Source organism: Topomyia yanbarensis, chromosome 2, assembly GCF_030247195.1.
Source record: "Topomyia yanbarensis strain Yona2022 chromosome 2, ASM3024719v1, whole genome shotgun sequence".
Lineage (NCBI taxonomy): Eukaryota > Metazoa > Arthropoda > Insecta > Diptera > Culicidae > Topomyia > Topomyia yanbarensis.
Genome location: NC_080671.1, coordinates 200,054,666 through 200,126,754, shown reverse-complemented (window position 1 = coordinate 200,126,754; position 72,089 = coordinate 200,054,666). Strand labels below are relative to the sequence as shown.

At 38.3% G+C, this 72,089-nt stretch overlaps 2 protein-coding genes across 6 annotated transcripts; one reads left to right on the top strand and one right to left on the bottom strand.

Annotated features, from left to right (window-relative positions):
- Positions 1-236: 236 nt before the first annotated feature.
- LOC131682666 (PAT complex subunit CCDC47) lies at positions 237-2,269 on the top strand. Of its 2 annotated transcripts, none has more exons than XM_058964329.1 (4): positions 237-357; positions 474-1,386; positions 1,444-1,788; positions 1,846-2,269. In XM_058964329.1, the coding sequence occupies exons 2-4, from the start codon at positions 514-516 to the stop codon at positions 2,080-2,082; spliced, it is 1,455 nt and encodes a 484-aa protein (XP_058820312.1). In that variant the 5' UTR covers positions 237-357; positions 474-513; the 3' UTR covers positions 2,083-2,269. The 2 variants fall into 2 exon arrangements, with proteins under 2 accessions (XP_058820312.1, XP_058820311.1); XM_058964328.1 differs by having other exon boundaries at positions 272-357; positions 505-1,386.
- A 24,949-nt stretch (positions 2,270-27,218) lies between these two features.
- Positions 27,219-70,128, bottom strand: LOC131682665 (uncharacterized). 4 transcript variants are annotated; one of them, XR_009304122.1, is made up of 8 exons: positions 69,952-70,128; positions 69,534-69,879; positions 53,260-53,578; positions 52,413-52,528; positions 35,772-36,290; positions 34,920-35,079; positions 27,484-27,728; positions 27,219-27,370 (listed from the first exon to the last, which is right to left on the bottom strand). XR_009304122.1 is itself a non-coding variant. In XM_058964327.1 (7 exons), exons 2-7 carry the CDS (start codon positions 69,756-69,758, stop codon positions 27,315-27,317), a joined length of 1,395 nt encoding a protein of 464 aa, XP_058820310.1. In that variant the 5' UTR covers positions 69,759-69,879; positions 69,952-70,128; the 3' UTR covers positions 27,219-27,314. The 4 variants fall into 4 exon arrangements, 3 of the variants coding, with proteins under 3 accessions (XP_058820310.1, XP_058820309.1, XP_058820308.1); XM_058964327.1 differs by lacking the exon at positions 27,484-27,728; XM_058964326.1 differs by lacking the exons at positions 27,219-27,370; positions 27,484-27,728 and having other exon boundaries at positions 34,274-35,079.
- Between the last annotated feature and the right edge of the window lie 1,961 nt (positions 70,129-72,089).

The window sequence follows — 72,089 nt, the reverse complement described above, 5'->3', positions numbered from 1 at the left end:
TATTTCTATTGTGTATACGTCAAATTCTATGTTCGTTTGGATACGTCATGGCCTCTTGGCCACACTCTTACTAGAGTGCTCTATCCCAGTAAACTAAAAGGCGGGTAGGCGGGTTAAACTAGATGCTGGCGATCGGTAGGCTATTGAAACTTTGTTCTAGGCTATCTGCCGTAACTTGCCGTTTACTGTAAAAGTAGTATGGGATGTTCGTCCGCAATTTTTTTGACAGGGCTATGTTCGTCCGCATTTTTTTGACCGGGTAAATGTCATCGAATAATTGTCAGTTACGGTGCCGAAAGCCAAATCGATAGAAGTTGAGTTAATTTTTATCTTAATTTTCTATCAAAATTTAATTAAGTAAGTAACGTCAAGTATTTTCATTTTTTTAAACAAAGTGTATTCCTCGTGATAAACAAAAAAAAGAAAGTTGCACAATAATCGAAAATGATTTGAGTTATTTTGTACCATATTAGGAATTATCACGTAATACTCAGGTTTTTCTAGTTCGAGGACATGCGACTGCATCATCCCTTGTTAGCAGTGGCATTATTATGCCTAATGCCGAAAGCATTTGTAAAAGCAGATAACTTTGAAGAAAATGATTTCGCCGAGTTTGAAGATTTCGATGATGACGAATTTGTCGTGGAAAACGTGGTGGGAAGGCAGATCGACAGCGGTGAAATCGATTCAATATCCGGAAAAGTTCACGATAATGCCCCCAAGAATGAAGATGATGCTAACGATTTTGCTGAAATTGATGACAACGATGAAGACGAAGCTGTGGTTGAGGACGAAGAGAATGAATTTGAGCACTTCCAAGATGAGGAAGAATTTGAAGGATTTCCCGGAACGGCAAACGAACCAGATGATATAAAACCAGGCGATGCGAAGAAAACCGAGCCAAAATTGACCATGGCAAAAGTACCGATGCATTTCAGAACCCACTGGGACTCATATTGGATGGAAATGCTTATGCTTGCTGGGCTTCTTGCCTACTTTGCAAACTATCTGATCGGAAACAAAAAGAATTCTTCAATAGCTAATTTATGGCTATCAACTCACAAGAGTTTGCTCGAAGACAATTTTGTTCTCGTCGGAGATGATGGTAAAAAGGAAACCGAAGGATCGACTCTGTGTTTTATCAAGGAAAGCGAGAGTGTTTACACACTTTGGTGTAGCGGCCGTTCATGCTGCGAAGGAATGCTTGTCGAGCTGAAAATGATCAAACGTCAGGATCTTGTTTCACTGATAGCTGGTATAATGAAACCCGTTCATGATCAGTTGCATATAAAAGTAGAAATTTCACCGGATGCTATGGATAATTATGTATTCTGTATTGCGACTAAAAAGCAAACTACGAAAATGTTCAAAGAAATGAACGATTTGGTAGATATACCTAAAGTATTACATAGTGTAGTTTCCTCCTAATGTTTTCATTTTCAGAATAAGTTTTGCACTCTAGTCAACAAAACTGAGGAAAAGTACAATATTCTCGGTTATTCACTGTTATCGGAGATTGCGGAAGCGTCTTCCACCCTTTTAGATAGTAGATTAATAGCTGCGTTAAATAAGTATTCACATCTGATTGAGTACATCCATGTATCGGATCAATACAGTGGTCCAATTCAACAAGAAGATCCTAACACTCTCAAACAACCAGAAGTAAAGCGCGTTCTTCACTGTGGGTTTAATATGCCACCAAAGATCGACATGAAAGAATTGAAGCCACTGCTGGTTTTGGTACTTTATCTCATGGAACGCATCAGACGTTTCCGTTTATCTAAAGAGGTGGGCTTATCTAAAAATGTTAAATCTAAATTAATTTGCCAATTTAATACATTATAGGGAAAAGCAAAGTCTGATAAAAATCGCGCACGAGTCGAAGAGGAATTCATGAAAAATACTCATGCCGCTCGAGCAGAAGCCGCCGCTCAACGTCGGGAAGAGAAACGCAAAGCCGAGAAGGAGAAAGTTCTGGCTAATGATGACCCTGAAAAACAGAGACGTTGGGAAGAAAAAGAACGTAAGCGCCTCGAGAAGAAGCGTCCAAAAATGAAACAGCTTTCAATCAAGGCTCTATGAGCTGCAATCAGTAGGTCAGTTATACAATTTTCTCAAAAAGAACATCGAGACTTGCCGCAAACTCTGTTTACCACATGCAATAAACATTTTTAGAAATAAGCAGCTGTAGAACCATACGAACAAAATAATATCCTACTTGCGTCGAGTTTGTGAATCAATTTGTTTCGAATATACATAACAAAGCCACTTCTGGCGTGTCTTAGTCAATCCCATTACCGCATCAGCGTTCGCCTCATCCCCTAGGTTCATGGTAGTGGACGTCCAGTCACGTGTAATGCTTTCAGTTCAGGGTGATCTATTCCTGGAGGCAAATATCCAACTAGTTTTTGTGATTTCTTTTTGCTAGGAAACAACAGCTTAACAAAGTGGACCAGTCAGTTGGGCACTTCTTCACTCGTCTTCCTAATTTGTCGAAAACGTGTAACATGTAATTCATACAAACAAGCAACCAAAAAGATTCACAAGTTACAAAAATTATGAGATATACATGAAAATTATGATTTTCAGGGTGAATTTTTAGATTTACAATGCTACAAAAATATTGAACATCGGAATTAATCTATGCAACGATTTTGGTTTATTTGAGGGGAAAGGGGGCTGCTTCTCTAATCTTCTATGATTCGCCATTCTTAGTATGTATAACAAACATAAAGATGTAACACAAGGTGCTAAAGCGCACTAAAATCCTGTCCTTATTTTTCACTGGATTGTCTGCTCTAAAGATATCACCAAGGGGTCGTTCATAAATGATGTCGCGTATTGACAGTTGGGGTAGAGCCTTGAATTACCGAGAGAAAACCTAAAAATGAGACGTATTAGGGATAATTAAACTAACAACAATTGGTCGGTGTTAAGTTAGACCGGAATAAGTCGCAAAATCTTAAAAAATGAGATAATGATAGCACTGGATAGGTCTAAGTTAATTGGAATAAAGTCATTTGGCATAAGGTCATTCGGCATAACGGACATTTAGCATAACGGTTATTTGGCATAATGGTCACTTAGCATAATTTTGAGAATTGATTACACTGAAGGTCATTTGGCATAACGGTCATTTGGCATAAATGTCATTTAGCATAATTTTGAGAATTGATCACACTGCCGGTCATTTGGCATAACGGATGTTTGGCATAATTTTGAGAATTGATCACACTGAAGGTCATTTGGTATAACGGACATTTGGCATAATTTTGAGAAGTGATCATTTAGCATAATTTTGAGAATTGATCACACTGCCGGTCATTTGGCATAACGGATGTTTGGCAAAATTTTTAGAATTGATCACACTGAAGGTCATTTGGCATAACGGACATTTGGCATAATTTAGAGAAGTGACTGGAGGTCATTTGCCATTTTTTCAACTACAGGGGAAACACATAATTTAAAACTGTTCGAGAAGGCAGGTAATTTTAAGCCGTGCTACTGCTGAAGGTCTTTCCGTACAAATATTTTTATGTTAAGGAAAACAGTAATTTAGTATTACGGTCGTTTAGCATAGGTATATGTAGTGATATAGTTATTGATTACAAGGATGTTTTTTGAGTGTATGCTTTCGTGTATGTATTATATATTTTGATTGTATATTGACAATAACGTTGCTCGTTCGAGGGAAAGTTAGTTAAGCAGTTGTAAGCAGCTGACATGTTGATCACATGTTTGAGCATGACGGCAGCTACCTAAATATTCAAATAACTTTAACAGTTATGTGTCCAACAAAAAAAACACCTTTAACAGGCCAACGAGGGTACCCGGGTATCCACAAATTGAAATGCTTATAACTATGGCTTCCTTCAACCGATTTGGACACTTTTAGATATTTTGGATTCAGGAACTCGTTCACTTTTTGAATCTGTGCAATAGAACCGGAATAATGGATCTGGTTTTTGGTATTCCGAATTTTCCGGAGTAATGTTCCAGTACTAGGATATGATTTGCAAATTTTAATAATGTATTAGCAATATGAGTATCAAAACTCTTCAAATTGTCTCGGAAGTCTGTTTTTCATTGTTACGGGACCCTATGGCAATTTGAAAAATGGAATTGGAATGGAATGGCCACTCACGGCCCCACGGGAACCTGCTCCGGAATGTCCGTTCCGGGGTCAAATCACCAAATGGTTCCAAAACCACGAGATACAGCCTACTGATGCAATTCCAAGAATTTTGATACCCATATTGCTAGTATTCCATTGAAGTTCGCAAATAGTACGCCAGCACTAGAACCTGCTTCCGGAAACCCGGATTCCGGGAACCGAATAAAGTAACCCGATTCATTTTCACCAAGTCCAAAAGTGGATGAGTTCCGGCATCCAAAACGACCAAAAGCATCGAAATCGGTTGGATATTACCTTAGTTACGGGCATTTAAGTTTTGTGGGTACCCGGGTACCCACGTCGGCCTGTTACGTAGTAAAAAAAATGCAGGAGCCCCTCCTCACTCCCACCCTTACTATATCAACAATATTATCAACCCAAAAGCTTGACTTAGTGAAGTTCTAAGATGTCACAAAGTTTCAATTTCCAGCTATGGATAAAACATAGGAATTTAATTAATTGAAACTGAAAAAGGTACCCGGGTACCGCGTTGGACACACAACGGTTAAATGAGTTGGTTTACCAATAGTACTAAAATTGAATTTGAACCAAAATTAATTAGATTATTCTTCTTTGCCAATTAATAAAACAATATTTAAGACTAATATGGCTGCGCTACATTGCTTCAAGTCGCGTGCTGTCCGACATCACTGTCGCTCCGTCGGACTTAAACTAATTTATAGCCTCTATGTTTGAGTAATTCGGGCAAACGAGTGGATCATATGCGAGGGGCCGCCGCTTTCGACGGCGGGTCGGCGGCCACATCGTCCTTGGTCTCGATTATGCGGCAAAGCCGCATTGCACTGGCTTCGCCCCAAGTGCTAGAGCAGTGTAACAACCGACGGTTGAATATATGAAAGTTCATTTAATAAATCATCGTTTGAAAAAAATTACGAAATCCACAAATGAAACAGTAAATAATTCTAAAGAACAATAACTGAATAATTTTAATTATTGTAACGTTGTATGGAAAACCAAAACTCATTGGCGATCATAATAATAATAGCCAAAACAAAACACGTCGGGTGGATCGCTGTTCTACACTATACTTTACTAAAACGTATGTCATAGCAAAGAATCCATAATTGCAAGAATGAACAATTTCAAAAATGAAACTCAAAAGAACTGCTCATATTTAAAAGAAGGCAAAATCAGTTATAAAATGTTAAAAATTCACTCGAAATATAATCAATATTAGGTAATAGATAACATATTATTATTGCTTAGTGCAGCTTTAACCTTATGGGTCATTCGCCTGATAAACTAAACATTCGTATGTTATGTCAAATGACTCAGTGAGATCACTTCTAGAGAAAATTTTCAATAGGACGTAAGTAACATTGAGAGCCTCTCTTTGTTTACTTTCTCTTTCGTTTATTACGACGTCATTCCAAGACTTTGCACTAATTTTCCAGTACATATCGAAAGCCGACGGTATTTACTAGAATATTATGCAAAGAGTAGAGTAGTAAATGTTAAAATGGTCGAGTAATGAACAGAAGAGAAAGACCCCAAAGAGAATCTCTCATTGTTACTTACGTCCTATTGAAAATTTTCTCTAGACTTAGCAAAATTATGCCAAATATCCGTTATGCCAAATGTCCATTATGCGAAATGTCCATCATGTCAAATGTCCGTTATGCCAAATGATCGTTATGCCAAATGTCTGTTATGCCAAATGACCTTCAGTGTGATCAATTCTAAAAATTATGCCAAATGACCATTATGCCAAATTACCGTTATGCGAAACGTCCCTTATGCCAAATGATCTTCAATGTAATCAATTCTCAAAAGTATGCCAAATGACCATTATGCCAAATAACCGTTATGCCAAATATCCATTATGCCAAATGACCTTCAGTGTGATCAATTCTCCAAATTATGCCAAATAACCGTTATGGCAAATGCCCTTTATGCCAAATGGCCCGCTCCCGCACTGGATAAAGAATTCCTTCGGCTACATTCGACTTTTGCCAGATTTGAAATATGTTATAATAAGCAAGAATTATAACAAACATCAATTTCGAACTAAAATGTAAAGGATGCTGCGACTCTAACTTTAAACTCGCTTCTCTCCAAATGAATACAATGTCACTTAGTCCGATCTGGCTTAACTCCGACCAATTTGCAATCCCGAGCAAACGTAAAGTCCATAATACCCCCATACTCATGGGGTTGGACATGGGTGTTTGAAATGGGTTCAACCCACAAAAACACCATCGTCATGGTCCGGTAGATCCCATAGAAAAATCATGCGTTGGTATTTTTATGGGTTATTGAGACCATTTAATGGTGTTTTAAAGGTCGTGAAAGTCGGCACGGACCATGTTCATGGTCTTTTCAAGGGGCTGTGTGGTGTTTGAACCCATGAGTATTTGCTAGGGATATGCTTGAAGGAGAAGTATATTTTAGACTTTTTCTGCAGTCCCCAAAAAAATATTCCATAACGAATATCACGTAATATCGATGACAGAGCAGTGGGATTAAGGCCAAGTTTCCTCTGGGTCGTGCAAAACTGAGAAGCAGCATCAATTTAGGCACAGAGAACAGACGTCCATCTCAAGCGTAAAAGTCGAGTAAAAGGCACATCCAAGAATAGTTGAGATGTTCTTTAAACTCGTTTGTTCGAACCTGATATCTGTTCTCTGTGACTTAGCTCTAACATATTAAAATTTTAAATTATTTCTAATTATCAAGCAAAACAATCATATTATACACTATTAACAATCATAGCAATACTAACTGGTAGAATAGTTGCAGGGAAATTAGTGTTCGCGGACATTACATTGCTAAAAAAGCAACGATTTTAGTTTATTTAGAACAAAATCAAATTGGGACTAATATGCGATTATAGGCCACCCTTGCCTATCCTTTGTGATTCAGGCAGAGAATGCTATTGTAGACTGCGTGTTGAATTCAAGAGGGTGAATGTTTTGACGTTTCTTTGAAAAATGAGTGAAGCCAACAAAAGCTGGCTTCCTGGCTCGAGTAGTTGTCAAACGTGATAGCGAGAGCGCTTTAAGCAACGTTCACATTGCTATGAGTCAGCGTTTTTGGCTCGACTTGAAACTCATTGAATGTAAATTCATTTTGATGTTAAATGTTAAGTGGTAAACTCGTTCAGATTTGATGGAGTAAAAGCAATGCAAGAAAAAACACGATTTCGCATATCTTGTTAATAATTCATTATCTTAAATCCAACATTAAAACTGAATTCTGCAGGTCATGTGAATCTTAAACATTTGAAAAGTAGCTAGCACTATTGTCCTTTGGTGGCAGCTTCAGGCAACATTTAGTATACACGGGGCTGGTTGGATTTGATTTCCTTTAACGTTTTATGAGTAAGCCATCGTATAATCACAGAACTGACACGTCTTAGTTTGTTCTTCATGTGTATTGGTACCGCAGCGAAGACCACATATCAAGAACACTGGCAGCGCTGTCCAGAATCTGGAACAGGTATCTGCTACGCCGACATGTTTAGCAAGCCAAGATCTAAAACGTCGTGTTAAGGTCGATCTACAATCGATGGAATCGATTCCATACGACACAGCTTTTTGGTGATCAAATTCGTTTTATTATGGATGTATATTTATTTATTTCTTATCTTCGGTATACACCGTACAGACACATTAAAACTATATATTTCTTATTAATAACTTAATTAAAATCGTACACTGAAGAAGCTTCGTTAAATCTGCGGCAACATCTTTCCAGTGGATTATTTTGTCCATATGAAGTACGGTGTCTAGGGATCCACAACAGCGTGGGGTTACGAAGAATACAAGGAGGCACATACAAATTAACGCTAGAGTCTGCAGACCGAGTAGCATACATCTATCGGCATAAGGAGGCAACACAACTGGATCATTCCATGGAAGTTTCCTGAGGGCGGATCGCACAAAACATCTTTGTATACGTTCTAGTCAGTCAATTTGAACGGCATGGTATGGTGCCCACACTTGCACAGCATACTCCAGAACACTTCTGATCAGGGCACAATAAAGTGCTTTTAGTGCGTAGAAATCATCGAAGTCCGGCGTGTTCCGCTTTAAGAAGCCCAGCATTCCGAAAGTCTTAGCAGTTGTCGCGGTGATATGGTCGGAAAAGCTCAACTTCCTATCGAAGAGCACTCCCAAGTCACGGATCGAGTCAACGCTTTCAATTGTTCTTCCTTTTAGGCTGTATCCATAACGTCCTGGAGTAAGCAAGCGTCCGAAACTGCTTACTTTGCATTTATTAACGTTGACTTCCATTCCGTTAAGCGTGCACCATTCTTGAATAGTACAGATATCTTCTTGAAGCACTACGGCGTCAAATGCAGAAGCGATAGTTCTGAAGATTTTGAGATCGTCCGCGTACAGCAATTTCCCAGACTTGATCCGACTACAGATATCGTTTATAAACAGAATAAAAATAAGCGGACCCAGATGACTGCCTTGCGGGACACCTGTGGGTGTACTGAATGTGCTTGAGCGCGTGTTTTTTATACTCACGAATGCCGAGCGATCGGAAAGATACGACTGCAACCAATTTGTCAGCCAGGTGGGAAATCCCAAACGCTTTAATTTCAAGATTGCGATGTTGTGCGGTACTTTGTCGAAAGCTTTTGAGAAATCGACGTAAATTGAGTCCACCTGATGACGGCGGGAAACAACTTAGAAGTGTAAGCTATCAGGTTAGAAGTTGTTTATCGTTTTGTGACAAACCCGTGTTTATACTCCGAGATAATGTGGGATACAGCTGCATACGTGACGTTGCAGACCAGCTTTTCGAGAACTTTGGAAAGACAGTTTAATAATGAGATCCCTCTGTAATTTTCGACGTTGTGAATATTTCCAGCCTTATGGATGGGAACGATAGCAGCTTCTTTCCAGGCGGTAGGAAACATGCCTTCAGCGAGACAATGATGCACACTGGAAGAGACAGCACGTGAGCGCAGCTTTTTATAAATTAGGGCGAGAGATGATCGGGGCCATGCCCTTTCGACGAATCAACAGCAGTCAGAGCCTTCAAGACGTCAGCTCGACTTACAATGGGACGGGGGAGATTTATGTTGTATGATGGTAATGTTTCCAGATACTCTTCCGAAGGGACGGTATAGTCGCTTCTAAACACTCCGCGAAAGAAATCAGCAAACAAATTTACGGTATCAGCTGGATATTGCGCGTTTACGTTTCCAAGGAAAACGTCAGTGTGAGTACTACCAGATCGTTTTCTGCTGCTAACGAATTTCCAAAATGTTGCAGGGTGATCGCGAAGGCTATTGCACATGATTCAAATACTCACGAAAAGCGGAATTCCGGGCCGTTTCGTATTGCAGTTCTATCCGTCAAAGAGTAACTTTGTTTTCGTCTGATTTATAGCGGAATGTATCGTAGTGTAAAGTATTTGTCATCCATCAACATGACGAGAACATCACTTTTCTTGCTTTGATTGTCCAATATTTTAGCTTGATCACAAAGATCTAAAGATAGAGTCATGCCGTATCGTTTCTATCTAGTGCGGATCGAGCTTACAACAAAACGAGCAGAACAATCAGAACTCTCAGTGGGGCCCATAATTTGTGTGCTCGCAGAGATGTTGGTTCATGTCAGTTCAATACAAACGGGATAGGGGTGCCACATACGTCATCTGGAAACAGAATACTGCCTATTTATTACAATACAGTGAAGACCCCATTTGATTAGCCCCCGATTTTGTCAGTCTCATATGAAAATATATTTGATGAACTCTAGCAAACGGCATCTTGAGCATATTTTTCTGATCCTTAAAGATGCAAAAATAAAAAATTCATTTTTTTAAATTTGCGCTAGAAGGCCCCTTTAAGAGAAATTTATATTATATAATCACTAATCAGAAATAGCTATCAGACTAGATCAAGAGAAGGGAAGAATATTTTAACAGCTTCAGTTTATTATAAAGAAGGAAATAAATATGTCCCGATTTAGTCAATGTCAGCTTAAAACACATCATGAGGCTGATGAAAACGGGTCTTTACTGTATTTATTATTCACTGTGTCCCACATTAATAGGTACATCCCATTTTCTGAGAATATTTTCTTTCAATTGCATCGCACTACACCAATTTTCTGGTAGTTTTCAAGGGGTTATTTGATCGACTTCTTCCAACATTTTGGTGAACCTATTCCTATTCGTGCGATAGTTTATGTTAATAGGGCTTTCTAAATTAATTGGTATACTTAAGGGCTTATATGTTGCGGATTGAGAACATACAGAAATTTTCAGCTTTTTTACTGCACAATATTGCAAAAGCTTATAAAACAACTTTCTCTAATAAGATTGTAAAAATAAAAACTATTTGAAAAATATTATTAGATTTAGTAAACGGGGTAATTACCGCAGTTTATTTTTCATAACTTGCGGTGAGCACGATTTCTCGAATTGCTGAACTGAAAATTATGGTATAGAAGTTAGTTTTTAGAATTTTTTACAGATTAAATTGGCGGAATCGCGCAAATGGCTCGGAATGAGACCCGCTGGTGCCTTAAGACGCTTTCATTAGATTTTCAGAGCAACGTGCACCCAGTGCACTAACACATGTGACGGAAGGTTATCGAACAGTTTCGTGGAAACGAAAATTCCAGTGATGATTCTTTAACAGGTTTCGAATGTTTTTTATTTGTTCTTTGGCATTAGGATGAGCGATAATAATTCAAATCAAAGATACTACTGGGAAGTCACTTTTAGAAAAAGTCGATATCGAAGTAAACTTTAAACTATGCTATCAAGAGCTACAATTTCAGTTTTAGTTCTCTGCATGTGTTATCAAAAACATCATTACCCCGTTTACTAAATCTAATAATAATTCTCAAATAGTTTTTAATTTTTATAACCTTATTAGAGAAAGTTGTTTTATAAGCTTTTGTAATATTGTGCAGGAAAAAAAGCTGAAAATTTCTGTATGTTCTCAATCCGCAACATATAAGCCCTTAAGTATACCAATTAATTTAGAAAGCCCTATTAACATAAACTATCGCACGAATAGGAATAGGTTCACCAAAATGTTGGAAGAAGTCGATCAAATAACCCCTTGAAAACTACCAAAAAATTGGTGTAGTGCGATGCAATTGAAAGAAAATATCCTCCGAAAATGGGATGTACCTATTAATGTGGGACACAGTGAAATACAGTAAAGACCCGTTTTTATCAGCCTCATGATGTGTTTTAAGCTGACATTGACTAAATCGGGACATATTTCTTTCCTTCTCTATAATAAACTGAAGCTGTTAAAATATTCTTCCCTTCTCTTGATCTAGTCTGATAGCTATTTCTGATTATATAATATAAATTTCTCTTAAAGGGGCCTTCTAGCGCAAATTTTAAAAAAATTAAAAAAATGAAATATGTTGATACCCTGAACACACGGAGCCTTCATGTCTTCCACAAAGTGGTTTGTAATAGCACTTCCCAAAATTTTGCTGAGACATTAAGTCTCGAACTAGATTTGTTTGAAGGGTAAAGTTTGAGCTTGAGCTTGTGCGACCACCCCTAGCTGCTACTCCGTTATCGATCTGGACTAACTGAAGTAGCACAGGGAATCAGTAGATAATTATGCCTTGGAGTAGCGAAACCTCTTTCAATGTGCAATTCTTGGTAATTCCAAAGTGTTTATTGATAAATACCGGCGCCGGCCAGGCCCGAACGTAGATCGCGGAGGGAAAGGGAAGGGATGTTAGTCCGATACTTGCTTTTGCTAGAGGCCGTATATACTACTGTGCATTCCACAAGTATCACGCGAGGAGGAATTTGTTAGTAAGTATAGAAGTTGGATTCTACTTCTTCTTTACCGACGCCAGAGAGATGACTCTAGTATCTGGACTAGATATCGATCCATCAACCCATGGACCGGGGACCAACGGCTTTGCTTCCCTTCCCTTCTGTGACGACAGATTTTTTACCTCAGAAAAATCTCAACGACCTCGGCTGGAATTGAACCCAGGCCAACTGGAATGAGTGGCGGTTACACTTACCACTCAACCACCGGCGCCGTCATTAGATTTGTTTGAAGAGTAAATTATCCATAAATACTTCTTAGCGGATATAACGATGCCAAAGTAATTTTATCAGATGATGTGCTGTTTAACGTTTGTAAAATTCATCGAAGATACTAAACCTCCGTAATTGGTGGTTGCAAAATGGTGTAATGTTAACCTTAAATTACTGTTTGCGAACTTTCATTTTACCTATTCATGTAATTGGTAACGCAACAAAAATTAAAAGCTCATCAAATATGACCAGGACCTGCTAGAGTCGAACGGAAAACGCCATTTTACATAAGTTGAACTCTACTTTCGGAAAGTGTTATCCTTGTTAATAATCATATTACGTTTTCGTCTCAACTCTACGCATTCGTAAAATAAAGACTTGTTCAGCAAATGTTGAAAGCTGTGCAATTTTTCGGTGAGCAGTTCTATGTTTCATGTTTCTGTGTTTCCAACTTCGCTTCCTATTAAAAAGACCCTAATCCATATTACAGTACATCCATTCAAAAGTGAGCTCAATATGATAGGAAATCTGAGGATTATGGTTGATTTCAGAACTCTGGAATGAGTGTCTATTGGAATGTTTTAAGGCAGGTATTTCATATTGATGTAATTAGACAACTGTTAGATCAAGACCAATAGATCAATTACAGGTCAGGATCTTATTCCCACAACTTTTCGAAAGTCCTCATGATGTTTGAAACGACAGATTATCAATGTACTGATTTGATAATTATTATTGTAATATTGAATGAACTCAGTCAGCATCAATGAATTATTCTCATCAATCCAATTATTTTTTTTGGGTGGGTGGCAAGGGGTGGGATTGAATCCTGAAGCCTTCTCTTGGCTACGCCGTTGCTTGGAGTTATTTACATAGCTTTTCATTTTCTAAGATATGTTTCAGATTGATCTGATGTTTGTAACTTAGAAACTTTGCAGTCATCAGGTTCGCGCAAATGAAATTTTTTGCATCGATAAGTGATCATTTTCCATGTAGGCAACTTGGAATTGTTCGGCGGATAGTGGCAGGACTCAGAGAATCGCTCAAATCAGCATAGGACAACATCAGAGCTAGAAATCTCAAACCAAATCAATGGGAAAGCGAAAAATGGCCCATTAAATAATACAAAGCCCAATACAAACGAATTATTGCTAATGCTCTGTTAATAAAATATTTAAATTCCTCAATCAATGCATTGTGGTGGGAAAACTGAATTTTCCTAAACGGGTTAAATATTGTGCTCAGCCAAAAAAATCAATTTTTTTTAATCGATTTGAAGTTTATACTCCTCAATAGCGTTTACTGAAATTTCCAACGCGACTGAGAACTAAGAAATGAAATTGCAGCTTCTGATATCATACTACCTCTGAAGTGCATGCGTGCATAGTTCAAACTATACTTCGAAATCGACTTTTTCTAAAAGAGACTTCCCAGCAGTATCCTTGATTTGAATCATTATCGCTAATCCTAATGCCAAAGAACAAATAAAACCTCTCGAAACCGAACCGTTTGGGAAAATCATCATCATTAGTGGAATTTTCATTTTCACGAAACTTTTTGACAACCTTCCGTCACTTGCGTTAACCCTTCGGAAGTCGCACTAGTGCACTGAGTGCACGCTGCTCTGAAAATCTAGCGAAATCGTCTTAGGACACCAGCGGGTCTAATTCAGATCCATTTGCTCGGCGAGTTAAGTCTGTAAAAAAATACTTAAAATTAACTTCTATTGCATAACGTTCAGCTCAGCAATTTGAGAGATCATGCTCACTGAAAAATAAACTACATTGTGAAACGACGGTCACTATTTATTAAAAAATCACGGCTTAATAAAAAATAAATAAATTCAAATAGTTTATAATTTTTGCAAACTTCTTAGGGAAAGTTGTTTAATAGACTTTTCCTAATATTTTGTAGGATTTGTTTAGTATTTTTTCTATCTGCAACATATAAACCCTTAAGTAAATCAATTAATTGGTATACCAATTTGGAATAGGTTCACCAAATTTTGGAAGAAGTCGATAAAATAACCCCTTGAAAACTACCTAAAAATTGTTGTAGTTCGATGCAATAAAAAACCAAAAATGAAATGTACTTATTAATGTGGGACACAGTGAATAATACATACAATGAAGCCCCTTTTTTATCAGTCTCATGGTGTATTTTAGGCTGACAAAATGGGGACAATGACTAAATCGGGCAATTTCCTTTTTCTTTATAATAAACTGAAGCTGTTCAATTATTCTTCCCGTCCCTTGATGTAGTCTGATAGTCTGATTCCCCGAGCGCTCCGACGCAGTCCCCGAGCGCTCCGACGCAGTCGCGCACATAACAGTGTTCATGGTCGCGGCGGGGGAGTTTTGATCGCTGTTTCTTCCGCACTAGCGTCCTGTGAAGTTGATGTGGATAGCTCATCAAGCATTGAAGTTGTTTGGACGAAGATTACTACGCAGACGAAGAGCTACTTTATTGGAGCTGTTTACATTCCTTCAGAAAAGCGACTTGACTGCACTATTACGCAGCTCCATCTCGACTCTATTGAACACGCTTCTTCTCAGGCAGATGCAAACGATGTGATAATAGTTCTTGGTGATTTCAACCAACCAGGACTGATGTGGGTTTCTTCTGGACGTGGATACGCTTACCCTAACCCGTTATCCTCAACAAATCCTGCCAGCCGCTTACTTCTGGACGGGATGGCTTTTCACGGACTAAATCAAGTAAGCACGATTTCCAACCATCAATCCCGTTTTCTTGACCTTGTGTTCGTCAATGAGAATGCTTTGCCTGAGTGTTCTGTGAGTGAAGCTTCCAGTGTTATCGTTCCTTTGGATAACTATCATCCCGCATTAGAAATATCCATTTCCATCATTAGTTCACCACAATATGAAGAAGCTTTAGCTGTGAATCGTCGTAATTTTCGCAAAACTGATTTAGCAGCACTACGTCGCACCCTATCGCTGATTGACTGGAGTGTACTACTTGATCAAGTTGATGTAAATGCTGCAGTCGATCTCTATAACCGATTACTCATTGACTGTGTTGAAAAATCCGTGCCAGAATATCAACCTCCCAAGAAGCCTCCATGGTATAACGCCATGCTTCGGAATCTGAAACGCACCCGCGCCAAAGCCCTACGTGCGTACACAAATCGTCGATGCCCTATTCCCAAGCGCTTTTTCGAACTCGCCAGTAAAGAGTACCGCTGCTACAATAAATTGCTGTACAAAGGATATGTGAACCGCATCCAACAAAACTTACGACGAAATCCAAAGGGATTCTGGGCTTTTGTTAAAACGAAGAGAAAGGAAACGGGTCTTCCGTCTAGGATGGTCTACAATGGCGAAGTAGCGACTACAACGGCGGAAAAATGCTCCCTATTTGCCAGCTACTTTTCAAGTGTCTTCACGACTGATGTGCCATCTGCCATCGAGCTCGAAAACGCGACCCGTGATGTTCCCATTGGGGCAGTGGATATGGATGTATTCACTATTTCAGTACAATCGGTTCTCTGCAATACGGAAAACAAAATCATCTTATGCTCCAGGACAAAGTGCTATGCCGTCTGCTGTTCTGAAAAAATGTTCCAATATCTTAGCGATCCCACTGACGCACCTTTTCAATATGTCGCTTCAGCAGCAAAAATTTCCCGATGATTGGAAGTTTTCGGTTATGTTTCCGGTTCACAAGAAAAATGACAAAAACAACATCGTGAACTACCAGGGAATCACTTCGCTGAGAGTTGAGTCGAAAATCTTCGAAGCGCTTATCAACGAGGTGCTGTTTTTTGCTAGTAAACATTACATAAGCCCTTGTCAGCACGGATCCTTTCTGGTCGATCGGTTGAGACGAATTTAGTTAACTTCACATCGTTTTGCATTGAAAACATATCCAGGAAACTCCAGGTGGACACGGTCTACACAGATCTTAAGGCCGCTTTCGACACAGTTAACCATGAGATACTGCTTGCAAAGCTTGATAAACTAGGATGTACCTCGAGTTTCTGCCACTGGTTCTGATCCTACCTTGTTCACCGCGAGTGCGTCGTGCAAATTGGCGACAACGTGTCTGAATCTTTTTGCAATAATTCCGGAGTTCCCCAAGGTAGTACACTAGGTCCATTACTATTTTCATTGTTCGTGAATGATGCGGTCTTTGTTCTAATGCGTGGAGGGAAACTGTTTTTCGCCGATGACTTGAAGATATTGTGGTAAGGAATGAAGCCGATTGCCGTGAGTTACAGTGTCTCATTCGGGTTGCGAAATTGGATTCTGAGATGATTATGACTTTCATTGATTTAGTTTTCGTTAAAAATACACTGAAAAAAAAATTCAGTTTGGACAAGAAAAAGTTTTTTTCAAATAACTTTTTTTCCTTGAAAGTGCCCAACTTGAAATTTTGACGGTAGGTAGGGAACTTAATTACCTATCTTGAAAAAAAAATTCATCCGAATCAAAAATGGGGTTTTTTTGCAAATCGATTTTAAATTTTTAAAATTGATTTTTTTTAGTGTAGGAGTCAATGGAGAATTTTTTCAATATTTTTATTAAAAAATTTGACTAATTTTGGGAAAATCACTCATACAACATTTTTTTGTAGGATTTGTCATTTTTAGACTAAAGCTATTTGAAAAAAAATTGGTAAATAAAGTTTGACCCTTTTCAAAAGACAGTCTAGATCATTTTTGGAAAAACAAAGTATGCAAAGTGGCTTTTTGTGACAAAATCTTCATGTACAGAAAGTTTCATTAAAATCTGAGAGGGTGCTGCCAACTCTGAATACGATTTGGCGCGAAATTCGTCATCGCACTACTAGGTGAATTCAATCGATTTTGTCTCTCATACATGTATCTAGATATTTTATGAAAACATTTTTCTTTGAGTTTCGGTTTAATTTTGGAGTTTACAAACTCTTATTTAATTTAATTTAAACTCTTCTTGATCGAAAAGAAAAAAGAAAGTTTTCTTAACAACTTTTAGCATATTATTAAAATTCATACTCCTTTCAATAAAGAATACTATTTTATTATTGAATATAATTCCAAATACTATTTGAAATCAAAATGCTCATAACAAATAATTTCGAAAATGCATTAGTTTTCGATATATTTAAATTTTGTTTTAACCAAATCTATTATTTTGTTTGATTACGACCTTTTCATAAGATGTGCGCGTTTCTCTTTCAAAAATAGTAGGTTAATGAAAATGCTCATTGAATTTCCTGTGGCTTTTCTTTTGACATCAATGTGTTATTGTAAACCTTTTGAAAGCTATCAGAAAACAACAAAAATATGATTCAACTATATAGTTTGACCATTTGATCCTATAGCTGAATCATATATCCATTGTTTTCTTGTAGCTTTCAACTTGTTCCCAATATCGCCTTGATGTCAACGGGAAGGTTGCAGGATATTTTATGAGCATTTTTCAAAACCTTCTGTTCTTGATGGAGAAACACAAATAACTTATGAAAAGGTCGTAAACAAATGGAATAATTGTTATTGCATTTATTGGAACAAAATTTAAAATATTTCGAAAACTACAATATTTCAAAAAGTAAGTGTATATTTTTTTCGTGTAGAAGTTTCCATTCCGTGCAACTATTTCTCAGATAGTTTTGCTGTATAAAATACGGTAACCGAGAAATTTTTATTTTCATGCTGCATGCAAAAATTTCTACGCCCTTTTAAAAAAATGCTCTTGTATCAAAATTGACAGAGAAAATCATGGAGATTCATGATCCGAACACAACTGCAAAGTTTTGTTCGATTCGGAGATGGTCATATTTTATGGTCAGCCACTTTCCCATGGAATCCCTCAAGTACGTTAAATCGATGTATACCTGTACACTGTTAATACCAAAAAGATGTGGTTTGCGCAAAATTGCGCAAGATGTCATAGAGATTTTCGAAAAGCTGATAAAAAATCTTCAAAATGGACCTAGTGTGACATGCGAGAAAGTGTGTGCTCCTATTTGAAAATCGAGATAAAGTTTGTTTCAGTTTCTCCATATATTTTACAAGGGAAGAAAAAATCGAACAATGAGCGCACTGAATTTTTAAATACTGTAGCGGGCCAACCACTCATCCAAACGTCCTGAAATTTTGGCAAATCATTTCTCATATACTGTACAATAATACAAAAATAACCTTGGAACAAAATCAAAAAGTGCATTTTTTGACTTTTTTCCGCCTCGGCATCACTGTGCGTCGATCCAGGCCCAGAAAAACGCTTCGTTGGTAAGTCCAAATGTGCTTGTTTCCGCTGCATTGGAATAGGTGGTGTTCGATGTTATCCGTCTGGCCAGGACAAATATTGCAGTTAGAGTCAGCTTTCCTGTTCACCCTATGCAAAAACTCGTTGGTTACAATTTTGCGATGCATAACTACTTTTTCTTTAACTACTGTTCGGATGTGCTCGTATTTTCGTGGAATGCACGACAGATTCGGAGTATTTGCATTGTGCTCCAAAAAACTCCACAAAAAGGGTAGATCCGATCCAATATGCATCATGCGGTTGGTTAGCAGGGCCTTGGCTTTGATGGGTGGTGAGTGTAAGTTTAAACCTCCCCGGCATTTCGGTAATATTAGTGTCTCGAAGGCAATTCTGGTCCAATTCTTCCCATACCACAAAAAGGAGCCGATCCTCGAAATGAATTTTCCAGCGTATTTATTCGGTAGGGGGATCACTGATGCTGTATACCAGATTTTCGACGTAATAAACGTGTTTAATAAAACTGTTTTCTGTATGAGATTAAGATTCCTCGAGTTGTTCATCCACATACATGTTTGTACTCCCATGCTCGAAAAGTCTTCAGCGAAGTGTATTCCGAGGATTTTCACCGACGTCTGCGTTTGCAACCACTCGCTTTGTGGTGTCATATTCAATATACCGATCTTTAAGGCGTTTGTTTTCTGGGTGTTGACCTTTGCTCCAGAAACAGCTGTGAAGTCGGCAAAGATGTTTACGCAGTTTATCGAGCAAATTTTGTAAGTAAATAACAAACAAAATCATTGAAAGTGGATCACCTTGGCGCACTGACCTTTGAATTTTGATCTCACTTCCCAATTTACCGTTGACCAGAACTCTTGAGAAACTGTTAAAAACTGTTATTCATACAGAGGAGGTTTATCAGTTCCGGGTTGAAATTCATTTGTCCCATAGTTCTTACAAGGAAGTTGTACTCTACTCTATCGAAGGCGTGGTCGACATCGAGTTCCCATGCTGCTGTTTTAGCTCACAAATGCGGTCCAGTATGCGGGCGGTAGCCTCAAAAATGTTTCGCTTTCCGTTGCAGCTTTTTTGGTTTTTTGATAACACCAGTGGAAGAAGGGGGCTTATTCTGTTTTTCAGTATCCTAGTGAAGATTTTGTAATCAGCGTTCAGTAGTGAAATTGGCCTGTACGATTTTATGCTGTCGTTACTTCTCTTCTTTTTGACAAGTACAATCACACCATCAAAAAAATCCTTGGGGGCTTCTGAGGACAAGGCTTCATTTATGATGAAGGTGAACTCTCGCTGAATTACTGGCCATGATTTTAGGTAGAACTCCTTTGGTAGACCATCAATACCAGGAGATTTTCGTGAGCTACTTGCCTTAATTGCTTGTAGAATCTCTTTGGATGGAATTTCACTCAGTATACGATGATTGTCCTCATTCTCATTCGGGATGCATTGTGTTGGATTGAAATTGTCATTTATTGTGGTGTGCGTAGAGGAGTACAGGTTCGCGAAATATTCCTGCACGCTTCGGCGTATCTCATTTGGCTCCCTTATTGTATCAGAATCATTCTGCAGCGTTTTAATCGAGGTTTCGGTTCGTCGAGTTTTTTTTGTTGGCAACGTGGAATATTGATGTGCTTTCACCTCCGATGTATGCTTCGTTCCAACTTCTTGTTTGCTGTGCATAGTTCCGTTGCAGCAACAGCATTTTCCCTTTAATATGGTTGATAGTACTTAGCTGACTGGGATCGCCATAATAATTGTCATAGGACGAACGAAGCAGAGCATAATATAATTCCATTGTGTCGCAGAACGAACGTCTTTTTAACGAAGCTTTCCATTTGAGGAAAGAAACAAGTTTTGGTTTAACATATTTGATCCACCATTCGATCCAGGTGCGAAAATTCCTTCAATTCCTTGTCCAGTACACCCATTTGACGTGAAGTTCATCTATAACTGCTTTACTAGACTTGGGTGCATACGCCATACAACCCGACCAGGTGGGTTACCAAGTGTGGGGAGCACGGTGCGGATAATGTAAGCTTTGTGATCCGAAAAAGCCGTTGCTGCAAAATGTGCTGTTCTTATCCACCCTCGTATATTGGCAGTCAGAAGAATCCGGTTTATCTTGGAGGCAGAGTCGGATCTAATAAATGAAAACTCGACATGTTGACGATGTATAAGCTCCCAGCTGTCGTCAACTCCTGAGGCAGACACAAATCTTTTAAGCATTAGACTGTGTGCATTTAAACCGGTGGCGTCTTTTTGATTCACTACAGAGTTGAAATCACCCCCGATGATTGCAGTGTTCGTCGCATTGTAGAAGTAGTGTTGTAGCACGTTGTTGTAGAAGTTCTTTCGGGCGCTTCGATTTTGCGTTCCCGACGGTGCATAAACGTTGGTGAAGGTAACGTCATTTATCCGTGCGCTGATTATTCTTGAGTCCATGCTTCTATCAATGTGAGTGAGGGGGAAAAAATTTCGTGCTGCAATCGCTGTTCCTCTTTTATGCTCGTCTAAATTGTACTCAATGCTGAAACCTGGTATGCTGAGGCTTGTAGTTGCCACCTCTTGCAGAAAGATAATATCTAGTTCGGCAGACCGGATGAAGGAATTCAGGGCATCAAGCTTTGTCCCGTTTGTTACTGCGTTCATGTTGATTGTAGCAATCTTGTAGCTCACTATATCAGCCATTTCCATCGCAGAGAAGGCAGTTCGTTGACATGTTTGCGCGAACAGCTAAATGTTGTCACGGTAGTGGCAGGAACACGAAGACCAGTAAGGCAGCTTATGGAGATTGCAGTAGCAGCGAAAGCTGAGAGAGGTGAAATCTTGCTGAGGGTGGTAGTATCGTATGTTGCTTCGGCAGGACATATACTGTCGAAAATGCTTACCAAGGAGGCTGAAAACGCTACTGGCATCTTCGCTTTTTGCAGAGTTCCACCACGGCAGGCGGACGATTGCAGAGACATCGGAAGATTACCCCGGCAAGACGGACAGCTTATGGGTGCAGTTACGGTGGAGACGTGCGCAGGAGCCGATGGAAGCAGGGAGGCAAGTTTCGCCGCTTGCACATCCAGTTTGTTGCTGCAGTGTTGAGACGAGTAGCTAGTCAAAATGTACCTGATGATGGGCGCTTGCGTAAACATTTGAATGTTGAGCAAACGAAATGGATGGTTATCAAGTGCAACTGCAGCAAAATAATACTGCATTCTGCATTTGTGTATGTTTCGCTGACATGACGAATAGCAGCAGAACTCAGCAACAGCGAGGTGAGCTGTGAACGGTGAAAACTTGCTGAGGGTAGCAGTATCGAGGTTTGCTTCGGCGGGACTGTCCAAAATGCTTACCGAGGAAGCTGACATCGATTCTGGCATCTTCGATCTATGCAAAATTCCATCACAGCAGGCGGACGCTTGCAGAGAGATTGAATGAATTCCCCGACAGGACGGACAGCTGATGGGTTCTGTTGCGGTGGCGACGTGAGCTGGAAGTGATAGAGGCTGTGAAGCAAAAGGCGCTGCTTGCACCTTCAGTTTGTTGCTGCAGTGTTGAGACGAGTAGCTAGTCAAAATTTGCCTGACGACAGGCGCTTGCGTAATCATTTGGATGTTGCACAAACTGAGCGAATGGTTGTCGAGTGCAACTGCAGCCAAATAATACTGAATACTGCATTTTTTTATGTTTCGCCGATGCGACGAATGGCAGCAGGGCTCAGCGGCAGCGGAGTGAGCTGGGAGCGATGAAAACGAGGAAGCTGAAAACGCTGTTGGCATATTCGTTTTTTGCGAAGTTCCATCACAGCAGACAGACGATTCCAGAGACATCGGATGGTTACCCCTACAGGACGGACAGATGGGTGCTGTGGTGGCGACGTGAGCTGGGAGCGATGGAGGCAGGAAAGCAAAAATTTGCCTGACGACGGACGCTTTTTTTTTTGTTTCGCTGACACGACGTATAGCAGCAGGGCTTAGCGACAGCGGTGGAAGCTGGGAACGGTGAAAATTTGTTAAAGGTGGCAGTATCTAAATTTGCTTCGGCGGGACATATATTGTCCAAAATGCTTACCGGGGCAGTCAGAAGCTCTGCTTGCAGATCCAGTTTGTTGCTATGGTGATGACATAGGTATTTTGTTAATTTTCCTTCGCGAGCAGTGAAAGTGTGCGAGGCAATCGATAACAGTTTATTGGCGGCAGGAACAAGTAAGAAGCTAATACTTCCTTTCCTGCAGTGACGGATCCAATTATAGGTAGCATTGGCGGAGCGCCCCTGCAGTGGAGTATTATTGTTGTATTGACGAGATAGGTACTCGCCGGGTACAGCAGCAGTGGCACCAGCTGATGATAGTAAAATTTTGCTGAGAGCGGCAGTATCGAGATTTGCTAGGGCTGAACATATACTGTTCAAAATGCTTACCGGAGAAGAAAAAGCCATTACGTTTGTTTTTTTTTTGTTATTGCTAATCCGGGGCTGGTTTAGGTTGGTTTTCCTACTTAGGCCGATGACAAGCTGAAGCTAAAAAAGCGAAGCGTTTGCGGACGCGTCATAGGTTTTTGCCGCGTTCGCCCCGCTTTTACTATGACAGTATTACGCGTTCTATATGCACACACCAAAGAGATAGGTCAAACGCATTCGCTTCGCTTACCGCTACCGCATCGCAAATCGCGTAAGCATGTCATCGGCCTTATTGTTTGTTGCGCGAAGTCGATCGAGTGAGATGCGGCACTAGCCGTGTGTCAGGCCGGGACGGTCTTTTTTCATTGTTTCTTCTGTTTTCAAGAGGGGATGCCGGTCTTTTTGTATTCACAGTGCTGGTTTTGTTTTTGTCTGCAGTTAAATCGTTGCTTTCGTCTGCGAATCCGGCAAAGGGACTCGTAACGTTTATGATTTGCTCATCATTCGTTGTTTGGGAAGTACTGATAGTCACTGCTTGTTGCTGATCACTGGTCTCAGGTGATTGAACGGTTACCATTACGGTATCACTTGCAGCCAGCGATATGTTTGACCCATGGTGATGTGTGCCCTTTTTTAACCCTGTAGAGCTGGCGTTGCTCGGCTGACGAAAAGTCTGCTGTGAAAATGACCGACTGTCGCCGTTTTTCACAATTTCGGCTAGGGTTAAACGACTGCTGACGCTCGGCTTCAACAATTTTACATATTCAGAGCACTTTTGAGCATAGTGAACTCGTCGGTTGCAATGTTTGCATGTTGCGACTTGACCTTTGTAGGTTATGAGAGTCATAGTCGTGTCCACCATCACATATGACGGTATTGGTTTTACGAGCTTCATGCGCATGATCCTCACTCCATTTGGGACACCGGGAAAGAAATCTTTCCAGATTTCATCACGGATTGAGAGGATTTCACCGTACTCACGCATCCGGTATGCTAGCTGTCTGTTAGTTGTGCTCGGGCGGATTTCATGAACTCTAACCTCAATAGATCCATCTTCCATTGACAGTGGAATGCTATAGGATTTTCCGTCGTGTTCTAGCTGGTGTTTCATGTTGTGTTCTTGTACTATGTCCTGTGCTGTTTGAGCGGAATCGGTGCCCACGAAGACACGCCTGTTGGTGACTTGCAAGTGCTGTAGCTTGGTCGCTTCGATAGCGAGATTTTTGGTTATGAATTCCGCGATCGCGGGTAGGTTCAGTTTAGTCGGTATAACTTTAAAGTTGATGACAAATGTTTTGTCAATCGATGATGCCATTTTGGCAGTTGCTAGTTCCGAATATCGGAGTATTAAATTGTATTAATATGCCGGACTAAGTCCGCGAACTTCGTTGTAGAAAAACCACTATTGTCGTTAAAAACGCGTGTGCTCACGACAACAGTTTGCTGTCAACTTGACTTCGAAAAAGCTTTCGACAGTGTTTGGCACAAAGGATTAATTGCCAAAATGTGGGATTTTAATTTTACAATTTACATAATAAAGATAATTAAAAATTATCTTACTAACCGTACCCTACAGGTTTCTTATCAAAATTGTAAATCTAATAAGCTACCCGTTAAAGCAGGCGTCCCTCAAGGATAGAGCGTCGCACCAATCCTATACAATATTTTTACCTCTGATCTTCCAAATCTACCTACAGGCTGTAAAAAGTCACTTTTCGATGATACTAGCATCTCAGCCACTGGTAGGAGTCTTCGTATTATCTGCAGTCGACTGCAACGAAACTTGAATATTTTCAATGATTACCTGAAAAATGGAAAATTTCCACTAATGCGGCAAAAACACAATTGATTGTGTTTCCGCATAAGCCAAGAGCTTCTTCTCTTAAACCAAATAATAACCATATTATTAAATTTAATGGTTTGAATTTAACGTGGTCAGTTCAAGTTAAATACTTGGGTTTGATTTATGATAAAAAACTCACTTTTAAGGATCACATTGAAGGAATCCAAACAAAATGTAACAAATATATAAAATGTTTATACCTTCTTATAAATGGGAATTCTAGGCTCTGCCTAAAGAACAAACTATTAATTTATAAACAAATATTTAGACCGGCAATGCTATATGCAGTGCCAGTCTTGTCACGTTGTTGTGCTACTAGGAAGAAAACGCTTCAAAGAATTCAGAATAAAATTCTGAAAATGATTCTGAAGCGTCCTCCCTGGTTTAGCACAAATGAGTTGCACAGACTCGCAAACATAGACACATTAGAAATTATGACGAACAGTATTATAAGCAACTTCCGACAAAAATCGTTGCAATCTTCAATTGCAACGATTAGCTCTCTTTATAGTTTATAAGTTAGTTTATAAGATTTGCTTAGCTCCTTATTCACAAGACAAGTAGGTTTAAAACATCCTACTGAAAAAAAATATACTTAACTGCGAAAGCATATTATATCTTAATAATAATTAACCGAATCATGTAAACAATAGGGATGAAAAGTCACCACTTGTACCTGAACACCCAATATACTAAATTAGAAATTTAATGCAAATAAAACAATATGATCAAATAGAAAATAATATATTAAAAAGAACCTCAGACGGGTCTGGCAGACGCCGGTATTAATCAATAAACACTTTAGGATTACCAGAAGTTGCACATTGAATGATGTTTCGCTACTCCCAAGCATAACTATCTACCGATTCCCTATGCAACTTCAGCTAGTCCAGATCGACAACGTAGAAGCAGCCAGGGGTGGTCGCACAAGCTCAAACTTGGGTTTTTTCTTGAAAGATTCATTTTAAAAATCATCAATTCGTTGAAATTTTTGTTTTCATTCTAAATTTGAAATCACTACAAATCAATGCGTCCACGAAAATTAGTGCCTGAAACTTTAAAGAATAAACCGAAGTAACTAATGCTTAGATACATATCACCCGTTTAAATATATAGTTAAATAGGCTTCCTATAGGCCACTCTATTAGATCCGTTAGTTTGTGGATATACCTTTTTAAGAACCTGGCGCAAATGATCATTTAATGTTATTCCGAAGTGAAAAAATACATTTTAGCTACTTATCCTCCGCCATTGAGCAGCATCTCACCCGCAATTTTGATGCGGCATCTATCCCAATTGTAGGGGAGAGATGCCGCACTACGACATGTTCCTCTGAAATTATAGATGAACGTGCTCATGATCAGAATGCCTTGTGAATGTCCCGGCTATTCAACTGATACATGATTTACCAGAACAAAAAATCGAACAATTCAATAAAAACGAAATTTTAATGCTGTGCTGAAAAATTTTCGGTTCTCTGTGATGCAACTGGAGGCACATAATCATTAATAAAGTTTTCGTAATAAAGTATTTTGACAGTCTTCTCTACTCGCTTGTACTAATTGCCCCTAGGAACAAATGCAATTTGCGAATGTGATTTAAAGGCAATTTCAATACTTAGCCAAATTTTTTAGCAGCTGAAGTGAACTTGGTTGCTTTTCGCATTTCTCTAACATGTTCATGTTTGGCTTAAAATTATTTTTTAAATAATTCACATGTTCTCGCTTGTACGCTTGGAAATTGTGGAATCGTATTTGAATGTAGCAGAACAAGATCACTGACCTAAAGTCTTAACAAAAGTCAGATTGTGGATTATGGAAAGTTTTTGAGTGCTTTACCAATTTTTACCATTGATTCTTCCTGTAGTTTGGCGATGATTACCTAGTATGCTGATAAGTTTATGTGGGTACATGATGAATTCAAAAATAAGTATTTTTTTATTATTTTCATATTAGGCAATTAAAAACGATTAATTAGCGCGTTCCGTTGGCGATTTGGGGCGATATAACGGCGAACAGGGCGGCAAAAAATAAGCGGGGCAAATCGCCCAAATGATGCATTTGAGATCGCCCTCTATTTGCTGGCAAATTTAAGGGCAAGTAGCGCATTCGAGGTGGAAAATAGCCCCGTTAGCCATCAACTTGCTCTTTTTAACTGGGAAACTAGCGAGTAAGACGAGGTGTATTTTGGAGATCATTTGCGCAGCTATAAGAATGTTCTGATAGACGCAGGGGACGTGTCCCCTGAAGGTATGTTGACCGAATTAACATTTCCCGTGTATCACCCTAATCCAGTCTCCCCACGTTCAATCTCACTAAGTTAAGGTTTAAATGAGAAAGCTTGGAAAAGCGGCCATCTTAGAAAACGAAAAAAGCAGTTTTTTCTCGCACCGAAAAATCTTCATGAAAATGAATGAATGGTGGAGTACTATTGATTGATTTTCATGGAGATTTTTCCAACGGTTTCGTTTTCCAAGATGGCCGCTTTTCCAATCTTTCTCAGTTGAACCTTATTGGCACAATAAGGTTGATTTTAGCGCTTCGGACTGTTTGTTTTAGCCTTATTAAAAACATCCAAGTTATTTGTTTATTTTCTCTGATTGTGTGAACTTTTTAGCCATGGTAACATTGACATTCGTGTCTAGCAATATTTTGTTACTATATCTAACTTACTTCTAGTTATGTGGATAAACTTGACCAACGACTGGCGCAAGCCATTTAAACGGGTAGCCTGTAAAAGTCGAAGGATGTTTATATGGAATGTAATCTATCTTACAGTTTAGATAAAATATGAAAGTAGTGCAGACGGATTCACATTTAATGTTTACTCAAAGAGACACTCACAGCAAAATATTTATTCCTGCCACCATCTGGATTAGTAATAGTAGCCTCAGTGTATTATCCACACATATGGATATCGAATAATTATACTAGTCATTATTTTAAGTAAAAGAACATTTGGTAGCACTAAATTCGCATTATCGTTGATTTAACATTCACTCAGATCTAATGATGAATCCAATAGGCGTGTCAGTATGCGTATTGAAAGTGCGGATCTGTTAAGGTTGCACAACAACTGCATGGGTAGCCTACAAAATATGCCAACAGAAAATACGTGTTTATATTTCTATATAAAAAATACATGTGAGTATGTATACAGAGTGCTGTACAAGAAGCGAGTTAGAGTTTTTGTAAAATTGGTTCAGCATGGTAGGTTAGTGTCACCCAAATCCGATTTTAATCCATCTGAGATTTTTCTTTAAATTTAGCAGCAATAACAAATTATGTTTGCAATTTTGAAAGTGATGCAGTATAAGGCTCAACTGAGAATGCCTCAATAAGCGGTTATCTTGGAAAATAAAAAAAGCTGTTTTTCCTAAAACCGTTGGAAAAATCTTCATGAAAATGAATCAATGTATTCGGTGCATTGGTAGAGTATTACTGATTAATGTTCATAGAGATTTTTGCAATGGTATGGGAAAAAACTGCTTTTTTGGTCTTCCAAGATGGACACTTTTCCAAACTTTCGCAGTTGAACGTTAAGGGCACGTTGGATCTTTAAAAGTTCTTTTCCGGTCTTGATAAAACTTTTTTAAGATAATGAATTTAAATTGTTTCAGAGCAAGAAGAATATAGACTTATCCAGCTGAGTTGGTATTGTGTCGTTTTGACGTTTGAATTAGAAGGAAAACAAATCGTTTACATGGTGAATTGAAAATGCCACTTTATGCCTGGCCTGTTGAGAAGCACGCAGTGCGATGGACGACTTTGTTTGACCTACAATTGTATAGTAATAACGTTCGTCAATTGTAGGTTCTGCATTTCTAAAGAATGCAAAAATGTGCCGTGTTAAAAGTGGTTTAGATTAAAAAATAGTATGAAAGCAACGTAAGTATAGATTTCATGCGCATTAGATTTCGGCGGTAACTGTCGCCCAGGCGAAAAATTACCTACACTAATTGCGATTCTAATATACTAACATATCATCAAAACTAGATTTTACTAGGTATGTAGTCCTACGTCTACACTATAATGACCTAAAGGAAAATGGCTCAATACAAAAAAACCACTGAGAATGGCGGCCACTGTTAGAATCCAATCGAGAAATGGATCCTTGTCAGAGTAAACTTAAAAAAAACCTGTTTTAATCCACCTAGCGGTGCAATTGTGCCTATCTCAATGATGAACACGAGAATGTTTGCGTTGTTTATATTCATTAAAAGCTTTCAAATGCATATATTATATTTTATTATTATACATGACATGACAAATATACAAGAAAAGAAATCATTATTCGAATTCCAAAATTTTGCAAAAGAAAAAATAACAGCCACGGTAATATTGAACTGAAAAAGGTGTGAAATCGGCAAAGTCCCAAAAAGTCGATTTCCACAAAAAAAAAATTCGAGATAACATAAAATCTCGACGTTTCATGCATTTTAAAGATGTTTGGCATCAAAAATACGAATTCGATTTCAGAAATTTCATGGGGTCCCCCCCTTGAAAAATGTTTTTGAGTTCCGGCTTATATGGGAATTTCATATGTGACCGGACGGTTTAGTCTATATTGCCGGACCCATATAAGCGATCCGTACGAAATTTTATAGACATCTGTGGGGATAATATAGCTATCATTTGGGACTAAGTTTGTGAAAATCGGCCCAACCATTTCCGGGAAACTGATGTGAGTTCGCCAATTTTGAAAGATTGCCGCTTTTCCCGGGCACTTCCGGAACCGTCTATGGTGGTCAATGTAGTCAACGAAAGTTTGGTTGGCCGTCGGTGACCTAGAACAGCAGATTTAAGTTGTTTGAGAGACATTTTAGCGAAATTTTTACCTTTTTTGCTTTCATCGTAACCTGTAACTCCGGAACCGGAAGTCGGATCGGGATGAAATTAAATAGCCATTTACGGGGGCGCAACACCTTTCATTTGAGACTAAGTTTGGTTGAATCGGTCTAGCCATCTCCGAGAAACCGATGTGACTGTTATTCTGAATTTGGATACTTCCGCCAGGGCGTCCAGAACCGATTATGGTGACCAATGTGGCCAAAAAGACATTGAATGGCTGTTAGTGACCTAATACTACAAATCGAAGCAGTTGTGGTCACATTTTGGAAAAATTTTCACCATTATACATTCATTGCAGAATTTATTAAAATCGACATTTTCTACGTGATCGTACTCATCACCCTGTAATTCCGGAATCGGAAGTCGGATCCATTAGAAATTCAATAGCAGTCTATGCGAACGTTGCACCTTTCATTTGGGACTAAGTTTGTGAAAATCGGTTGAGCCATCTCTGAGAAAATTGAGTGAGATTGTGTTCGCGTACACACACAGACGCACATACACACATACATACATACACACACAGACATTTGCCGAACTGAATCGAATGGTATATGTCACTCGGCCCTCTGGGCTTCCGTTCCGGTTTTCAGAGCAATTGCAATACCTTTCTATTGAGAAATGCAAAAAGGTGCGAAATCGGCAGTCCCAAAAAGTCGATTTTTATTAAAACAATTTTTTTTCGTGATGACATAAAATCTCGACGTTTCTTGCATTTTAAAGATGCTTGGCATCAAAAATACGATTTCGATTTCTGAAATTTCATGGGGTACCCCCTTTGAAAAAAAATTTGAGCTCCAGCTTATATGGGAATTTCTTATGTGATCGGACGGTTCAGTCTATATTTCCGGAACCATATAAGCGATCCGTGCGAAATTTTACAGACATCTGTGGGGATAATATAGCTATCATTTGGGACTAAGTTTGTGAAAATCGGCCCAACCATTTCCGAGAAACTGATATGAGTTTGCTAATTTTGAAAGACGGCCGCTTTTCCCGGGCACTTCCGGGACCGTCTATGGTGATCAATGTAGTCAACGAAAGTTTGTTTGGCCGTCGGTGACCTAGAACTTCAAATTTAAGTTGTCTCTCAAACTTTTTAGCGAAATTTTTACCTTTTTTGCTTTCATCGGAGTATCGGTTTGAATCACAATTTGCTATGTAATCGCACGCCACAACCCGTAACTCCGTAACCGGAAGTCGGTTGGGGATAAAATTAAATAGCCATTTACGGGGACGCAACATCTTTCATATGAGATTAAGTTTGGTTGATTCAGTCTAGCCATCTCCGAGAAACCGTTGTGACTGTTATTCTGAATTTGGATACTTCCGCCGGGGCTTCCGGAACCGATGATGGTGGCCAATGTGACCAAAAAGACTTTGAATGGCTGTTAATGACCTAGTACTACAAATCGAAGCAGTTGTGGTCACATTTTGGAAAAAAAATCACCATTATATATTCATCGCAGAATTTATTAAAATCGACATTTTCTGCATGATCGTACTCATCACCCTGTAATTCCGGAACCGGAAGTCGGATCCATTGGAAATTCGATAGCAGCCTATGGGAATGTTGCACCTTTCATTTGGGACTAAGTTTGTGAAAATCGGTTCAGCCATCCCTGAGAAAAGTGAGTGAGATTGTGTTCGCGTGCACACACACAGACGCACATACACACACATACACACATACACACACAGACATTTGCCGAACTCGACGAACTGAATCGAATGGTATATGTCACTCGTTAAAAAGTCGGTTTTCAGAACAATTGCAATACCTTTCTATTGAGAAAGGCAAAAATATAAAAAGATGAGAAAGGAAAACATTTCTTCTTTTTGTAATTTTGTTTTTCAGCATTCCACCAAGATGCTCAAAGAGAAACTATTTTCAGAGTAAACTTACCTGAACTTGAAGTAGGCTCATAGAGTGAACACGAGATATTGACTAGAATTTAAAGCTGTTAAATACGAAATATATCATTGCAAATTAAATCGAGCATGTCAGAAGAGCGCTTGCTTACTTTTACTGTGACATCAATAGCATTAGCATCATAACCTACAGGAGATTCGATTAATTTAGTTGAATTTTCCCCCTAAGGCCCGATTTGTTCACCCTCGCTTAATTGAAACCGGTGCGTTAAACCTGGTTTAAAAGTTAAGCCAGAGTGAAAAATTTGTCCCTAAAATTAATTTTGTGGAAAATATTATTTAGAGATTTGGTGTGTTCAGTAAAGTTATTGAAGAAGTGAAGTCCCCAAAATTATCATTAAAATTATATTCTCAAGAGATGCGCTACATTACGTCATATAATGTCTTCGAAGACAATAAGCCTTCAAAGGTGACGGTTTCAAAATTATGTGATCCTAACCGTAAAAACTGTTTTTGAACATTTATTTCAGTATTCTTGAATTTAAAAGCGTATTCTTGAGAACACGACCTTGTATATAAAATCGAATGAAACCATTCAATTCAGCACTCAAATGTACATTATAAATAGCCACTCACTTCATCATTTTTTTTGCTTTGCTTTATTTTCAATCCCACTAGGTAGCTATTTTTATAGAAACTTTTTAAATGCTCATAAAACACATTATGACGTACTAGAGTCAAACCGAAATAGCCATATTCCATCATTCTCCTTCTACCTTCCGAAAAATTAACAATATGCGGTCTCAGCACACTCAAGTTGGTTTTTGTCGATCAGTGTGTCTTCATATATTCATACCAGAACCTCGAATCCGAATGAAATTCAATATGGCCATATTGTTAATTAAATTTGAGGTAGCTCGAAACAGATCGAAAAATGAACAAGAGAAGTTACGGGAATGAAAACCAATCGAAAAAATCGCTCTATAAGCAGGCCTACCATCGCTTTACTATATTGATCTTGACGAAATTGGGTCAAAATCAAATGCACTTAAAAAACAATTTAAATTCAGGCTAATTTTGTAAGAATAAGTTTAGCCATTTTGTAAAAAATAAGTTTAGCCAATTCTGGATTTAAAATTTCTACAACATTAGTATGCATATGAAATGATGTAAAATTTTGTCAAGATGTTCGGATTTCAAGATCGGTCAGATTTTGAGCAACCACTACTGTTGAAACAGGTTATTCTCAGTTAGAAAAGTCTGTTCGTGGAAACATCGTGTGCGACCCTATACTTCAAGTATTATTACACGATCAAGACGTCACCAAGGCGAGTCGGCACGACTAAAGTACCTGTTGACGGCATAAGAAGCCGAAATAGTTGCTTAGTTCATGCAAGACGCATCACTTTTTGGATTTAGGATTGAGCGTCTAACTAGAGCCAGCTTTGATGCTAGTTTAGATTCGTCGTCTAACTAGCCCAAAGACTGGTGCTAGTTTCTGATGAGGAGAACCCGAAACGCTAAAAACTAATTTCATATTATTATTATCAATTTGGTTAAATGTTATTTAATTCATATAAAATCCACTACCCTTTTTCCACCTATACTAACAAACTGTTCCATTCCTAATACCTATGAAGGTGGTGTGTATTCTGTATCTTATAGAGTAGGTGTTCAACTAACATTCCCTTCCTTTTGGCAATCGTAAGGTGTGGTAAAGTGTGCAGTGAACTATATCAAATGGTCGGTGTTAAGTCAGACCGAACTAAGTCGCAAAACATAAAAAATAAGATAATGATAGCACTAAAGAATTTTTTCAGCTGCATTTGACTTTTGCCATATTTGAAATATATAACAATAAACAAGGATTATGACAAAATTTAATTTCCAATTATAATGTAAAGGATATTTCGATTCAAACTTTAAACTTGTTTTTCTCGAAATCAATATATTGTCACTTAGTCCAATTTGACTTAACACCGACCAAATGTATATGTGTTCACTGCATCAACAACTAATGATAAATGCAGTTGTTTTTCCTATGTTATCGGTTTAGCCCTTTCGAACAATCGATGTGACTGAAAATATTTTTATATTTTCAGTCACATCGTTTTTTTGAAAGGGCTAAACCGATAACATAGGAAAAACAACTGCATTTAAGGGCACTTCTTCCGAGGCTTCTCCGATGGTGGGTAATATGTCTATAAAGATCTTAGGCCCTATTCTAACATTCAAACTTCTTCTAGTGTTCTAGTTCTAGTCTTCTAGTGACTATGAGAAAATACTCTTCTTGTCACTAGGTGACATGACTGTGAGAATAGGGCCCCATTAATTATCCATCAGTGAAAAATAAATCGAAGCGGGGATCCCTCTAATCATCACGTTACGATGTTACTATTTATCGATCCTTTTTGGGTAATTGCCAAATATCATGAAGTTGGAAAATATTAGTGCTTGAAAATTCTATCTTTCGTAAGTCGCGCTAATGTACTGAGTGCACGCTGCTCTGAAAATCTAGCAAGCAAGCGGCTGCTCGTTCAGCGGACCATAAGCTCGACTTCCGGAGGGTTAAGATGAACTGTTACATTGGATCTAAATATAAAAATTACGCTTAATAGACAATCGAATCGCAATTTTTTTAATTTATTTTCTATAGCTGCACTAATCTACATACTTGGAGACATTCAGCAAATTGAGACTGGTTTATACATAAGCTGACCATTTCTGACGAAAAATCCGCATAATCGTTCATTGCGCTTAGGCACACTGCTCGCATAGCGTACGGATTTTTTCGTCAGAGTTAGTCAGTTTATGTATACATAAGATAAAGTATAGCGGTCCCTTGTTAAAAAGTATATGTGCAAATAAGTGGAAAAGAGAGTGCGATTTCGGAATTAATGTACAAGCAAGGTATTCTTCAACAAATATATTTCGTTAGACACATCAACTCAACTGCCTTATTAACTACTTACTATTAGTTCAACATTCTAATAAAATATTGAGAAAGTATCTTAGAGTTCAAGACGCAATGTATACTCTATATAGCTTACACTTGTATTTCCATTAATCCGTATATCATTTGTAAAAGTGGATTTTGTGGACGGAGTCATTTTTTTAGAAATGCTTAATTGTGTCTTCAAATCTTTACTTGTATCACATTTTTTAATTTTCTCTTTTAAGTACTAGTGAAGCGTACTGTTGAAATAAATGGAGTAGGTAATCAAACATAACTAGAACAAAAATACGCCCAAATATACGTATAAGGCAAAAATAAGTACTTATTGTTAGGTAGAATTATCTACAGAATTATTGAGAGACATTTGCGATTTTTTCGCAAAGAAAAGAACTTTTTGTAATCTCCGGTTGGTTCAACTATTTGGGTCACCAAACTAACCATATAATTTGCTTGAGTTGAATTTGCTTCTTAGGGAACTGCTCACCACTCTAACCGTACATGCAACCAAATGTGTATTATTCACGAACGTTCAGCGTACCAAACTAACCATACCATTGGGAAGCCGTCACCCAGTAAAAAAGTTTACAAAATTGAAACTTGCCTCGTGGTTTACATTTGAGATGGTACTCGATATACTGACAAGGGCACTGAAACTGACGACAATGACGTGCCGGTTCAACGGATGTTACATCGATTAACCCTCTCATTGACTGATTGCCCCACCGGGATCCGTAGCGCAGCAATAGAAGAAGTCCACGTTCCTGTAACAAAGCATGTTAGAAACTTTCTGAACATTCGGCTCAATTCCAATTACTCCACGTTTAGTAACATTGAATACTACTGCTTAAGATTAATCGTACACAACCCATCACCACTTTTAATAAGCTTATGAATATCTTGTTTTTGCTTAAGGCACAATATATTAACATATTTGTACTAATTGTTAGTGGGAAAGTTGATGTTAGTTTAGTTTCGAGATATAAATGTTTCTTTTAAACAGTATGCTTCACAACTACAGATAACAACATGATATTCGTTTGGCGCATTTCGACTGTTGTATTCTCTCTAATGTTGTTCAAATGACTTATATATGGAACCCTAATCTTTGCAGTCGTTGTCGCAGTGATGCACAGCAAACTCGCGGGTCTTCCTTTGGCTTTTTGTGAAGTAGAACCTCCTCAGCGTACTGGCAAGGACAGTATGCGGTGGGAATGTGCCTAGGCGCTGATACGATACCATTTTCTTCTATTGTCCAATCCAGTCGCCGCCGTAAATAATCCTTACCCCATCGCTGCAGATAGCGTAGGAAAATTTCCTCTGCTCTACCCTAAAGTTTATCAATATAATATATTTACATAAACTCACGAAAGATTTAGCGATACATGCATGATATCTTAAAAACCCATTAAGGTACAGTCGCAAATGTTAAATCTTTTGTTCTTTTGTGACATACCTGCTTCCGTGATAGTCGGGTTGTGTTGGCTCCTTGAATAACAATGTCATTGGTGGTAACGTCCAGTCGGCTTTCCCATCCAGGTTCGATTGTGTTTCCATTTTGCTCGCTCCGTTCGATGAACTCATTGAGATAGCTGATGCATTGCGAGGGTTCGAAGTACATAAAGCAAAGGTTTACCTTATGGCAGGAGATGTGACCTCGATCGTCCAAGGCAAGAAGAATTTTATGTCGTATCAACTGTTTATTCACTCGGGCCATGCAACGCTCAAGACCACGAGCCAAACGTAGCTTCACCCACATGCATAGAAAAATGGCAGCTGCGTTCAGGAAGAGCCAACCGACGCCCAACGAGAATAGCGTAATTCCATACAAGCCAGAAAACAATAAACCCAGTAATACTATAAACGCGAACAGTATCCAAACGATCAAAACACGCTTGTAGCATATGTTATACATAGTAAACCGATAGTCATTCACCAGCGTTTCCATGGCATGGACATACTCTTCGACAGTAAGCTGAAATGGAAGAAAAAGGAAGAAATAATACAATATGTGCGTCCGTAGAGGATTGTTCCCAGTTACGAAACAGTGGAACATATTTGATATGTAAGTTTATTTATGTAACTAGGATGCTGATTCGCAGTGCCCTCCCCAAGGTTTAGGGGTTTGACGGTATTGCAAACATCATCAAGCATCAATTGCTTTAAGATGGGTACTGCATTACGCCTCGATAGTGGTGCATCGAGGAGACCGAGAGGGCTTATGCGCCTTTTTTATGTTATATGTCTTTTCATACTCCGCACCAGCGCATACCAACGGTAAACCACTGGTCTATGAGCGGTGGCGTGGCCGACTGGCGGATCGACGTAGATTGACTTTTGCTGTGTGCCATGTTTGCAAATATTGTTCTATTGGTGGTATTCGTGGACGGGGCTCACGGAGGGAGTCATTGTGTGTCCATTTATCGGTCGACTTCGGCATCGTGCATATACCAATTAAATTAATTTAATAATTAAATTAATTTAATAAAGTAGAATAAGTAGAAACCTATTAGTTGTAGCTTTGTGATAATCGTTGTTTTTCGTACTAGTGTACAACTGTTATGTGCTAGTCGTATGTGTATCTATGTATGTATTCGTATGAGTATTTGTGACAGTTGGGTCAGGGAATGGATGCAGAACTGACGTATATGATAGAATAGTGGCTAATACTTCTGGCGATCAATCTGAGCATTTAGTTCTATTCATTGGGGAAAGTCGGGCTGGATAAATTAGGGTAAAATAAATTTACCGACGCACGTGAGTCATTTATTCCCGGCCAGCATAGCACGATGAAAGTCTAACAGCATGCAATTGTCGGTAATGATAAATATACAACATTTGCTGCATTTAGACGAGTTTGATTGCATGTTACATGTGTTTTTCTATTCTACTTCATTGGTCTGTTTCTTCTGTGCATCTATTAGTTTGCTTTTCCATTATTTAGGTATACCAAAATAGTATTGTTCAATTTATACACTTCTAGTCAAGCTCTTTGCATCTTTTTTTATTATTCAGCATGTTATGATTCCTTTTATTAGTATATCTCTGCTATACGCTATCTATACTCATATAGATACAAACGCTCGTGGCCTTCGCGATAACACAAAACTGGCCACAAACGCGACCATGCAATTGCAATAATCCACATATACTTACGCCCGCGATTTCGCCTATATGAAAACACCCCGGTAATTAAGTAAACGTGGCATCTTTAAACTTCCATACGCGGTCTCAAACATTAACCCACCACTCGCGCGATCATGAAACGGTCACGTCCGAAAGTTTTACCAGCCTGGACTAATGCCTTCAGTTGAATCAATCAAAAAAGTGACACTCATATTCACTAAACAACACGTTCCATGGTGACATGACCTAGAACTCACAAATCTCCGATCAACATGGGGAACGTGCCATTTGAACCAGACGCTACTGATTCCTGACCATACACTAGAAATTAAGCTTCAGATTCACGGTCCGCGCGCGATCAAACAAAAATACACAATCCGTCATTATAAAATCGAAGTTATACACGCGAAGTCACATACACGTGACAAACACGTTAATATACAAATGCTTGAGCCCTTCGCTATCACATCCGGCATCTACATCGGCGATCTAGTAAACATGATCGCATCCCAGTGATAAAGTGAATGTCTCAGCTCCTATAAATTTTCAAACGCGGTCTCAAGCGTGAACCTAAAAACTCCCGCACTCGCACGATCATGAATCGGTCACTTCCGGATGTTTCTATCCTTGATATCAGCAGACTATGTCCATGCCTTCAATTGGATCAATTAAAAAAAGAAAGCTCTCATAGCCACTGGACACCACGTTACATGGCGACATGACCGAGGACTCTAGTGATATGCGGTAACTTACTCCCTGTCAGAATGTGAATTGTACACCAAAAACTAACTATCAGAATGAAGGTCCGCGTGACCATCCAAGAACGCACGCGTATATAGAAAATGCCACACGGTTACAAAATCCAGTCTTGTACACGCGAAGTCACATGAACGCGAGCACACGTGACAGAAACGTTAACGTACGAACGCTTAAGCCCTTCGCGATTAACAACGCACAGCTACGTTCGCGATCGTGCAAACTTAATAACACCCTGGTAATAAGGAGAACGTTTTAGCGCTCGCGAAGTTTCAAACGCTGTCTCAAACACGAACCTACAAACGTCCGTTTTCGCGCGCTCATGAGTCGGTCACGTCCGGAAACCATTACTCTCTGTCCTAATAACTTAGGTCCATACATTCAGTAGGACAAAAAAAAATAAAGCACATATCCACTAGACAACACGTTCCATGGCGACATCAGCGGGCACTCTAGTGATATAGAAGATCTCACACTATTTTAGCATCTTAGAAGTACACCAAAAAATAAAGTATTAGACTCACGGTCCGTGCGCGATTATCCAAGAACGCATGCGAATATGCGAAAGGCATACGGTTATAAAATAGAATTTATACACGCGAAGCTACATACACGTTAGCACACGAGACATAAAAACGCACACGCGATCGAAGACGTTAACAACAAATGCTCGAGCTCTTCGCGATGATACACGTGATCGCGAGTCCCTACGCCCGCACATACTTAAACCGTACAATGAATATCACATTCAGAATCACGGCCCGCTACAATTGGCCCAATGCAGTGTTTTATTGGGCGACATTGCCTGTCTCGTCTGCAAATTGTAGTATGTGATTCTGACGGGGAGCCCTTCCGAGAATCTAGCTCTACAGCTCCAGTAGGACAACTCTCGAAAAAAAAAACTAGTATGCTGATTCGCAGTGGTGATTTGGAACCTGACGGTGCCTGTGGTTGAGTGGTAAGCTTGACCGCCACTCACCCCAGTTGGCCTGGGTTATAAATCCCAGTCGAGGTTGTTGAGATTTTTCTGAGGTGAGAAAAATCTGAGGTCACGCCTTCCTTCCGAAGGTAAGTAAAGCCGTTGGTCCCCGATCCATGAGTTGATGGGTCGATATCTAGTCCGGGTAGGTGGGAGTCGTCACCTCGCTAGCGTCGGTGTTTGGTCTCGTAGCGGAAATAGGCCGACGGAAAATAACTAGGACTATAAGAAGAAGAAGATTTGGAACCTGTAACGTATGCGTGGATGTGTGTTTTTATACACGTTGAACAATCGTTTTGGATTGTCCTGCCAAACGGGTTGCGGTAGATATCCGATTTATGTCGCTGTCTACTTTCCCCAAGGGTCTGCATCAAAGTCTTAGTGAGGAGACTGATTGTTCTTTTCGCACATCATAATTTTTTATCACGAATTTACCATCGTTATCTCGGCAGTCACACTCTCGGCTTTCACCTTGTAAGTCATTAAAATGCGCTTTATTCTGATTAGCCTCCCTAACTTGAGCTTTTAAAATCCTCTGCGTGGTTAACCCATGTAGCTTGTCTGCCAGAGTCCCGACAGTATTAGTATACCTGCTGTGCGGGCGGCATCCGATGTGCTCTCTAGACACATTTTTCATGGCATGTACACACTCTGAACAGAAGGATGACGAGATGTAACCGAAACGATGTAGGTACTGTCTGAAACAACCATGACCAAACAGGAATTGCGTTACTTCTCCAGGTTTCCTGTTCATCCCGAAAATGAGAATCGGTAGTAGTCGTTGTTTCCGTTTACGATTTGCCGTTGAATCTTACTACCACTTGACCATCTAGTCAGCATTCAGTGTTTTACGTGTTGCCCTGGCCTTCATCCGCTTGTAGCATTCGCTATACCCCTCGAGGATGAAGCCGATAGGGATGATTTTACCGATAACGCAGTCTGCGTTGCAATATTTATGTGGGCACTCGCAATTTGCATGATCATGAGCTTGAACATACTGCTCAGCTTAACTGGATTTCGCTATGTGTCCAGCACCGCGATCCAGATAGTATATCCGTACGTATAAACTAGCCAGAGGATGCCTCTTACTATTAATTTGCCCAGCGTTGTTCGGTTTAATTCTAGCGATGCCGTTGATAACTTTGACCGACTTTTCGTAGGAATAGTCGGCGTGGCTGTTATGGAGTTCAGCCGATCATCAATCGTTACACCCAGCACGATTTGTGTTTATGTTATGTTCTCCAGTAGAGATTGTGCTCGCTGCAGTACTTTACAGTTACTAGGGACCATTCATAAATTATGTAACGCTTTTAGGGGGAGGGGGTTCGACAAGTTGTTACATATTGTGACATAGAGGGGAGGGTGAGTAAGCTAGATCGCACATCCATTTTGTGACCGGCCATCTGCGCTTCTTGCATCCGCCTGTTCGATCTGTCTCGAGCACTTTGCTAGTCTCGATCGTCGAAAGCCATATCGACGCCGTTGTGAGCTCGTCAAGGCTCCTGCACTCAATCACCGTCTCGTGGTATGAAGTTGTTTCCTTCAATTTTCGACCAGCAAGCCTTCGGACTTATACAGCGTTTTCGGCTCACGTCCCCAGCTAATAATATTGACGTTCGACCACCGACGTACCATATACAGCAAAAATGCGTCAGATGTTGTCTCAATAGTTTGAATTAAAATCCGGTGTTACATTAGCGGCATCTGTATAATGGTTCGTGTGGTAGTTTTCGTTCAGTAAACAACAGTATGCAACACCCAAAGTGAATCGACACTGTACCAGGTATGATAGACTGAGCAAATTTTATTTATTCTTGTTAAAGATTGTTTTTCTCTGCTTTTCATTATTAAGAAGTTAGCACAGAAATCAGAATATATTGGCTTAAATGGCACGTTCCCCGTATGTAGCCGGGGATTGTTGCCTTGCCGTGTGTTTTCATCATTTCCTGAGTGGAAGGAAAGGACAAGGAGGTGTGGGAAAGTAGAATTGGAAGGGTGGGAAAAATAACAGCACAAAACAGAAATAAACAACAGGTAAGTTAAACTCACAAGTAGTTCAACTTGCCTGCGAATAAGCCTAAAGCTCTTTACCACATTGGATAAGAAACTTTAGTATGTCTCTGAGTTTCAGTCAGTTTCAAATATGGTTTCGTCTATATAAGGACGGCTGAAGACTGGAAATCGCAATTGCGCTACCGCTGGACAGTTGCATATCAGATGATATGAAGTTCCGTAGTCGGATTCACAAAGATCACATGAAAAAGACTCAACGCGCTGAATAGTTGCCATGTGATAAATGAGTTTGCAGTGGCCGGTTAAAGCCCTGGTCAGCATGCCGCAGTGGAGCTTCGAAAAATGTAGGAGATTTTTCGAAACCACTGGGCATGGTTGTTTTAGAAACGCCTTTGTTTGGCGACACGTTTGTAGATTTCTCCAATAATTGTGGTGCTCGGACGAAGCCCTGGACCGTATTTTTCCCTTATCCAACTTGTCGAAATTGGCAGTGCTGGCTCAGGGCCAACGAAGTCAATCGCTGGACCTGCCCTGGCCAATTAGTCAGCCCATTCATTTCTAGTAATACCGCAATATCCGGGCACCCAGACAAGGTAGATAGTGCTGACAATGCTTAGTTCTTCGATTTGGGTTCGGCACGCGATCACTAGCTTGGATCGGGATTTGTCTGAGCTAAGGGCCTTGATTGCAGCCTGACTATCGGAGCAGAAGTTTATAACTCTGCCGGACAAACTCAGTTGAAGGGCCGATTGCACCCCGCACATAATCGCAAAGATTTCTGCTTGGAATACAGTACAGTATCTACCTAGTAAGTGAGATTGTTCCAATCTAATTTCACGACAGTAGACACCAGCACCAGCACGTCCCTCCATCAGAGAACCATCAGTGTAACAGACCACTTGCGTTTGTTGTCTTTCCATATAGCCAGACAACCACTCCTCTCGAGAGGGAATCTTCACATGGACTGTCTTGTAAGGAAAACTACAAGTGAGTGTAATATCGCTGGGAGCAAGAACATCTTCACCCCATGTAACCATTTGTGACCACAATCGTGTATGACTGGTAGCAAGATCAACATGATTACTGTTCCAAAGCCCAGTAACCTGCAGTCTGTATGCACATGATAGTGCTTCTTGTTTTAGGTGTATATGTTATGGTTTGATATTTAGAAGTGCCTCAAGAGCAGCAGTCGGAGTCGTGGTGAAAGCACCAGTCAACGCCATGAGCGCCATTCTTTGCAGATGGTTTAGCTTTGACTGGACTGTCACCACCTCTCCCCTCTGCCACCACATAAGGCATCATACGACAGTATTGGACGTACAATTGTCGTGTAAATCCAATAGATCTATTAAGGTTTAAGACCCCAGGTCTTTCCAAAAGTTCGTTTGCACTGCCTGATGGCCATACACGCTTTTTTGACTCTGAACTCAATGTGAGCAGACCAATTCAGTTTGGAATCCAATATGACTCCAACGTATTTGACTTGATCAGTACACAGTAGCTCAGAATCAAAGAACTGCAAGGGACGAGCCCCGGTTGTTATTCGCTTCTTCGTGAAAAGAACCATTGAAGTTTTGCTTGAGTTAACTGATAGTTTAACTTGTCGACACCACTGTTCGACAGCTCTTAATGCCTGTTGCATTAAGTCAAAGATTGTTCCGATACAAAATCCAGTAATTAGTATTTGGTAATCGTCAGCAAACCCGTAGGTTGGAAATCCAAGCTCATTGAGTTTCTTCAACAAGCCGTCAGCTACTAAGTTCCATAACAAAGGTTACAGAACGCCGCCCTGAGGACAACCGCAAATACTCAACTTCCATATCTCAGCCTGTCGCAGTGACGAGCAAAGTATGCGATTACTAAGCATTGCGTTTATCCAACCCGAAATACATGCAGGTATCCCATGACCGTGCGTCGCTTCCAGAATAGACTGGAAGGACACATTGTCAAAAGCACCCTCAATATCTAGGAATACACCCAAGCTAGCTTGAGCGAGAAGGCTTTCTCAATGTTGTAAACAACATCGTGAAGCAGAGTGATCGTGGATTTCCCACACTGATATGCATGTTGCATTTTGTGCAGTGGATATTCAACTAAACTAACGTTCCTGATGTGATGATCGATTATCCGTTCCAAAGCTTTCAGAAGAAAAGAACTTAAGCTGATAGGCCTAAAACTCTTGGCTTCTTCATAGCTTGAGCGCCCCCCTTTGGGAATAAATCTAACAGTTATTTCTCGCCATGCTTTCGGGATATACCCGGTAGCAAGACTGGAAAGCAAAATCTTTTTCAAGACATGTTTAAGAATATAAAATCCTTTTTGCAGTAGCACGGGAAGTATTCCATCTTTTCCGGGTGATTTGTATAGAGCAAAGCTGTCAACTCCTTACTTGACCGATTCAGTGGTAACCAATGTGTGTGCTAACGCCCACAAGTCCGAATCATCAGAATGAGATCTGTGAACATTGTTCAACTCCGGATCGATACAACCTGGAAAGTGTGTGTCGAAGAGACAATTAAGAACATCTTTTTCGTCCGTCACATAAACACCATCTCTGGTTTTTAAGGAGTTCATCTGAAAATCATTCAATTTGGAAAGAATTTTATTTAACCTGCTAGCCTCGTTCAGACTAGAGATATTAGTGCATAGGCTTTGCCAGCCAGCCCGTTCTGCAGATCTAAGACATTTCTTATATGCACTACGAGCTGACCTGAAAGCCTGGAGTCATCACGCTGACGCCGGTTCCAAGCTATTCTCATAACTTTCTTCATTCTTTCAAGCTCAGCCCTCTACCAAGGGGTTCCCCTAGCCGATTTAACAGTACGAAGTGGACAAGCTTCTTCATAGGATGCTAATATGAATGAGTTTGTCGTATCCACGACGTCATCTAAGTCGTCTAGTTGACTAATTGTTGGAAAATATCCATGAAATTTAGTCGCCAAGTTTTCCAAAAAGAGGTCCCAGTTTGTAGAGTTAGGATTACGATATGTTACCACATTGAAGGCGACATCAAAATGATCGAAAAATATGTATTTATGATCGGATAGAGACGGTTCAGTTTCATTTGGAACCTGCCAATTTCCCAGCTGTGATGAGCATTCGCATCACTGCCGATAATGAGCGGAAGCCCATTTCTGCTACAATATGATACAACGCTTTTGAAATCATCAGAAGGAGATGACTCGTTATGCGGTAGATATGCTGAACAATATATATATATATATATATATATATATATATATATATATATATATATATATATATATATATATATATATATATATATATATATATATATATATATATATATATATATATATATATATATATATATATATATATATATATATATATATATATATATATATATATATATATATATATATGTATATATATATATATATATATATATATATATATATATATATATATATATATATATATATATATATATATATATATATATATATATATATATATATATATATATATATATATATATATATATATATATATATATATATATATATATATATATATATATATATATATATATATATATATATATATATATATATATATATGTATATATATATATATATATATATATATATATATATATATATATATATATATATATATATATATATATATATATATATATATATATATATATATATATATATATATATATATATATATATATATATTAGACCTCTCCACATTTTGAAAAAGTTTTGAAATATACATCGGTCAGCTCCAATTTTTGTTCTAGGTGTGAATTTAAGAACATTCGCCGAAAATGGCTTAATTTGGACATGATTTAGAGGTGTCTCCAATAAAAAATCGTGTTTTTGCTATGTTTTTATAGGACGATCACTTACACTCTGATTTAATAAGCCCTGCATGCCCACATATCGTCAAGGATTGTTCCTTAGACATATCTTAACATGTTTTAACAGATGAACTTAGCTCTAATCGCAATAGAAAATTTGTTAACTGAATTTTAATATAGAAAAGTATATCAAAACCAAGAAAAATTAGTAATTGTTTTTCTTGGTTTTGGTATTCTATTCTATATAAAAATCCAGATGACAAATTTTCTATTTCGATTAGAGCTGTGTTCATCTGTTAAAATATGTTAAGATATGTCTAAGGAACAATTCTTGACGATATGTGGGCATGTAGGGCTTATTAAATCAGAGTGTAAGTGGTTTTCCCATGGAAACATAGCAAAAACACGATTTTTGATTGGAGACACCTCTAAATCATGTCCAAATTAAGCAATTTTTGGCGAAAGTTCTTAAATTCACACCTAGAACAAAAATTTGAGCTGACTGATGTATATTTCAAAACTTTTTCAAAATGTGGAGAGGTCTAATATATATATATATATATATATATATATATATATATATATATATATATATATATATATATATATATATATATATATATATATATATATATATATATATATATATATATATATATATATATATATATATATATATATATATATATATATATATATATATATATATATATATATATATATATATATATATATATATATATATATATACACTAGCTGTAACCCGGTGCGCTTCGCTACACCCATCAGGACTAAACGAAATATTTTAAAAATACTAAAAATAAATATTTTTGCTCGCGGATAGACAATGTTCTTTAGTTTGACCACCTGGAGCACAATTAAATTAACTGCTCTGTTTTTATACACACAATCGTTTGAAATCCCTTGATATCATTCGAATTCGAGGTAGCAGTACATCTGCTCCTTTATATTTTCTAGTTACAATGGTCGCTTAAATGAAATTTTTAACCAAAGCACAGTTGTGGTGGATCGATGTTGCGCAGCAACTAATATAATAGGCACACAAAGTTTCAATTGCAACACATGCGGTGCACAGTGTTGCAAAACGACATTTTCCCGATCAAAATTCCATAAATTCTGAACCATTGGTTTTGGAGAATGGATTTTTTCGAAGAAGTAAGTTTCTGGATATAAATAGATGCATCTTTTGATATAATGAATTGAGTGATTAATCCCCTAAAAGTGAGATCGAAAATTTATTTCCCCAAATAATTTAGCTAGAAGCTCACTGTCTTCAGTAAAGTTCTAGAAAATATTATTGTGAAAATCTTTTTTGAAGATATGTACTTAAGCTATATATAGTAACAGTAGCGAGATATGTAAGTTTGCTTGGGATAGACCCCTTCAAAACAGTTTTTCGAATATAACTTTTTACGATTACATTTTCTTCTACAAAGTTGTTAAAAGCGATAAAATGAATGTGTATTTGTGTATTTATTTGTATTTATAACAACGATGAATCCGTAGCACTCGAAACAACAAAGTTATTGTCAATTTTCGAATGTTTTTTTTTATCAATTTACACCTTAAGCAACTTCCTTAATCGCAAAAATTCGTAGTAAGAACTTTATTCTTTCGATTAAATATAAAAACCTTCGTCTGACGGAGACTGCTGCGTAGGTTACGTATCAAACCATTACTCCTGAAAGCATGGTGGATCGACTGAATTAAATAATTCAACACGATAATCCATAGATTTATATGTGTAACAGAATTACCATCGATTTTATTTTGGATGGAGTAGTGTATGAAATTGAAGTCAATATACGCAATCGATGAATTCTTCAACAGATTGTATTATTTTACAAAATCATGTGGAAAAGTGGTGCAAGTTATTGTTGCATCGATTAACATTTTCCCAACCCATATATCTAACTTTTTTGGCGAATTAACCTGCGAAGGTGACTATAAGAATCATTCAATAAAAGTATGCACATATAGTGAAAAGTTCTGTTTTCGAAACATATTTCCAATGATACGAAGACATAACGGAGTGTTGGTGGACGTGGGTAAAGTTAATTAATAAAAAATGGCACATTTGAAAAAATATTTTGGCGATACGGAGAGTGTTAGTATATTCAGTCACTTTCCATATAATCACTGCACAATTGAACAATATTTCTTTAAATACCATAGCAGAATACTGAAAATTGAGCCAGCGACAGAGAATCTCTGGAGGTATCTCGTTGAAAACTTGCTCTGTGGTGTACATCATAAATCAAAATATATTGGACCAATCGTTTTCAAGGTTTGCACAGTTCTTCTACATATCCCCAGGTATTGATAGAAGCTTTTATTTTTTTCTTGATATTTGAATTTTTCATAGCATTCTGCAGCTAAAAATGCAATTTTCGCTAAAAAAAATCATGAAACTTATTTTTGTGAACAAAGTTTTGATGACAATTTGGTTCAGTAGATTTAGAGTTATGCTGTGCATCGCATTTATTCGAGGTGTCTCCTTAAGATTTTCAATATTTTGCGGTGAACATTAAGGAAAATATTGCTTAAATGTTGCATTATTGTCTGAATAGACTGACACTCTCGGTATCGTCAATTTTTTTTGAGCGCGATATTTTTTTCAACAATAATCGTACCCCCTTAAGCAGAAACTGATTTCATCAGTAGGTGTCGACTAACGGATAAAATTTGACGAAGATCGCGGACCACGCCACCAAATATTCGATTAGTTCCTTTTATGAAACATTGTGAATTCGTCCGATATAACAGTGTTGAATTCTTTCAGCTTTTTGCTTACATCCGAATTTTGATTGATATTGTAAGTAACGTTTTCCGCAAGCGCAAGATTTAGTGGCTGTTTTAGGGCAGAGCTGTTCGTCCATAATCCAGCAATGTTGATTTAACTTCAGATGAAGTGATCGCAAGTGCAATTTTAATTTTAATTTTCAATTTAATTTTCGACAAATTCATGCAACTCATCAGTATTATATTGTCATTCGCGTAATAGATCTCTATCAAATAAATTCTTGCCATTTCATGTATGTGCTGGTATACATACATGCAACAAAATTTTAGATTTTTGAAGTAATTGATAGATATTGCATTAGAAACCCTCCTTCTCCTTCAGATTCCGAAACCAACAATCATGTCCACCGTCTTGGTGGAAGAAATACTTATGCGAAATCATATATAATATATATAACTAAAAAAAGTTCTTCAGTGCACCCCCCCCCCTCTCTCTTTCCTCGGCTTAGGTACTTCTCACCCTCCCCATCGTACACAAAAACCACCCCATGACCATCTCCTTAGTGGAAGGAATACTTATGTCAAAATTGAATTCATCGCTAATAATCACATTGAATGAATAGATTGAATGAATAGATAAGGATTACTTCAGAACCCTCTTCCCCCCCCCTCCCTCCTTTCTTGGTCCACTCCCATCATCCATTGGCTCAGTAGGAGAAATACATATGTCAAATACTAATAAATATGGAGATATAAATAATTCTTTGCCTAAAAAACAACCCCCCCCCCCCCTTAAGCTCAGTGTACCCCCATCCAAAAAAAAACTATACCATGAACGTCTTCTTAGGGGAAAGAATACGTATGCCATATTTCGTCTACGTATTTGTCTACGTATACGTATATTTGTCTACGTTTCCGACAGTCAGTGTAACTGTGACAACACAGATATCGCGAGTTGTGAGCTCCGATATGAGACACGCGTCAATAGCCTTATTTGCAAGAATGCAAGCACGAGGCATTTCACGTGGGTTAGTCATGCCTGTCTTGTTGTAAGCAATGAAGGCAGTGTTCAGTAACTTTTCAAAATAGAAGTTTCCTTTATGGAAATACGGTTCTTGAACCAATGCTATGGAAGCTTTACCTTCCTGCATGAGTCGAGATAAATTCAATTAAATTCATGTTGATTAGAGAACTGTACATTTCATTTCCAACATAAATTGCACAACAAGTAGAGAACACCAAGCGAGTTGGGATGTTAACGCATATAGCGAGCCATATCAGGTTTAAATGGGACACGATCATCTGATTTCCACGATTTGCGAAGAAAATAATGGTCCACTGTGTCAGAGATGCGCATAACACAGTAAGAGAAAAACCCAAAATGGTCCGTGCGCGACTGGCATATTTTAGACCCTCCAGTCATCAAGACCTCGGCACGGAACTACACCTTGACTTAGGGTCTCCTACTTTCAGTCGCTTCCTACGACATGGGAGCAGGGCCCCAGTGGCTCAATTCTTGGCCGGATACCACACGGCCTCTGGGCAGCTTCATCTGTACACATCGAACAAAACTTAACCGAACTACCATCAGCCGAGAGTCTCAGCAAACCCCCAGCCAACAAAAATTCGGCAAAATTAAGCGGATCATCGGTGAAAAAATCTTCGGTGCGTAGAGTGAACGTTCCGCTGCGTAATGCAGCATACTGGGAGTTCGCCCAACTTTTCCCAGGCTCCGTTCGCCATTGAGAATATTTTAAACCCCCTCTACAATTTTACCCATAGCACGGGTCGCATGACACTATGGAATTGGGGTTCCCTGTTTGGTGGATTTTTACCACTGGAACAGGTAGTCCGTAGTGTAATTCTTAGCCGGTTGAAACAACCACTACACGTCTTCTCTAGGCTGTTCGGTGAAAGAAGCTGACATTGAAGGACAGCTTCTGTAGATGGCCGAACAGCCGTTAGCACAGAAAACAAAGGTTTCTATTTTTCAAAAGCATATTTTGGGGAGCAATGTTTGGAGAAAGCTGTGCATCGAAAGGATGATGATTTTAGCAGATTGCAGACTGATGTTAATGACGTTTTTCTGCTGAACATCAAATAAGAGTATTTACACAGTGTTAGGGTAATTTGGGGAGAGATGCCGCACATTTCTAAAAACCGATCCTGAATCAAAGTAAACCATTCAATATTTGATGAAATCGTTTTTATCAATTGCGACAAGTTTCTAAAATACTGTGAAATGGTTTTTGTCATGAAAAAAATTCGTCAAATTTCCACGAACATTTAAAAAAAGGTCATTGCGGAAGAGATGCTGCATGTGCGGGTGAGACGCCCCACCAAGGTCACAAACTGAAAAATGGTGAACAAAAGTATTTTTAGCTCCCGTTGATGTTTTTGTGATTGTGTCTTCAAATGAGTTTTCCATGGCTCTTGTTGGCTGTATTGATTTTGCCGATGACGTCATCCTCGGATATATAACTTTCAGCATTGCTCGGGCGAGCTCATTCTCTGGTCGAACGTCGGAGGGGAGACGATAGCAGTAGCCGACAGATATATTTAAATTATGCAGTGCGCTGTGTACTGCTTTGCATACCACAAATTGAGAGTTACGGCACTCAGTGCTAGTTGAGAGCATGCCGTTGCGATGAATCTAGTATCGCGTTGCTTGTTGCGACACTAAACTGACAAAAAACAAATCAACGTTTCTCAAATTTGGAAAGCCGATTGTTTTGAGCTTCGTGGAACACCTTGAAGCTCGGTGTAAGTACACAGGCACACGCTCGCTCATTTCGATTTATTTAGGTACTCGTTCCGCATAAAGGATTAAAATTTGTGCGTATCGAAAATGTTGAGCCCTAGTTAGCTTGACCCATATCGTAACCCTGCCCATTGGGGTCGTACACAAATGACGCAGCTTTTTGTGGCGAATTTCGACCCCTCCCTCCCTCTCGTAGCATTTTATCACAATATTCCCCCTCGTCACACATCGTCACAAATTTGCTACACCCTAAAGTGTTACGTCATTTATACATGTACCCTGGCGCCGTACTGGCTGTTGTTTAAAACGGTATGTATTAATCGAAATGGTAAAGCGAAAATCGAAGCGTGGCTAAAATATTTGCTAATTTTAAGTCATTTAAATAAAATGAAAGAAATATATTGTAATTTAACTCGAAGTTGAACCTTATCGACTCAACAAAAGAAGGTTTCAAAGCAATTGTTTAAATACACAATATTTTTTTTAAATGAATGCATATCATTTGCATAGTCTCGCACTATCTAAGTAGTTCTTTTTAGCTTTCATATATGTGCGGAAAAACTGTACATACTTTTAATATGATGACAAACGATGTAAAATATTAGAAGTATTCGTAAAATATAACGCCGTTTTTTCCATTTTATATAGATGGATCCACGTATGATTGTATATATCCAAAGATATAAAATATGTGCACTAGACTGCCCAGAAAAATGATGAATTTTTTAAAACTCAATCGGCCCACCCCTGAGTCGATTTCTAGTCCCACCAGTAGTACTTGTACCAAATATGAAGCAAATCGGACAAGTCTAACTACCGGACCAACGTACCTGAAGTTTATATGGGATTTTTCAACAATTTACTCTTCTATGAAAAGTTAGTAGTGGCGCCCTCTATGCGGTCACAGGTGGAACTAAAACTAAAATAACTCGTATTATTTACTATAATTCTTGTAAACATACTATTCACCTAAATCTAACCATTATTTCACAAAAATATATAGTTCGCGGTACTCGAGTACTGATACACAACCATGCACTGCTAGGCCCCATGCAAAACTGACTCAGACATCACCTTGTTAAAAGTTTAATAACTTCTTCTAACATAGCCGAATTTACTAGCAGTCTTCGACAAAGTTGTAGACAATTCAATTATCCTTCTTATTTTCACTTACAGTGATAATACGATGCATACAGTGCCACCTAGCGGCGAAAATGCGTGCAGGTGGGTTTTCTCCATGCAAATTGTTAAAAATTCCCATACAAACTTCAGGCCCGTTGGCCCGGTAGTTAGACTTGTTCGATTTGCTTCAAATTTGGTGCAAGTACTTCTAGTGGGACTAGGAATCGACTCAGAGGTGGGCCGATAGGGGTCACTTTTTTCCTGGCACCCTAATGTGCACGTTTCATTGGCATCAGATAACTCAATTGATGTTTGACCGGTTGTCAACGACTACTCGACAAAATGAATACTTTTTCCGACAATATCCGTGAAGAGAGTAATCGTGCGAAATTTCGATTATTGTATCGATTTTATGGGCTGTTTTCGGCAAATTTAAGCCTAAGAAAAACGAAAGCAATGAAATTGAAAGATAGGTATTCTAGAGCGAATCATTTATAAATATAACACGGGAAACTAGGACTAGGCAGGCTTCCATGGCCATGATCGAACGAAAATGTGAAGAATCCATTGCCTTCTGCTGGTAGGAGTTTACATTTTACAAAGCACATTTACTTTGAATCATGAATAACGGATTTAAAATGGACTTTTGGAGAAATATAGATTCACGGAACATATTCATAAGACTACATTAATTTTTCACAATTATCCCAAGGTTTTTCACACACACGCACACTTTACTTACCGTCAATCCCTGTGCCATTAGTTCTTCTGGAACAAGTTCTGGGCGAAATACTGCCGGCGTTATCCAAGGCCACCGCGTGTTAGTTGGTAATAACGTCACTATGACGTCACCGTTTGCTGAAATGGATAAATGTAATTAATATTGTATACCATTTGAAACCGACGTCAAAAATCGTAATAATCTATTTAGGAGATATACCATCAGACCCGTAGCGTGCTGTTGCTCGGGTTGACTCCTGCAATGCCAGGTTGGAGGACGTAAACTCGTGAATTGGTTTATAAAATAAATGAGAATAAGTTATGCAATAAATCGGATTAAGCGCGCCATTCAAAGTTATACGCCAAATCATTGTTCGAAAGTTGAACTGAAAAAGAGAGCCAAATTAATACCAAGGAAGCGCAAAACTGGGACTCCGCCAAGGGTGGAAGACCACGCTTTGGTTCTGAAGACCATATGAATCCAAACTTGGGCAGTAACTAATGTTTGCGAAGATTGTATGGTGTTGAGTCTATTTTCTCCCTATTTATATAATCATCTTACGCGTCTGCCATCCTTCTTGAACGCATTGGTTCAAACTGTAGGTTAAAAATTGAGGCGCTCGATTTGACTTTTCGTTTTGCTCGCATGGATATTTCATCAGTTTTAGGCCTCTTTTGTTTTTAAACTGTTTATTTGGAATGATGCAAAGATATTATATACACATTCCATCAATCGTAGACCGAAAAATTTATGAAAAAGTGCGACAGGATCAAAATAGGCTCATATCATTATATGGCGTCGCATTTCAGATGTAATTGTTGTACCAAAAAGTCGAAAGAGTATAATCATGTATGATAATGAAACTTACCAAATCCCTCGCGAACACGACCAGTGGATAGTTCAATTGTGCGCATCGACTGAATAGGTTGAACAACATTAACTGACTGTTTCGGGATATCTATTACCGCTGGTTGTGATGTTTTGTTGGTGTTACTCGCTGAAGTTGTGACCATTAATTTAGAAGAACCACCCGAGCTCACTTGAGAACTCTGTTTCGGAGTTCCTGGTAACCTTGAATCAACAGTGACGTGAACTGACTCTGTTGCCAGTACCGCTGGTGTCACTTCATTTGTCGCAGGAACGGCCATTACCTTGTTGGAGGACGACGATTGTGAAGCGGCTGTCGCCTGGAAATATTCATTTTTGATCATTGTTAAATGTTGATTTCCTATTTCATCATTTATCTATTTTATCATCGTGTGCTCACAATTTAAGCTTTGTTCAGTAATTTAACTCAGAGTGTTTAAAAACATAAATGTGTAATGTTCGACATCGAATTTACCCACCCAATTCAGTATAAGTAATTAGCGTGCATGTCAGGATCATTCAAAACAAGCTGTTGAGTACTCCGAATCAGACTGGCATTTTCGAGTAGTGGACGAACCAACGAACAGTATAACGCCTTCAAGCACTGCGGATCCTTAAAGTCCCGGCCGAGTTTGGAAATAAAGCCGAGTTGTCGAGTAGCTTTCGAGATTAAAGCTGAGCGATGCAGATTGAAGGTTAGCTTAGCATCCAATAAGACGCCAAGGTCGCTGACGTGATCAACTCTATTGAGCCTTTGCCCCTCGATCTGGTAGTCTTAAAGTATAGGACGAGGATCTGCCTTAAAGGTAAGAAGAGCGTATCCGCATAGGAATACGAAGAGTCGCAGATTTGACAAACACAAAACAGATTCACGATAATCTACATAGGGTGTATGCATTAGAGTGGGACACAGTTATATGGAAAAAATAAAATTTTGCTCCGAGCAACTTTTTGGGTTCCATTTAGTCCCTAGAACAACTGTGCAAATTCTTAACTCGATCGGTGAAACTATATTTTCGCGTCCACTGTTTAAAGTTTACATGGGATTTCATATGTGGAAACTGACTCACAAAATAATTCCTTCGCGAGTCGCCCATTACTACCTAAAAATAAATCTTTATATTGATAGGAAATTTATCAAGGAAACAAAGTCTCGAAGACCGTGAAACGATCTGACGATTGTGGAAAAAGATATTAAGCAAAAACCAATTGATGCTCTGGTGGTTGATGAAAATTTCAATTTTCATAGCATCACTGCTGCTGACGGTCGAATTATATACAACATTTTTTAACTCTCTCTTATTGTGAACAAAAAACCTCATTTCATTTCTCAAAATTCTTTTGGTGGGACCAAGCAGCTCAGGTTATTGATTTGGACCCAATAAGAGCAAGCAAAAATGGGTTGCATCTAAATCGAGATCCACCAGCAGTGATGCTAGAAAAAATTATTATTTTATCAATAGTCAGAGCATCGATCGGTTTCTGCCTATGGGGCAGATTACGTGTGATGCATTTTTAAAAATCAGCGAAATTAAATGCATTTATTTCCATCAAAAAAGAAATTCATAATGTATTTTGCGTTGTGTACAATGTTTTTGCGTTGCGTGCAATGTTGTTTGCGTTGCGTGTAAGATGTCAAAACCCTACAGAAAAACTAGCCCTACATTTAACAAAACGTCGAACAAAGTGGATCAGCGTAGGACGTTTGTTAAACAAACTTTTCTGCGAGGGAGTGCAAAGCTGATGCAAAAATGGAAATTAAATGCATTTTTTCTAATTTGATGCAAATTTGTTATACATTCTTAGAGTGATCTGCCGCTAGGTTTCTGCCATATAACTTTTTCCACAAGCATCAGATTGTTTCGTGGTCTTCGAGACTTTGTTTCTTTGTTAGATTTCCTATGAAAGCCACAGATCGGGTTATTTTTAGGAGGCAATGGGCGACTGCTGGAGGAATTGTTTTGTAAAAGTCAATTTCCCCATATGAAGTCCCATGTAAACTTTAAACAGTGGGCGCAAAAATATAGTTTCACCGATCGAGCTAAGAATTTGCACTGTTGTTCTAGAGCCCGAAAGGTATCCAAAAAGTTGCTCGGAGCAGGAATCTAATTTTTGTCCCACCCTAGTATGCATGTGTGTACGATAATATTATTGGTGTCAAAAGCCTTGAGAACCTGAAAAAGGCTGCAAGCTCTAGTTTCTATATTCAACACTTTATGTTTGAATTGATTTCGTTTTAAATAATTTCTTTTTTTGGGAAGTGAAGCAGTATTTACGCAATGTCGATCTTGTAAGTCGTAAAACCAAAACTCTCGCTTTACGTATGCCTATACCTTATCTGGTAGCATCTTGGGTTTTCACGTCATTTGCAGTTTGACAAGGCCAAAATTGACAAGACCAAAATTGACAAGACCATAATTTGATGTTGGAACGGTCTATTCCTAAGAATGATCATAGGAAGGGCAACCCGCTCTATTCCTAAGAATGTTCATAGGAAGGGGATTGACTATGCGGTGGGAAGTTATAATCTGACATTAAGCGATGTTAACAATGAGCCAATTTCTACGACACCAGCCGACGAATTTATCTTGAAGCCGAACGCAGTCGTCGATATTGCGAACTACGAGGTCATCAGCGTAAATCAACCAAGAAGCAAAGCAGCGTCGTTGAAGATAGTACAAACAGTAGTCGCTAGTAAGAACTCAGCCATTTACCAAAATTGTTTACAGTGTTTACAGATCGTCCTGACATAAGTCCATGTTGGTCGGTAGAGATGTAGCTTTTGGTGTGCGAAAGTACAAAGCTGCTCACAACTATTTCAAATATCCTGGATGCTGCTGATAAGCTATTTATGCCAGTTTCTTACATTTCGACGGTCACCGGAAATCGAAACATGGTTTGGCTTAGCAGGCCAATAGAATATGCACTATGCTATATTTCTCTCTAAGGAGAAAAATTTAGGTAAAAACTCAGGCCCGTTTAAATTTAGGCTCCTTTTTGCCTTTCTCATATAGAAAGGTTGTGCAATCGGTCGGAATTTCGACTTTTTAACGGAGACCCGCTGGGCTACTAAATCTCTTATACTATTCGACTCAGTTCGTCGAGATCGTAAAATGTCTGTATGTGTGTATGTATGTATGGATGTATGTATGTGGCAAACAATCTCACCGAAGTTTCTCGGAGATGGCTGGACCGATTTGCACAAATTTAGTCTCAAATCAAAGCTACAACCTTCCCATCGGTCGCTATTGATTTTTTATTGATCCGACGTTCGGTTCTCGAGTTACGGGTTGAAGAGTACGATCACACAACAAATTCCCATAGAAAACTGGTACCACCATGATGTCCAAATAATGCAATATATATTAAAATGTGTGCAACATTACTTGGCTTTGCATGTCTAGATCATTAATGACCCATCGAAGGCGCTTCGAGCACATTGGTCAGCTATGACGGTTTTGATGTCCCCGGAGAACTTACTAAGTTCCTAAGATAATGTCATACATATTGATCAGCGGTTTCAAATGAAAGGTACAGCGTTCCCGTTGGCTGCTGTTGAATTTGTAATTGATCAGACTTCCGGTTCCGGAATTACAGGATGATGAGTACAAACACGCAACAAATCTCGATTCCAGCGTATAAGGCGATGGATGTAAAAAGGTGATTTTTTTTTCAAAAGGTGAATATTCGGTGCATAATCGGAGTACATATTCAAATTCTTCTTCTCAGTCTGCATCAGATTCATCGTCGGAAGCAATATCATTCGCATCCTCTTCCTCGCTTTGCAAATCAGCTTCAGCATCGTCTGCTGTTGAATTTGCTCGAATTTTTTCCATTATTTCAGATTCCTTGAGGCGATTGAAAACTGGGGGAGATCGTCTTGTAGCCATTTCAATTTTTTGTTGCTTCTAGATCCTACAATTTGAATAATTACGACAACTATAACACCACGAATAGACATCAAAAATAGACAATAACGACAAAGTTAGGCTATGTTGGATCCAAATAATTGTCAAGTAGACTGCAGTGGATGAAATGAAAGTATTTACCCAAAAAAATATGACACGTGATTATCGTATGCTATTTTTTTTATAAAAACCTATTTTAATCCACCTAGCGGTGCAATTGTGCCTTTCTCAATCATGAATCACGAGAATGTGTGCGTTGTATATAAATTAATTAAAAACTTTTAAATGCACATATTACATTTTATTATTATACATCACATGACAACTATATACAGAAAAATAAATCATTATTCGAGTTCTAAAATTTTGAAGAAGAAAAAACAGCCACGGTAATATTGAACTGAAAAAAGGTGCGAAATCGGCAGTCCCAAAAAGTCGATTTTTACAAAAAAAAAATTTTCGAGATAACATAAAATCTCGACGTTTCATGCATTTTAAAGATGTTTTGCATCAAAAATACGAATTCGATTTCTGAAATTTCATGGGGTCCCCCCTTTGAAAAAAAAAATTTGAGTTCCGACTTATATGGGAATTTCATATGTGACCGGACGATTTAGTCTTTATTTCCGGCCCCATATAAGCGATCCGTACGAAATTTTATAAACATCTGTGGGGATATTATAGCTATCATTTGGGACTAAGTTTGTGAAAATCGGCCCAACCATTTCCGGGAAACTTCGTAAGTTCGTAAATTTTGAAAGATGGCCGCTTTTCCCGGGCACTTCCGGAACCGTCTATGGTGGTCAATGTAGTGAACGAAAGTTTGGTTGGCCGTCGGTGACCTAGAACAGCAAATTTAAGTTGTTTGAGAGACATTTTAGCGAAATTTTTACCTTTTTGCTTTCATCGTAGTATCGGTTTGAATCACAATTTGCTATGTGATCGCACGCCACAATCTATAACTCCGGAACCGGAAGTCGGATCGGGATGAAATTAAATAGCCATTTACATGGACGCAATACTTTTCATTTGAGGCCAAGTTTAGTCGAATCGGTCTAGCCATCTCCGAGAAACCGATGTGACTGTTATTCTGAATTTAGATACTTCCGCCGGGGCTTCCTGAACCGATGATGGTGGCCAATGTGGCCAAATAGACTTTGAATGGATGTTAGTGACCTAATACTACAAATCGAAGCAGTTGTGGTCATATTTTCGAAAAAATTTCACCTTTATGCATTCATTGCAGAATTTATTAAAATCGACATTTTCTGCGTGTTCGTACTCATCACCCTGTAATTCCGGAACCGGAAGTCGGATCCATTAGAAATTCAATAGCAACCTATGGGAACGTTGCACCTTTCATTTGAGACTAAGTTTGTTAAAATCGGTTCAGCCATCTCTGAGAAAAATGAGTGACATTTTTGGTAACATACACACATACATACGAACATACACACATACATACATACACACATACATACATACACACATACATACATACACACATACATACACACAGACATTTGCCGAACTCGACGAACTGAATCGAATGGTATATGTCACTCGGCCATCCGGGCCTCCGTTATAAAGTCGGTTTTAAGAGCAATTGCAATACCTTTCTATTGAGAAAGGCAAAAATTTCACCTTTTTACATTCATCGCAGAATTCGTTAGAATCGAGATTTACTGCGTGATCGTACGTATTACCCTGTAATTCAGGAACCAGAACTCGGATCCACACAAAATTCAACAGCAGCTGATGGACCTTCCATTTAAAATCAAGTTTGTCAAAATCGGTTCAGAAAATTCCGAGAAACCGATGTAGACAAATCAACAAATTTTGTTTTGTAACCATACTCTTCAACTCGTAATCCGGGACAAGATGTCGGTTGAAAATCAAATTCAATAGCAACCTATGGGAATAGTATACCTTTCATTTGAATCTTAGTTTGTAAAAATCGGTTCAGCCATTTCCAAAAAACCGATGTGGACATTTTGTTAACAAATCCGCACATACACACATACATACATACATACATACATACATACATACATACATACATACATACATACATACATACACACATACATACACACAGATATTTTGCGATCTCGGCGAACTGAGTCGAATGTTATATGAGACTCGGCCCTCCGGGCCTCGGTTAGAAAGTCGGTTTTTGGAGCAATTGCGTAACCTTTCTATATGAGAAAGGCAAAAGAATAGTATTTAATTAGCTTAATCAGCATGAGTTCAATGTTATCCTCATGTGATTATATTTTGAAATGTTGGTGGAATGGGTTTAAAAGTGGAGGGAATGGGGGGGTTAGTAGAGTGGGAGTGGAGGATGCGTCAGAAATCCTTCATCTTATTTTGGTATACGGGGTGGATGAAGGAAATGCGGGCGTGAGGGTGGTCCAAGGGGACGGTAGTGATGAAGGAGGAAGATGTAAGGGCAAGGCGGGGGGGGAGGGGCTCTGATGCAATACTCAGCTGCATATTTTGCCTTCCATTTGAGACTTGCTTTGAGAAAATCGGTTCAGTCATCACCGAAGAACCGATGTGACTTTATTTGTGTAATATGCCCGGAATTCCGGAATCGTCGATAGTGGACAATATATTCAAAGAATGTTTGATTGGCAATCAGTGATCTAGATCTGCGATTAGAAGTAATTTGGTGACCATTTCAATAGTTTTTAGCCTCTGAGGTATTACGATTGTACCGATTTATATGGGAAATTCCAGTGTATCCTTACTAACACCCCTGTAACTCCGGAAGCAAGAGTCAGAACAGAATGAAATTCAGCAGCAGCCAATAGTATTACTGTATCTTTCATTTGAAATAAAGTTTGTAAAAATCGGTAGAGAATTCGTTGGGGAATGGGTGTGATATTAGCTTAGGAACTTGCCGCGTTCCCCGGGGGCGTCATGAACTGTCATAGGTGGCCAATGTGGTCAAAGCTGCTTTGATTGATCATTAGTGATACAGACCCGCAAACTAGAGTAATGTTACATCAATTTTAATATGTTTTACATCATTTGAACATCATGGTGGTACCAATTTATATGGGAAATTGCTGTGTGACCGCACTCTTCAACCCGTAACTCCGGAACCGGAAGTCGGATCAACTAAAAATTCAATAGCAGCTTATGGGAGCGTTATACCTTTCATATGAAACTAAGTTTGCGAAAATCAGTTTAGCCATCTCTGAGAAAATTGTGTGAGTTTAAATGACACACACACACATACACACACCCACACACACAGACATTTGCCGATCTCGACGAACTGAATCGAATGGTGTATGACACTCGGCCCTCCGGGCCTCCGTTAAAAAGTCGATTTTTACAGTGATTGCATAGCCTTTCTTTATATGAGAAAGGCAAAAAGGTAAAAAGATAAAATAAAAAAAAAACTTGAAAAAATGCCTGCTAATATGGAGATGAACTCATCAAAATGTTTTTGGCTTTCTCATATAAAGAAAGGCTATGCAATCAATGTAAAAATCGACTTTCTAACCGAGGCCCGAAGGGCCGAGTGTCATACACCATTCGATTCAGTTCGTCGAGATCGGCAAATGTCTGTGTGTGTATGTGTGTGTGTCATTTAAACTCACACAATTTTCTCAGAGATGGCTGAACCGATTTTCGCATTTTTCCTTAGTTTCATCTGAAAGGTATAATGCTCCCATAAGCTGCTATCGAATTTTTAGTTGATCCGACTTCCGGATCCGGAGTTACGGGTTGAAGAGTGCGGTCACACAGCAAATTCCCATATAAACTGGTACCACCATAATGTTCAAATGATGTAAAACATATTGAAATTGATGAAACATTACTCTAGTTTGCGGGTCTAAATCACTAATGATCAATCAAAGCAGCTTTGACCACATTGGCCACCTATGACGGTTCATGACGCCCCCGGGGAACCCGCCAAGTTCCTAGGCTAATATCACACCCATTCCCCAACGCATTCTCTACCGATTTTTACAAACTTGATTTCAAATGAAAGATACAGTAATACCATTGACTGCTGCTGAATTTCATTCGGTTCTGATTCTTGCTTCCGGAGTTACAGGGGTGTTAGTAAGGATACACTGGAATTTCCCATATAAATCGGTACAATAGTAATACCTCAGAGGCTAAAAACTATTGAAATGGTCACCAAATTACTTCTAATCGCAGATCTAGATCACTGATTGCCAATCAAACATTCTTTGAATATATTGTCCACTATCGACGATTCCGGAAGTCCGGAATTCCGGGCATATTCCACAATTAAAGTCACATCGGTTCTTCGGTGATGACTGAACCGATTTTCTCAAACCAAATCTCAAACGGAAGGCAAAATATGCAGTTGAGCATTGCGTCGCCACCCCTCCTCCCGCCTTGCCCTTACACCTCCCTCTTTCATCACTCCACTCCCCTTGGACCACCCTCACGTCCGCATTTCCTTCATCCATCCCGTATACCGTAATAAGACGAAGGATTTCTGACGCATCCTCCACTCCCACTCTACTAACCCCCATTCCCTCCACTTTCAAACCCATTCCATCAACATTTCAAAATATAATCACATGAAGACACCATTGAACTCATGCTGATTAAGCTAATTAAATATTATTCTTTTGCCTTTCTCATATAGAAAGGTTATGCAATTGCTCCAAAAACCGACTTTCTAACTGAGGCCCGGAGGGCCGAGTCTCATATAATATTCGACTCAGTTCGCCGAGATCGCAAAATATCTGTGTGTATGTATGTGTGTATGTATGTATGTATGTATGTATGTATGTATGTATGTATGTATGTATGTATGTATGTATGTATGTATGTATGTATGTATGTATGTATGTATGTATGTATGTATGTATGTATGTATGTATGTATGTATGTATGTATGTATGTATGTATGTATGTATGTATGTATGTATGTATGTATGTATGTATGTATGTATGTATGTATGTATGTATGTATGTATGTATGTATGTATGTATGTATGTATGTATGTATGTATGTATGTATGTATGTATGTATGTATGTATGTATGTATGTATGTATGTATGCATGTATGTATGTATGTATGTATGTATGTATGTATGTATGTATGTAATGTATGTATGCATGTATGTATGTATGTATGTATGTATGTATGTATGTATGTATGTATGGGTATATGTGCGGATTTGTTAACAAAATGTCCACATGGGTTTCTCGGAGATGGCTGAACCGATTTTTACAAACTAAGTTCAAATGAAAGGTATAATATTCCCATAGGTTGCTATTGAATTTCATTTTCAACCGACATCTTGTTCCGGATTACGAGTTGAAGAGTATGGTTACAAAACAAAATTTGTTGATTTGTCCACATCGGTTTCTCGGAATTTTCTGAACCGATTTTGACAAACTTGATTTTAAATGAATGGTCCATCAGCTGCTGTTGAATTTTGTGTGGATCCGAGTTCTGGTTCCTGAATTACAGGGAGATACGTACGATCACGCAGCAAATCCCGATTCTAACGAATTCTGCGATGAATTTAAAAAGTAGAATTTTTTCCAAAATGTAAACACAACTGTTAAATTTGTAGATCTAGGTCACCAACAGTCATTCAAAGTCTCTTTGGCCACACTGGCCACCATCGACGGATCCAGAAGCATCCAAATTCAGAATAGCGGTTATATTGATTTCTCGAAAATGGCTAGACCGATTTGATCAACTTAGTCTCAAATGAAAGGTGTTGCGTCCCCGGATACTGATATTAAATTCCATCTCCATCCGACTTCCGGCTCCGGAGTTACGGGTTGTGGAGTGCGATCACATAGAAAACTCCGATTCAAACCGATACCGCGATAAATGCAAAAAGGTGCTCTTATATATACTTACCAAGTGTAATAAGAATGAAAGACATTTCCATAATGTTATATTGTACGAACCAGCTATTAAATCATAGTTTGGAGAAATGAGAAAGGCACAATTACACCTCTAGGTGGATTAAAACAGGTTTTTCAGATAAGTATTAATGTATAAAACCCGTGGTGTTCCTAGTAAATATTGCATGTACGCCGGGCCTGCCAGGTCCGGCTTGCCTTTTTTACGCATGTAAAAAATTCAAACATTGCTGCGCATCACTCCATAGATGAAAATTTCACAATTTCTTATTTTAGTTATAGATTTTAAAGCTACTTATCGAAATTTCCATGCCCAAGCTTATACTGTATACACATTTTTTTGTAACTAAAAAATTGTAACGTGCCGGGCCTCTGAGACCCGCGTGCCTTTTTGAGGGTTAAGGAGAAAATTGTTTAAAACCACACCTGATATTTTATTATAAATCTTTTTGAAGAACTCAGCGTTGAACAATGAGTAAAAAGAAATAACCATAATATGTAATTCAATATAAATATATTCAACGAATAACAAAGGTTAGTGGAAGTGCGTAGTTGATAAACAAATCCTCTGAAATGTCTAGAAGCGCATTGTCCAGTGGTTAAGATTTGCTGGTAAATGTAGGTTCTTACCGGTGCGAACAGTATCACATTCCCGAATGTATCAGGCATACTCGCGCCATGCATTAGACATACACCTAACTAATGAGTGCGTGAACTCTGTCCCTGTCCGCACAGAGCGCATACACAGTTAAGCTCAGCCGGAAAATCTGCCGGAATGCTGGCTGGTTTCAATTCGTATTCCGGCACCAGTGAGAATTAGAACCAGCCAGAATTCTGGCTCATTTCCGGCTGACCGTATGACTGACGCCAGGGATACTACTCCACCACCTGGATCCTAGATATTGGTCCATCAACACCAACGCATAGTGGTTCAAAGCAGCGTTTGATATACGTAATTCATTGAAGTCAAAATTGCTAATATTAGCGATTTTATATATTCTACTACGTTAGTCTGTAGAAAAATCTTTTGGAAATATCATTTAAACAAAATGATCATGGGCTATAGAAAATTTAACTTTTAAACCTAAAGAGATAGTGCTTGGCCGTTTTCGACACAGTTTTAGAGGAACGTATGTTTATAAATTTTACAGAGGGCATGTTGTCTCTGTCAATCACAGTAATCGAGTTATGGGACGTTTTCTATGATGAACTCCTTAAATTCTTATTTTTACTTATAACTTTTTGCCTTTCTCAATAGAAAGGTATTGCAATTGCTCTGAAAACCGACTGTTTAACGGAGGCCCGGAGGGCCGAGTGACATATACCATTCGATTCAGCTCGTCGAGTTCGGCAAATGTCTATGTGTGTATGTATGTGTGTGTATGTATGTGTGTATGTGCGTCTGTGTGTGTCGCGAACACAATTTCACTCACTTTTCTCAGAGATGGCTGAACCGATTTTCACAAACTTAGTCCCAAATGAAAGGTGCAACGTTCCCATAGGCTGCTATTGAATTTCTAATGGATCCGGTTCCGGAATTACACGATGATGAGTACGATCACGTAGAAAATGTCGATTTTAATAAATTCTGCAATGAATGTATAATGGTGAAAATTTTTCCAAAATGTGACCACAACTGCTTCGATTTGTAGTACTAGGTCACGAACAGCCATTCAAAGTCTTTTTGGTCACATTGGCCACCATCATCGGTTCAGGAAGCCCCGGCGGAAGTATCTAAATTCAGAATAACAGTCACATCGGTTTCTCGGAGATGGCTAGACCGAATCAACCAAACTTAGTCTCAAATGAAATTGCGTCCCCGTAAATGGCTTTTAAATTTTATCCCGACTTCCGGTTCCGGAGTTACGGGTTGTGGCGTGCGATCACATAGCAAATTGTGATTCAAACCGATACTCCGATGAAAGCAAAAAAGATAAAAATTTCGCTAAAATGTCTCTCAAACAACTTAAATTTGCAGTTCTAGGTCACCGACGGCCAAATAAATTTTCGTTGACTACATTGATCACCATAGACGGTCCCGGAAGCGCCCGGGAAAAGTGGCCATCTTTCAAAACTAGCAAACTCATATCAGTTTCTCGGAAATGGTTGGACCGATTTTCACAAACTTAGTCCCAAATGATAGCTATATTATTCCCACAGATGTCTAAAATTTCTCACGGATTGCTTATATGGTTCCGGAAATATAGACTGAATCGTCCGGTCACATATGAAGTTCCCATATAAGCCGGAACTCAAATTTTTTTTTAAAGGGGGGACCCCATGAAATTTTAGAAATCGAATTCGTATTTTTGATGCCAAACATCCTTAAAATGCATGAAACGTCGAGATTTTATGTTATCACGAAATTTTTTGGGACTTTGCCGATTTCGCACCTTTTTCAGTTCAATATTACCGTGACAGTTTTTTCTTTTACAAAATTTTAGAACTCAAATAATGATTTCTTTTCTTGTATATTTATCATGTCATGCATAATAATAAAATGTAATATATGCATTTGAAAGCTTTAATATAAACAACGCAAATTCTCGTGTACATGATTGAGAAAGGCACAATTGCACCGTTAGGTGGATTAAAACAGGTTTTGTTTCTGATTTTACGCGTTAACAATGTTTGTATTTTTCATCACTGCCACTTTCTCAAAGAGATCAATTAGCTGTGAATACTCTGTAAAAAGTTGCGGTTGATTTTGATTTTGTATTAGTCTGCACTGAAAGCCATTCGATAAAAAAAATAACAAAACCAATTATTGTTTTCCTAATCAGTTGATTTCAACAGAAAAAATAACTAAAAATCGATCATTGTCGATTTTAACTAGTTTTTCTTTAAAAACATTTCAAAATTAGGAATGATTTTGATTGACATTATGTTTTAATATATACACTGAAAATAAGCCACACAATAAAACCATATGCAATTAAACATCACTTTCATCTTCGTTTTCATTTTAAAAAGTAAAACAATTTTCTTTCCTTTGAATTTCACATGGACATCCATTAAAATGCATTTCATGTGATTTTTTAAATTAAACTCAAGCAACTTCCACGTGAATATGACATATTTTCTATTCAATGTTCATTGCCATGCCATTGAGTAGTAAAGTATGAACCTTTCGCATGACTTTCGCGCGAAAAACATGTAGTGCATTTCTATATGTAAAACTTATCATTTTACCGTTTATTGTACCAATCAAAATCTATAGGTAAAACGAAGTGCTATTCACGAGTAAAAAGATTAGTCAGTGGTATTTATTATAATCTTGATGTGCTTTTCAAACAATGTTCGCATGAATTCCATTTGAAAACCATGTTTCCCACACTCAATTAGATATTGAAATGGCAACAGTGTGCATTTTATCTTTTTGATGATTTGAACCCATTTAATCAAAAAATGTTAACGAGGCTTAAAGTATTGTCGAAAATTGTCAAAATCTATTTCAGAGTTAGTTTATTATAATCGTAAAATTTCAATTATTGACAAATTTTGTAATATGCAGTATGATAATTATTTTTCATCTTTTGAGATGCCAAACCAGGTGTGGAATAAGTATAAAATACTGGCTGACCAAATGGAAAAGAATTAAAAGTTATACCTTTCATCTGACAATAAAAATCACCAATCAATTACAAAAAAAAATGAATAGCTTTGACCATTTGGTCTCTTTTAAGACTGCAGTTCATAAAAAGACATGTGAAACATAACTCAATATTCAATTTACGCGTGAATTATTGGCCTCCCGAGTATTTCAAAAAATTAGTTCCACACCTTCAACCGTCGGTCGGTGAAACAAAACGTCAATCGAAATTAGTCATCATTTTGAAATATCCTATGTTGTATTTAGCGATGAACTAGTTTAAATCAACAATGAGATCAGGGGCCCTATTCTCACAGTCACGTCACCTAGTGACTAGAAGAACATTTTGTTCTAGTCACTCCGTGACGTGACTGCGAGAATAGGGGCCCAGTTGAATTCCAATCGTCTGTGTCCTGGCTGAATCAGTGGTGTAACGGAATATGCGATTGTATCCAGATTGAAACAAACGAGACAAGTGTTGTAAGTTTTAACACAGGTAGGGGAACATGGGGAGACTTGACCAGGTTTTCAGCTAAAAATCTCTAAAAGAACCTTCAATCCCTCAAAAGTCATTCAGATATAATGCGCAAAGTTATTGCGCGTCTTTATGATTTTTTGCAGAATTTTTAATTTAATTTTTGAAAAGTTACAAAAGTTTTTCTGTGATCGTTTTTTCTGGTCAAGTCTCCCCATAATTTTGAAAAATCATAACAAAAAATAATAACATAAAACATACTGTAATTATTTTTTCCCTATTGTCGAAATCCTTAGGTAGCAGTAAAAAATATAAAAGAGTTGCATTTGATAAATTTTGATTTTTTTTTAATGCATTTATTTTTAAGGATTAACTGTACTGCTTGCATTGCATGTTCACACGTCACGAAATCAGTCCTACTATTGCTAACTTTGTTTACAAATATTAAAATATTAAGACTTATGTTTGGGGTGGGATTTTTTATGGCGTGATTAACATTAACAGTAGATACCAAAGCATAATAAATATTAGGAATTTTGTATCTTTCTTCAGCTGATCGCCACTTGGTCAAGTCTCCCCATAAAATCTTGGTCAAGTCTCCCCAACATTAGTTATTGCGTTCAATGCCATGCAAATTCTAGTAATAACTATTCCAATGTTCCAGTTTATGTAAAATCATTTCACTGCTTCACAAGGATTAAGATGGTAGATTAGTACATTAATAGTAACTAGTAGTCGAGTAGATATGTCCATACAAAGTTTGATAAAAAATTACATCATTTGATGCAAATTTATTAATCACGTAATATTTTCTGCAAAGAAAGGATTTTTCTCTCCAAACTTTTAAAATTACCTTAAGGGATCGAAACAAGTATAAAAATATTTTTGAAAAAAAATTGAGAATCGAATAGAAGACTCCATAGCCGAAAATAGAATTTTGCGCTTGGTCAAGTCTCCCCATGTTCCCCTAACCTTTACAAGTTTTGTGCTAGGCTGAAACGTTCGTGTCCAGACTGCATCAAATCAACAGCGCTAGATTATTGTTTTCAGCAAAAACTCATTTCTCTCAAATATCAACTAGACAAAATAAATAAATCAACTAACTTTTTGGTTGAAATTGCGAAGAATCGATTTTCCGTGTGTTTTTGAACCTGCGTAATTTCACTTTGGGCAAACATTGTGTTATAGGTTATTCTGATAGGATTGGGTTTCACCTACAACATGAATAAACAACTAAATAAGTTTGTCGTCGTAATGAAGTGTAGCAGTCGAGTAGTGGAAATAGGATAAAATAAAAAAGAACGATGGTGTCTTTAATTATTTTAGGTACTGTAATTAACCGGCTGGTTATTTTCAAATATTCCATACTGCAATGAATGCAGAAAATTTATGCACCTTCTTCCTTATACTGAAGGGTTCCAGTGTCCAACAGAAACACGTTTAACAGGCCGACGCGAGATTTGGGCACTAGAAAATTAAAAAGATCATAACTATAGCATTTTTAAACCGATTTGAGAAACTCATTCACTATTAGAATCTGTGGAACGAACTTCTCATGTTGAGCACATCTGTGATTACTATTTTTCAAGTTTATTCTGAACTACATTGATGGCAACTTGAAAATTCAGATCTTGTTATCTGATCTCAGAGGAATATTTGTTTAGCATGATTTCGAAATGGTATCATTTTCCATGCTTTCTGGAACTGTTTTACCTTCGACATTTTCATCGATTAGCTTTCCATTATTACGAACTTAGTGCTTAGTTCTAGTTAGCTTGGTAGTTAATCTGTGCTGAACTTTTTCCACCTAAATGACAGGCTAAATTTATTTAACATAAAATTATTTTAATTCATAAATATTTTTATTCAAGAATAATTCACCCCCTAAGACGACCGACCAAATTTACCACCAGTTGAAAACCACTGCCCTAAAACAATGTTGCTTTCCTGACACGTTTGAAAATAAGCAATCCCGAGTAACATGTATGTAAGGCACCATTTCATAACAGTGAACATGCAAACGAATTGAACTGATTGCTGTCCACTTTATTGATTCAAGAAAATTAATGAACCGGAAAAATTGTAACATGTGACTATACGCAAGTCTCGCGTCGCTGCTAAGGTCGCAGTATTGTTTGTGGAGATGCAAACAAATGGTTAATAATAATCGAACCAGTAGTAAGTAGCCTGTGCATTCCTCTGATTTCGGAATGTTATGCCCATGGTTCAGTGAAGGTTTCTATGTTGTTTAGCTGCAAATATTGTCCCCTGCGTGACGAGCTCATTAGCAGCCTAAGCTGAGGATGTGTCATTGACTGGTAATAGTGCTATTTTCACTCACATCTTATGCAGTAGTTATGTGTTTGAATAGATGTTTGTACATCTTGCAAAAAAATTAAAACTAAAATTCACCTACCTTTTTGCCGCCCTCGTCATCATCAAATTTCACCCAGTTGGTAGTTTTATTAAGTTCTTTATCTGACAGCCCGCTTAGCTTGTTGGTCACAGACAAAGATGTTTCCTGGATGGCAGAGGTCTTATTTTCCGATTCCATTGATTGTGCTGCTACATTGTTTTGCCTCTCGTCACCATTAGTCACCGCATTTCGGTCAGTCTCATCGGTGGCCTTATTTGCGCTCATAACGTCCAACTATCAACTTTCGAGGCACACTCAGCATACAGGATGTAAATTCCACACCCAAATCCAATGTGTTGGATCGGTCGTTAGGCACTTTGAATACGTCTCGTTAGGTTCTGGTCACCTGTGGCCATCAGAAGAAAATTAGTTTTGAATACTAATTGGATTTAATTTGTATACGTGGAGAGTCACATACCTGTTTAATATCTGGCACCTACTTGCGGAATAAAGCTGGCACAACAACTCATCGCGTCGAGAGCAGAGTCTCTCCTAAACACCCAATGGAATGAACAATTTTATGAATCAAATCACATACACATGCACAAATAACAGCAAAGATCTGGAGAAGTGGGACATAGATACAACAACCTGTGCTGCGTTTAAATAAATACTAACTAGGTACGAACGAGAATATGCCTGGAGAATGTGAAGGCATAGGTAAAACCGGCAATGATATCTCGCACACAGGTGAATCGTAGAGACGTATGCTGCCATTGAATGAATTATGTGTATCTATATAGATATGTTTTGTCGGGTTTGCTATCGAAGACGTCGAAAGGGGGGAGTTAGTTTAAATCGGTCGTGTTAAAAAATCGAAACAGAAAAATGACTTTGTATAACTTTTACTGTAGCGTCTTTATTAGCCCAGATATAGAGATGGATAGCCATGAGATTGTTTACATGAACGTTTAATTAACTTTTGTCAAAAGAACTTTTTGCCATTGTCTGCCACGACATCTCAAAAACTAATCAACCGATTGTTCACATCTGTATGGTAAATCTAGTACACCAATAGCTCCAATCAGAAGAATTATTATTATTATTATTATTATTATTATTCCATAGCTACTAAAATCTAGAAAAAAAAACTCAAAAAATTTTATTTTCAAAAGCTCAAGAATAGGATAGTAGAACCCCAGCTGTAGTAGCTTTAAGCTGGAATATTTTTTGAAAAGTCTACAATTGTCTGAATTACCCAAATCATTTTAAGAAAACTTTATTGATTCTTGATATGGAGTCCTAGACAGAGACGGCGCCGGTGGTTGAGTGGTAAGCGTGACCGCCACTCATTCCAGTTGGTCTGGGTTCAATTCCAGCCGAGGTCGTTAAGATTTTTCTGAGAGTAGTGTCACGTCTTCCTTCGGAAGGGAAGTAAAGCCGTCTGTCCCCGGTCCCTGAAATTGGTGGATCGATATCTAGTCCAGGTAGTGGAAAATCACCTCTCTGGCGTCGGTAAAGAAGAAGTAGATCCAACTTCTATACTCTTACTAACAAAAATATTCCTTCTCCCGTGATATTCCCGTGGTATTCCGTGATATTAGTGATAAAAAAAATTTGGGATTACCAGGAGTTGCAAATTGAAAGATGTGGTTCGCTACTCTCAAGCATAATTATCTACTGATTCCCTGTGAAACTTCTGTGCAACTCAAACTCTTGATATGTGGTCCTAGACTAATAAATAATAAATATCAGGAAGACTGGCAAGTCTGTTCAGAAGCTGGAGTTAAGGGGGGATATAGGAGCACACATCTACTTTTACGTTGAGCTTTCTACCTTCATGCAAAAGAGGCGCTGTAACCCCCGTCGCTTCATATTTATCTTCTTAATATGTATGTCTTCGATTTTGTTAATGAAATATATACAGTAGCGCTCAAAAGTCTTTTGTAGGCACTTCATTTCCTGCATTTTCTTAGAAATGACGTCCTTTCCTTATCTTTCGTTTTAGAGTTATGGTGTCTTTGGCAAAGTTATTACATGGCATCTAGCGCTTTATTTGATCATTTCATATTTGGGATTTATAATACCAGTGATGAAGCACAAAATTTTTCCCAAGTGATTTAGTCACAAGATGGCGGCCAGAAACCTATCTTCCTTAATTTCAAACCTAGAGCTTAAAACTAAAGGTTTTGCGATTCCTTATAACAATAGCAATCGACGTACGTAGGATTTTTTCGTCGTTAGACTTTTCTTACAAAGGAGTGTCGATAACAGAGATGCCAATATTATCGACGAAATACCACCGACAAAAAACTATTGAGCGCTACTGTATGTATGTTAACAAATGAGCGACCGAAAATAAAAGTCGCAAGGACAGAACAAGCTTCGTAAAACTCGTTTCAAATACACCCAGGTTTTTTTTACGCGGGGATACGTACCGCGTAAAAAAACCTCGTTAATTCGAAAATCCACGTAAAAACCGCGTTAATTGGAAAATCCGCGTAAAAAAACCGCATTAATTCGAAAATCCGCGTAAAAATCCGCGTTAATTCAAAAATCCGCGTAAAAAAACCCTCAGCAAAAGATTTAGAAGATTTTTGGAATTTTTTTCACGCG

Excerpts from the sequence above, each read along its gene's own strand:
- LOC131682665 (XM_058964325.1), bottom strand. The coding sequence starts at position 69,758 with ATGAGCGCAAATAAGGCCACCGATGAGACTGACCGAAATGCGGTGACT. Across the intron at positions 52,529-53,259 it reads TCGTGTTCGCGAGGGATTTG|CAAACGGTGACGTCATAGTG; the intron begins GTAAGTTTCATT and ends TATCCATTTCAG. Across the intron at positions 36,291-52,412 it reads TAATGGCACAGGGATTGACG|CTTACTGTCGAAGAGTATGT; the intron begins GTAAGTAAAGTG and ends CTTCCATTTCAG.
- LOC131682666 (XM_058964329.1), top strand. The coding sequence starts at position 514 with ATGCGACTGCATCATCCCTTGTTAGCAGTGGCATTATTATGCCTAATG. Across the intron at positions 1,387-1,443 it reads TCAAAGAAATGAACGATTTG|AATAAGTTTTGCACTCTAGT; the intron begins GTAGATATACCT and ends TTTCATTTTCAG. Across the intron at positions 1,789-1,845 it reads GTTTCCGTTTATCTAAAGAG|GGAAAAGCAAAGTCTGATAA; the intron begins GTGGGCTTATCT and ends AATACATTATAG.